Source organism: Chlorocebus sabaeus, chromosome 4, assembly GCF_047675955.1.
Source record: "Chlorocebus sabaeus isolate Y175 chromosome 4, mChlSab1.0.hap1, whole genome shotgun sequence".
NCBI lineage: Eukaryota > Metazoa > Chordata > Mammalia > Primates > Cercopithecidae > Chlorocebus > Chlorocebus sabaeus.
The window spans coordinates 89,533,997-89,606,085 of NC_132907.1; positions in this window are offsets into that span (position 1 = coordinate 89,533,997).

The following is a 72,089-nucleotide window of genomic DNA, read 5'->3' on the forward strand; positions in this document are numbered from 1 at the left end:
TCATGCAAAATGCTACGTGAATGTAAAGATGCCAAACAGAACAGAATGATTCTGTGTTGTGCTACTCAAGAAAAGAGAGTTGAAAGCTGGTGTCATTTAACTTGCTAGATTCATTAGCAAGCTAGGACCCTGAAAGAAGAGAAAGCTGCATTTTCAACACCTTGCCACACAAGGGTGTGATTTGGTGCCCTAGATTCCTAGATCACCTTAAGTGTGAGTTAACCTGATGTGATGCATCAAATTACACAAGCTGTTGGACAATGCAAGGAGCAGCCCAGGAATACGCTGCGGGCTCTGCCCTCCACACGGAGAGGACAGGGTCTTCCCCTTCCAGGGTGAGCCGCACAGAGCAGATGAGATAAGCTATGAGAGGCCATGGCCTTTGGGGAGACCAATTTGGGAGGCAGCCAGTTAGAGTGGGTCTCCATCACAACTCCAAATCTGTGCAGTTATTTAGACAAGCCAATCAGCACTGGATATTCGATAGGCAAACTCAATAATCATTTATAATCCTGACAGGTGAAGGGGCTCCGAGGCAAACCTTCATATACACTGTAGGTTTGAAAATAAGAGAAAACAAATAAAGAAATCTCTATATTCCTGAGAAAATGTTTTTTCTTTCTCTAGTCCTACCATCTTCCAGTCAGGGTTTTTTTTCTTGTTTTTTATCATTGCCATCCTCACAGGAGACACAAAACCATTTTAAATCTATTTTTCTAAGTAGATCACCACCCAGCCCTCATCTGAGTTCTTGTCTGTAACTCATGTGGATGTTTAGAAGTTATTATTCAATAAAGGCAAGGGGAAAGGGAAAGTAATTTCTACTTTAGAACTATTTAGACTATGTCAGTAAATTCAATTTTGAGAACTAAACTAGAAGTTTCAGTATTTATCATATCTGTCCTATAAAGTAACTTGAAATTATTGGAAGAAAGATTATCCAGTAGCCCAATCTTGGTGAAACAGAACTTTGTTTGTTGCATTGCTCATGGTACATACCCATCTGAAGAAAAAAATTCAGGAAAAGGACATATTTCCAGCTGAAACTGGAATTAAAATTAATTGCAGTAGCAGAAGCATTCTCTATCTCTCCCTTCCTCTTTTCTCTCTTTCTCTTTCCCTTTTTTTCTCTCTCATTGTATTTCTAGTTTCACTTATGAGAGTCAGTTATAATAGATGTTAGCTTTCATAAAATAGGTACTGTATTATACACATAACATTCTTAATTACCAATGGTTATTCATCGTATCCTTATCTATGTGCTTGGTACATTGGGAGACAGCAAAACCATAAAATCAGGTCTCTATTTTAAAGCAGTATTTATTTCTATTGTGTTCACACATGTATGAGACAATAATGAAAGAATACAAAAAATCAGAGTTATGTTTTATAAAGGAATAGCCCAAAATGAACTCACAGAAAAGAAACTATTTATGTATTCAGTCGACAAATGTTGATTGATCACTTACTGTATACCAGGCTCTCCACAATGTGCCAGAGATAGACCTGAGAAAGCACTTACGTCCTCCAGGAACTTCATTCACCTTAAAGAGACAAGCATGTATAGTGAGCTGGGCAACATGGTGTTCACTGTAACTTTTCTTTTTCAAATAAATTTCTTTGAAGAAGCATTCTTGTCAAGATGAAATCAAGAGAGACATGACTTTCGGCAGCACCTTCCTGTGGGACATGTGGCAAACAAATGACATGAGCTAATGGGACAAGAAGGCAACTTCAGCTAGAGAGATGGAAAAAGGTTAGGTGTCCTCCAGATGACCTCTCTTCATGACCACCTCACTCAACAGCCAGACACCAAATCTTCAGGAGAGTAACTGAGCACACTACATGCCAAAGAGCAGGAGACTGGAGGAGTCTGGACATCACTGTCTTTTATTATCACAGACAGAACAGTAACATTCTGCAGAGCTATGGAAACTTGGTAGAAAAAATAATGGATGAGTCACATGGGTAGAATGTTCAGAAATGTGGAGAAGGCTTTGGCTGCCCCTGCAAGGAATTAAAGCTTTACTTAAGATTAGGTTGACTGTGATTAAAAAAAAATATTTCATCTATCCTGAGCCTCAGAAAAGGATAAACTGAGACAGATTATTTCATGCAGATAGAATAGTTTATGCAAAGTCATGGAGGCTTAAGAGAACCCGTCTTCAAGTTCAGTATTGCTATGGGATGAAGTTCCTGGAGGAACTACCTTAGATTATGATGATCTGTTATGTAATGAAAGTGGAATTCTAGTATTTTCCTGAAAGTAACAAAGAATTAGAATAATTTAGAATGGGGCTAGGTGCAGGGTGTTAAGGGATCGTATGAACTTTATTACCATATTGTAAAGATCACTCTGGAAGAGACTGAAGGAAGTGGGGCTGGAGGCAATAAGACTAGTAAACAAACTTTCCACATGATCTAGTTTGGGTAATTTGGCACTATTAGTCAAAGGAGACATTGGAAAAGTAGAAAAAGCAGGTTTGGAAGTTTTGATCATTTTCAGTTTGAAATGGACTTTGTATTACTCCGTTTTCATGCTGCTGATAAAGACATATCTGAGACTAGGTAATTTATAAAGAAAAAGAGGTTTAATGGACTCACAGTTCCACATGGCTGAGGAGGCCTCACAATCATGACAGGAGAAAGGCACTTCTTCCATGGTGGCGACAAGAAAGAATCAGAGAGCCAAGCCAAAAGGGTTTCCCCTTATAAAATCATCAGATCTCATGAGACTTAATCACTACCACGAGAACAGTGTGGGGAAACCACTTCCATGATTTAATTATTTCACTAAGTCCTTCCAACAACATGTGAGAATTATGGGAGCTACAATTCAAAATGAAGTTTGGGTGGGGACACAGCCAAACCATATCAGGTGTACAGGTGGCTTTGTTTCACAGGCAAGCAGAGATGTGTCTGGCGCTCAGTATTTGGGTGGTCGTCAAAGCCATGGATGGACTTTGCCCAGGAAATGTGTGGAATAGACAGCCTCAGACACAACTCAGTTTTACACTTGGGCAGAGATAAAGATGCCTGTGAAGGAGATTGAGAAGAAATCGTAATAGAAGCCAGAGAAAACAATGTGATTCCATTTCAACCAAGGGAAGATAAATTTTCAGGGAGGGAGAGATGAACAATGCAAGAAAAAATTACCCTAAGCTTAACACGTTCCAGATTAAACATGTGATTTTCCCCCATTCGATAATATTTTATAATATTGGCAATTATGGTGAATAGTAAAACCATCATCCCAGGTACGTAAGTCAAAAGATGAGGAACAGTTCTTGACACCTCACCTTCCTTTGCTCATTGGATTACAAACGTTGCTTGGACTCCTGGGTGTCCTTCAAAATACTTTTTAATTCCTATACTTTTCTTTCTCTCCACCACCACTTCCTGGTTCAGATGATCATCATATCTTTCTTAGACTCTTGCACCAGCATTGTCTCTTAGACTAGTATTTGCTTCCTCAAATCTTCACTCAGATCCCTTCACACTAATCCAACCAGTGGTCCCCAAGGCAGTCAGAAACATCTACTCAAAAACTCATCATTTATATTGCTTACAAGCCATTCACAAAATCTTCTTGCTCCTAAGTTGGACCAAAACACCCTGCACCTATGGCACAGCACTGTGGGTAGTGCCTCCCAGCTCCACCTGCCTTTGCAGCTCGCGACAGCACGTGGGTCTCTTCTGAGTTTTGAATAATCCAAACTTCCTGCCATCATTTGGTATTTGCATGTAGTGTGCTTTAGACTTTTGAGGCTCCTCGCTTCATCTTTGTCTCAATAATCATTATTATTTCTATAGATTCTAATTTAATGAGCATTTTCATGTGATCAAATCCCCCCTTACCATAGCCCAACCCCTGTATCATGGATGAGTTCTGGTATATCTCCATTTCAGAGCTAGAAGATTCTCGGAGGCAGAGGCCAAAGTTCCTGCTTTCTCTCTTCCTGTATCACTAACAGGTAATGTCACACTCATAGGTGGCTGCTTAAGCATGTGCTGTCACATGCTTATTCCATTTCTAAGAAACGACGAAGCTATCTATATGTTTGCTTATAACTGTAACCTCAGAACTGCCTGACACATAGCAGGGGCTTATATGAATTTGAACTGTACACAGGGAAATACATGAAAAAAAATGAGAAATGTAAAAAGGTGAATGCACAGTCTCAATGGGCTTTTTTAATGAATGGTCACTCGTGGTTTCACATGTAACAGGTTCTGTATAAATTGTAAGAGAGTTATTGTTTCTATTAGTGTGAAGAATATGTAAGGGTTGCAAAGAAATGATAACGAGACAGTTAACTATTGTAGTTTTATAGCTTACTTTTAAGAGGTAAGTGGCATGCAGGGAACAAATAAAAAAAACACAAGGACATTTTTTCTTTGCTGTATTGTTAATGGTCACCAAGTTTTGGCCATGTTTGCAAGCTGAGAGGACAAGATAGTGAGGAACAGAATTATGTGCTGAAAAGCAGAACCACTTCAAGGGCATATGAATAGTGCAGCCACACAAGGCCTGCACTTGGTTTAGAGCTCCCTGTTAAAATCTTGAAATTCTTAATAATTATATCTTTGAGCTGGTGTCTTGCCAGTAAAGTCAAATGGATAATGGAGTATTATGCGTATGCAGAAGATATCTGTGTGCTGGCCATGGTTTGTCACGTGTTTTGCGTATATCATTACTATTGCTACTTGGCTTCCATAACTTTCGTAATTTATGCTCACTGGGAGGCTCACTGAACTCGCATGCTCTGTGGGTCAGCGGGAACACTGTGCTCCTGTTTTATATCGACATGTCTATGGCTAAGTGGGCGTGCTGGCAGCAGTTCCATTCAAACTATAGCTTGCTTCAAATGCAGGAGGAAAGTAATGGTGAACCAGAAAATCTTATCATCAATCAAAATATCACATTAAGAAGGTATCATTATGGTGTTATATAAACTTATGACACCAAAATTAGATTTTTTCGTTTATAAGCTTATGTTTCTTTCCTTGTATCACTATTATCCATATTACATCTTATATATAATCACATTTGTAGAAATACTTCTAACTTTTAATATAGATAAGGGCACATGTGCGGGTTGGTTTGAGCAAGGGGCCTCATGTTTTTATTTTACATGAGGCCATGCAAATTATGCAGCTAGTCTTGCTTTCTTGTGGGACAGACTCGAAGATATGAAGGTGAACCTGGAGGTTGTTTCTCACATCACAACACTGATTAATAAAAACTCTTGAGCTGAGCACAGTGGCTCACACCTGTAATACCAGCACTTTGGGAGGCTAAAGGAGGAGGATTGCTTGAGTCTGGGAGTTTGAGACCAAGCCTGGGCAACAGGGAGACCACTTACCTACAAAAAAAAAAAAAAAATCCCAAAATAGCTGGGAGTGGTGGTGAGTGCCTGTGGTCCCAGCTACTAGGGACACTGAGGAGGGAGGACCACTTGAGCCTAAGAGATTGAGACTATAATCAACTGTGACCACACCACTGTACTCCGGCCTGGGCAACAGGGAGACCACATACCTATAAGAAATAATCCCAAAATAGCCAGGAGTGGTGGTAGGTGCCTGTGGTCCCAGCTACTAGGGAGGCTGAGGAGGGAGAACCACTTGAGCCTGGGAGATTGAGGCTACAATCAACTGTGACCACACCACTGCACTCCAACCTGGGCAACACAGCAATACCCTGTATCAAAAATAATAAATACCAAAACTATATTGAATATATACTCTCTGTCTCGCACTGAGATTAAGATTATTATCTCTATCTCTGTCTTCAAATATTTTTTAATGTAGTGTGGTCCACAAAACCTTTATAGGCTGCCTCCTTGTTAGTGGTTACATCTGTTTGGCAAGACATTAAATTGGCTGATTAGGAATACCTTGGGTATTAGATAATCAGCAAGGGTTGTGTATATTATCCAAAGTTCAAACTCATATAGGGTAGAAAGTATGGAAAAAGTAAAGCAGCAAAGAAATCAGATTGATGTGTTTGGTGTTACTGATTTTCATACTACCTTAAAATATTCATGAGGTGTAAGGTATCATAACTCCAGTTCCCTACACCAAAAGGTGTCAAAATTATGCAAAAGAATATAAAGAGAACTAAAATCCTTTCACATTCAATGAGAAAAACAAACTCGCTAAAGAGAGTCCCCACTTCACCTGTGTGAAGACACACATTGGATAAAAATTGCAAAATATAGACCAACTAAGGCAAAGGCATTAACAGCTGTAACATATCTCCCCATACTTTGAATAAGGCACCAGTTACCCTAAAAACAAATTCTGCCCCTACTGAGAGACAATTCCAGTGATCCATTATTCAAGTGATGAGAAGTTCAGGCTTGGGAAAGCCAAAGGACAAGCTCAAAAATTTACCATAGACATTAAATTTGCTAAAAGATGTTGAAGTGGATGGAGGTCAAAGAGAAAGCTTCTAATTGAAACCGTTCATGGTCTGTGGCCTGGAGTCATTACCAAGAGAGCCTACAGAGGGAGAAGCATAATGAACATGCCTAGGAGGAAGATTCATGAAGGAAGACAACACAACCAAATTACAAACTAGAAGAGTCTTTAATTTAAAGATGTAGCCTAACCACACTGATCATCAAAAACGTAGAAGTGTTTCTCTAAGGCCATAAAATAACATATTTCATTGTATGTTCTAGACATGGAAGAGGGAAGAAAAAACATTATGGAAGTGAAAGTGAATTAAAAACAAATAGGAAAATCGAGACTGAAAAGGTAATCAACCATAGATTGTTTTGAGGAAATCCACACAAATCACAGTAGAACAGTTATAAAAATGTGCATACAGAATGTGGCAGAAACAGAAGATAGGTAATCCAGAAGAAGAGGGTAGGAAATAAAATAGAATAATTATAAGAAAGGATATAATTATCTAATAAGCTTTTTTTTTCCTGCAAAAATAAGCTTAAAACTTATAGATAAAAAGGGCTTAGTAGTTCTTAGGAAAATTGACAGCAAAAATCAGGACATAACTGACTGGGATCAATGGATGTTGAAGAAAAAGGAAAAGATATCTAATGAAAAAGATCATCCAAATACATGGAAGAAAATATTGGGTTGGCCTCAAACCTTCTCATAGCAGCATTCAGTCACCAAGGAGAGATGAACTCATTCAAGCATTTTCACTGTTTTCAAAGGAAATACATGTAAATGCCATTAGAAGTGGTGTTGGCTTGTATTAATGTAGATATCTGTAACAGAATTAAGTGCTGTGAGTGACAGAAAACACAAAGTAACAGTGACTTAAATAAAAGAGAAGTAATAATGACTTAAAGAGAAGTTTAATTCTGCTTTTCATGAAAGAAGTTTAGAAGTGAAAATTCTGAAGTCCCATAATTTTGGGGGACAATAATATATTATCTCTCTGCTCTGCTGTTGTTAGCGGAAACTTCACACTTAAACATGGTTGCTTGAGCTCCAGCCATTAATTATATATTCTAGCCCAAAGTGGAGCTGAAAGGTGAAGAAAGTTTTGCATCAGAACAATCTTCAAGGAAGGTTAGGAGATATAATCCTTATTCCGTACGACTGTGTGGCTAGCTACAAATTGGCATGTCTACTGTGAAGAAAAAGGAGAATACTGGTATGAGAAAAATTAGGAATCTCTGCTTCAACGTTTTTCCTCTAACTGAGGAGATTTCTTTCTATTCCCTTGTGGTAGGAGACTTTTGTTTTAAATATGAAAATAATAAAAGAAATTGGATATTTCTAATAAGTCTTCAAACACACAAAATATAAACTTATAAGCCAATCTCTTCAAAATACCTAATAAAAAAGTAAAATAACATGGCAGTATTCACCAGATGTCCAGAGGAATCTCAGGTATGTCTTCAGTGTCATTCTCTGTGCTGCTTCCTCAGCCGAGTACAGAACCAAACCTGTGTTTTGAAGTCAAACTCTTAAGTAGTTGAATATGGTTTCCAGTCATGATAAAAGCTTTGCACAAGGATCAAAGTTATCACCAGCATTCTCAAATAATACATTGCATAGTTTAAAAATATTTTCAGTGTACAATAATAAGCAGTGCTGCTAACATAAAATTGGCCAGGTAGACAGCCTTGTACAAGTATGAGGCTGACAGTGGAATGTTAGTGTTATGTCAGGACATTTGGGCTGTGGCTGCTGACTCTTGTCCATCAATCATTTATTCCTGATACTATGGGATAGAAAGTTTTCTCCATTCATATTCAAACACTGGTGTATTTCCATGACAAGTTAGCTGTGCCTTTGGGCAACATAGCATGCTGCTCCTTGAATTCTTTGTCTACATATTGGTCTCAATGGTTGATTTGTTTACAGACATGACTGTGTCTAGGAATTCTTGTAGCCTTGAGCTGCTAAATGTCAACAGCCACTGCTGAGAGGTGAAATCTAGATAACCTTCTGAATTGGTGGTGGTTTTTGGCTTACTGATGTTTTTTTTTTCTCTTTAAACTATTAATAAAGTGAATTATATTAAGAGTTTCTCTAATGTAAAATATGAGATAAAATTATCAAAAGGTGAGATATAAAACTGTCCATGTTCTCAAATTATATAATGTTCTTCATGGAAAATGCAGGAAAATTTGAAGACAACTATTAGAATTAATTGTAGAGTTCAACAAATTGTTAAATATAATATCAGTATAGAAAAAATAACTGTGTTCTTAAACATAAGCAGCAATTAATTATAAAATATCATTAATTTAAAAAATTCTTCCAAAATAACAATGAAGGAATATATGTGTGTATAAACATAACTAAATATAAAAGTTTTATTTTAGAGACTATAAAGCCTTATTGAAAGACATAAAAGAAGACTAATAGGAAGACATCCCATATTCATGGATGAGATAAATGCATGATTTTTTTCCCAATTTATGTAATACATACAATGAAATTTACATCAAATTTCTCATTTTCCCCCATAGAACTGAATACATTTATTTTAAAATTTATGAAAGTCTAACAGTAGCCCAAATAAAGAGTAATAAAGGAAGAATCTTACTTTACTGAATAGCAAGAATGATTATAAAGCGATAGTATTTAATGTCATGTAGGAATTGAGATGGACAAATAAACTGAAGGTACAAAAACAGAAACACTAGCAGAATTTGTATATTCCTTTATGAAACTAACATGAGAGTTGTGGCTCTGCAAATCAACAAGGTAACTCTATCCATCTGAAAAATTAAAATTAATTTAAATACAGATGTATTAAAGACAAGCAGCCAAACAAAACTTTATGTGGTGTAGGGAGACATATTATGATCTCCAGGTTTGATAGGATTTATTGACCAAGGCATAAAGAAAGAGAAGTGGGGATAAAAACCCTATAACTTTTACTGTATTGTCAAAATATAACTTTCTGTACAACAAGGGTACCCTAAACTAAATAAATTGACAGGGCACAGACTAGCTACAGAATAGGGAAAGACCATTTCTATGTACACGACACACAAAGAAATCAGCGTTCATAATATGTAGCATTCCTATAATGCCATGGCTAAAAGAGCCAATGGAAATATAAGCAGTGACTCTGGGTGGGAAATTTGCAAGGAAAGAAACCTGAAAGGACTAATGAGGATATGAAAGATGGTCAGTCTCACTCATAATCAGAGAAATGCAGTAACAGCTGTCTTTTAATCTGTACATTAGGGAAAGATAAAAAGTTCTTACATCAATGGAAGTGTGATTTGGTACAATTACTTTGGAAAACGGTTTGACAATATTCACCAACCTTTAGATATGTATGTTCTATGGCCCAGTGGTCCAGCAGCAGTTTCACTCTTGCATGTTTGTCCAAGAAATTACATGTGTACTCCAAACAAGTGTGCAATATTTATTATTATTATTATTTGAGACAGAGTCCCACCCTGTTTCCCAGGCTGGAGTGCAGTAGTGCAATCTCGGCTCACTGCAACCTCTGCCTCCTGAGTTCAAGAAATTCTCCTGCTTCAGCCTCTCGAGCAGCTGGGATTACAGGTTAATTTTTTTTGTATTTTCAGTAGAGACAGGATTTCCCCATATTGGCCAGGCTGGTCTCGAACTCCTGACCTCAGGTGATCTGCTGCCTCAGCCTCCGAAAGTGTTGGGATTACAGACGTGAGCCACTGCGCCCGGACAACATGTGCAACGTTTTTTAGTACAGCATCAATTGTCATAGCTGTTAGTCTACTATAATATTTGATCTTTGTACAATAAACCACTTTAATCATCATGTGGTTTTAATAAGTCTTAATGCTAGAGATAGTAAGTCTCCCCACCTTGTTTTTAAAGCGTGTGTTGTCTATTCTTGGTTCCCATAACGTTGAGGATCAACTTATCAAGTACCATAGTTGAATATAAATCAATAAGAGGAAATTAACATCTATATAGTATAGAGTCTTTCCATTCATAAATATGGCATATCCTTACACATGTTTTGGTCTGTTTTCTCTCAGTAATGCCATATAGTTCTCTGTAAAGAAGACTTGCCTTTATTTTTTTAGATTACTCTGATGTACTTCTTATTTCTTATAGTAAGTTGTTTCTTTTTATTTTATTTTTAAATTGCTGGCTATGGAGATATAATTAACTTTTCAGAGAAGGATTTATAACCAGTATGCTTATTAAATTCTGTTAATAATTCTAATTGTTAACCTGTAGCTTTTTCTGCTTTTCTCTGTATGCAATCATGTAATCTTCAATGACTAATGTCAAATTTTCCTTCTCTTGTCCAACTGTCAATCTTTCTTTTAGTGTAGATCTCCCAGTGATGGATTTTCTTAGTTTTTATTTTTTGGAAATGTCACTGTTTTACCCTCACTATTTAAAAATATTTAATGGTTATAAAATTCGACATTGCCCATTACTTTATTTTTAGCACCTTAAGATATCATTCCACAGTTTTCTGGCTTTCAGTGTTGCCAATGAGATATAGCCTACCAGTCTAAATATTGCACCTTAAAAAAGTTGTATCATTGACTACTTTTAGGTTTTACTTTTTATTGATTTTCTATTGTGTGCCTATGTTGTATCTAGATGTGGATTTCCACTAATTCATCTGCAATGTATTTTTAAAAATCTATAGACATGTTTTTTTTTAAATTTTGGGACAAAATTAGCATTTAAAAATACATTATTTCTGTTTCATGCTCATACTTTTGTTCCTCTTGAACACCAAAGATACCTAAGTTCAACCTTCTCATCAAATCAGCTATCTCTCTTTTTCGTCTATAATTTCTCTTTATTGCTTCATAAGTATTTTTATATAATGTCTGTGATCTACTTCCCAGTTCATTGGTTCTTGTTTTAGCTGCATCTAAACTGCTGTTAAATCACTTTATGGAGATACTAATTTTGATTTTTGTGTCTCTTTTTAAGAATTTATCTTTTGTTCTTCTAAAAATCTATTATGATATTCTACAGTGCCCAGTTCTCCACCAAAATATTCAAACTTACCTTGGACTTCATTTAATATAGCAAGCACATCTGTTTGATAACATGGATCTGCTAAGTATAATATTTGGAGCACCTGTGGGTATGTTTTTGTTGTCTATGTTCCTGCAGGTTCTCACTCATGGATTTCTTGTGTTCCTTGTTTTTTCTTTCTTCTTATTTTTATTTCCTTTTATTGGTTTAGAGTCTTGCCTATTTTAGGTAACATCAAAAAATAAGTTTTATGTTTACTCAACATGTTGGCATTTAAAAATATTGGTAAAGTCCCTTTTTTTCAGCACTCACTTTCGAAATGTAAGATAGATGGATACTGAGCTTCTCTTTATTCTTAACTTGACCATAAAGAACAACCATTAACTTGACCATAAAGAGCAACCATTACAACCACCTCTATTTGAGGTGTCTCAAATAGATAATTAAATTATTAATTTTATATGTTTTCCCCAATATAAACATTTAATGTCATAAATTGCCCACTAAACACTGCATTCAATGCATCTCACAACTTTTGATGTTTCTTTTTCATTTCCTTTAGTTCAAATATTTCTCTAACTTTTATTAAGACATAGCTGACAGGCCGGGCGCGGTGGCTCACGCCTGTAATCCCAGCACTTTGGGAGGCCGAGGCGGGCGGATCACAAAGTCAGGAGATCGAGACCACGGTGAAACCCCGTCTCTACTAAAAATAGAAAAAATTAGCCGGGCGCAGTGGCGGGCGCCTGTAGTCCCAGCTACTCGGGAGGCTGAGGCAGGAGAATGGCGTGAACCCGGGAGGCGGAGCTTGCAGTGAGCTGAGATCCGGCCACTGCACTCCAGCCTGGGCGACAGAGTGAGACTCCATCTCAAAAAAAAAAAAAAAAAAAAAAGACATAGCTGACATATAATTTATGGTATACAATATGATGTTTTCATGTATGTATATCTTATGTAAAATGAGTAAATAAAGCTATTTAGCATATCCATCCCCTTACATATTTATCATTTATTTGGGATGAGAACATTTTGGATCTATTCTTCTCTTAGTAACTTTCAAATATACACTATATTATTATTAACTATAGTCATCATGTGGTACAGTAGATCTCCAGAGCTTATTTATGCTGTCCAGTTGAAACATGTACCCTTTGACAAACCTCTCTTCCCCCACTGGCAACTTCTGGTAAACACCATTCTATTCTCTGCTTCTATGTGTTCAACTGTTTTTAGATTTTACGCCTAAGTGATATCATTCAGTATTTGTCTTTCTGTGCCTATCTTATTTCACTTAACATGATGTTCTCCGGGTTCGTCTACCAGAAATAGTAGTAATTCTTTCTTTCTCAAGGGTGATTAGTATTCTATGTATATGCTATGCGTGTGTATATATATGTATGTGTATACATGTGTGCATCAAATATGTGCACACACGCACACATACAAGCATACCACATTTGTTTTCTCCTTTCATTCATCAATGGACATTTAGTTTGATTCCATGCCTTGGTTATTGTGAATAATGCTGCAGTGAATACGAGAGTGCAGATGTCTCTTTGGCACACTGATGTTATTTCCTTTGGATATATAAGCAGCGGTGGGATTGCTGGATCATATGGTAGTTCTATTTATTAATTGTGTTATATTTTAAAATATAACTTAAGACCTTTACTTTGACCCATATATTATATAGATGTGTACTATTTTTTCTCCAAAAGTTGTACTGTCTGCCCTAAACTTTGCAATACATCTTTACCACTAACCTAAGTATACTGTCAAATAACACTTTACTGTTTCTAAGATAGTGCAGATAACTTATGAGTACTCAACATTTCTCCTGTACATCTCTTATCACATTTTGTCATTCATTACACTTAATTACAGGCAATAATCATCCAATACATTGTTGATAATATTATTTTGAATAGATATTTATTAGACAAATAAAGAATAAGAAAAGCATGATTTTACCTCTATTTCTTTCCTGATGCATTTTCCTTTTAAATGTAGATATAAATTACTGACCTAAGTAATTTTCCATCTCCCTGAATAACTTCTTTTAACATTTCTTGCAAGAAAGGAAAATTGATTCCAAATTCCTTTAGTTTTGCGTCTCTCTTTATTTTCCTTCAGTTCTTAAGGATAATTTCACTGAATGAGAGATTAAACACTGTTGGATTATTTTGTTTACCACTTTAAACATTTTACCCCCTCTCTTTTTGTTTGCATTATTTCCGATATGAAGTCCTATGTAATTCTTATTCTTGTTCCACTATAGTAAGGTGTTGTTTTCCCTCTGGTTTCTTCAGTGTTTTCTCTTTGTCTTTGATTTTTTTGTAGAATGATTTTGATATGTCTATTTATAGTTTTCAAAAATTTATCTTGTTTTGAGTTCTCTGAGGTTCTGGGATCTGTGATTTCATGTCTTTTGTTAATTTTCCATAATTTCCAGCCTTTATTACCTCAAGCACTGCTTTTGTTCCTTCTCTCTTTTTTCTGCTTGGTGTTCTCATTAGGCTTAACCCTTCGTAGAGTGTAATTAATGCCTCTGAGTTTGTCTGTTTTGGGACCAAAGCACCTGTGTTTTGTACTTCTGTACCAAAATGAAGTTAACACTAACTGACAGAACTTTTGGCTCCTGCACTTGAAGATAAATTTGCTCCAGTAAGCCGAGGATATTCCACTTAAATGAATCTCAGGTGCACATGTCAGAAGTAAAGTACATAGCTATCACATCCTAGGGCAGTAAACGACCTCTGTGTACAGAGCAACAGAGGTTACTTTGTACACAATAAGAGCCTATAGCAAGAGATAGACAAAATAATGAAACAATTCCAGAATTCCATGAGGCTGGCTGCTCCTGGATGGTGCAGCGTGTAAAACAATTATTGTATTCTGTGGTCCAAGACCCTCTTCCATATCTCCATTTCTATGATGTGGGTTTCCTGGTCATGTTCTGTGCTATGTGGGATTCCGTGCATGTAGATTAGCCAAGCTCTAACTTCTTGGGTAGTGGTGTTAAATGAGGCTATGCTGGGTGAAAAGACAAACTCACCCCCAGATTAGCCAATTATTTCTGTAAGGAAAACCCTCTGACCATTCCAGAATTTAAAAGGTCCATTGTTGTCTGTTTGCCATACCACATACTGGCTGGTTGGTCTCCTCAAGGAACAGTAACACACAGAGGCTCAGCATTCATCTTTGTGCCTTGCCTATTTGACAGTTGGCAGCTAGATCAGCTTTGGTAAGTGCCATCCCAGCAGGGTTAATTTTCACCCTTCATCTCTGTAAGCATGCAGTCTGCTCATGTGCTATTGTGCAAATTCTGTGCTGGACAGTCATGATGACTGATTAGTGTCAAACAGCTGGGTTATTTTGCCTATTTAGTTGGTCAGTGTTTGCCTTCCCATGGGCATTAGCACACAATACAAATGTCTTCATGTATCTGATATGCTCTGGCTCTGTGTCCCCACCCAAATCTCATCTTGAATTGTAATCCCCACGTGTTGGAAGAGGGACCTCATGGGAGGTGATAACATCATGGGAGCAGTTTGCCATGCTATTCCTGTGAGACTTAGTGAGTTAGTGAGATCTGATGGTTTTATAAGGAGCTTTTCCCTGCTTGGCTCTACAATTCTCTCTCCCGCCATCATTTGAAGAAGGGTGTGTTTGCTTCCCCTTCCACCATGATTGTAAGTTTCCTGAGGCCTCCCCAGCCATGTGGAACTGTAAGTCAATTAAACCTTTTTCCTTTATAAATTGTTCAGCCTTAGGTATTTCTTCATAGCAGTGTGAACATCATGCTCTCTTCTGTATATACACCCATGTGCTTTAATGAGAGCTCTTGGCTTGCCATATTCCAGTCCTTTTTTACCTCAGGTTTTTGACCAGCTGTACCTGGTCCCTAACAGTGGCTGTTGGCCACTGATATGGTTTGGCACTGTGTTCCCACTCAGATCTCACCTTGAATTGTAATTCTCATAATCCTCACATGTCAAAGCCTGGACTGGTTGGAGGTAATTGAATCATGGGGGCAATTTCTGCCATGCTGTTATCATGATAACGAATCAGTCTCTCAAGATCTGATGGTTCTGTAAGCATCTGGCATTTCTCCTGGTTGCACTCACTCTGTACTGCCACACCGTGAAGAAGGTGCCTGCTTCTCCTTTGCCTTCCACCATGATTGTAAGTTTTTTGAGGCCTCCCAAGAAATGTGGAGCTGTAAATCAATTAAGCCTCTTTCCTTTATAAATTACCCAGTCTCGGGTATTTCTTCATAGCAGTGTGAGAATGGACAAATACAGCCACTGTCCAAAAATCTCAATATACCTCATGCTGGTCCACTTCGACACAAAGTGATGACCAGGTGCACTACTGGAAGATTCTCTTTCTCTACGGTCTTTTATAAACATCTCACATTGTCAGTGCATTGTGGCTGCCATTCATTGTCAGATTGTGCCTATATCCTGGCTTAACCAACCCTTTAGCAGGTGGTTCTGAGCTACCAGATCAGGTAGCTTACTCATGGCTCTGGTCGTGCTTGGCTTGATCCTGGATATTCTATTTCATCCTGCAATGGATTACTATGATGCCCTTATGGTATTGTGACCTGGCCGGGGGTGGGGTGGAGTGATAGGACAGCTCTGGGTTCTTGGTTTCCAGCTGTTTCATGGTCAAGAGTTTCAGTTTGGAACACTCAGAGCTCCTTCTCAAGAGGCTTATCAGTCTCCTTGTGTGTGCCATGACTTTACTCCAAAATTTCAGGGTCGTGTGTTCAGATTCTTCCACTAGGGCTTGGCATAAACTCCCCTCTGCATCTTTTTTGCACATTTCTGATGCCTTCTTTTCCAACCCACAGTGTCCCAGACAACCTATAAAATGGGAGAAAAATTTTGCAATCTATCCATCTGATAAAGTCCTAATATCAAGAGTCTACAAAGATTGTAAACAAATTTACAACTAAAAAACAGCCTCATTAAAAAGTGGGCAAAGGACATAAACAGACACTTCTCAAAAGAAGACATTCATGCAGCCAACAAACATATGAAAAAAGGTCAACATAACCAATCATTAGAAAAATGCAAATGAAAACCACAATGAGATACCATTTCCAACTAGTCAGAATGGCTATTATTAAAAAGTCAAGAAACAGCAGATGCTGGTGAGGTTGCAGAGAAAAAGAAACACTTTTACACTATTGGTGGGAATATAAATTATTGGAGTTTCTATTTTCCCCTTTATGCCTTATCAGCCTTTGTGGAAGACAATGTGGCAGTTCCTCAAAGATATAGAAGCAGAAATACTATTTGACCCAGCAATGTCATTACTGGGTATACACCCAAAGGAATATAAATCATTCTGTTATAAAAATACATGCACACATATGTTCATTGCAGCACTATTCACAATAGCAAAGACATGGAATCAACCCAAATGCCCATCAATGAGAGACTGAAAAAAGAACGTGTGATACATATATACCTTGGAATACTATGCATCCATAAAAAAGAGATCATGTTCTTTGCAGGGACATGGATGGAGCTTGAAGCCATTACCCTCAGCAAACTAATTCAGGAACAGAAAATCAAACACCATGTATTCTCACAAGTAGAAGCTAAATGATGAAAACACGTGGACACATGGAGGGGAATGATACACACTGGATGCGGCCTGTCGGGGTATTGGAGGGAGGAAGAGTATCAGAAAAAATAACTAGTGCATGCTGGGCTTAATACCTCGGTGATGGGTTGATAGGTGCAGCAAACTACCATGGCACATGTTTGTCTGTGTAACAAAGTTGTACATCCTGCACCTGTTCCCCAGAACTTAAAATAAAAATAAAAACTAGCTAGATGTGGTGGTACACACCTGTACAAGCTACTCAGGAGGCTGAGGCAGGAGGATCCCTTGAGCCCAGGAAGTCAAGACTGCAGTGAGACATGATGGCGCCACCGCATTCCCGTATTCCAGCCTGAGCAGCAGAGTGAGACCTTGTCTCTAAAAAAAAAAAAAAAAAAAGAAGGCGACACCAGCGTGGAGACCACAGCAAAGGCCATGCCTCACCACTTCCCCATCTCCTGCCCCTTGACTGGCTCCTCAGCCCCTTCTACAGCCCGTTCAGCTTCTGGTCTGCCATGCCCACTATTCACTTGCCAAAACTCTGAGGACAGACCTCCTTTACCCTGTTCTCCTGAAGCCTTTGCTTACGTATTCTCAAGCACTATGTTAGGAAAAATGAAATAGTATTCAATTAACATGTTTGCATTTCTCCCCTAACAGTTGAATTCTCCTGGAGGTCATGGTAATGCTCCTGGGTAAATTGAGGAAGGGTCAAGAATTATGGAAAATAAAGCTGAAACTTAGTATCACAAAAGCGCAAGACATCATAAAAATGTACACAATATGCAGATGTCCATGAGCGTAACCCCATGGCCCAAATCAGGCTTAAGCTGGGTAGTGTAGCCCCAGGTTTTGTAAGGTTCTATAAAACGTTTTCTGAGAATCAGGTTCTGTTCTTAACGCCGTATAGTGGAGTTTCTATTTTCCCCTTTATCCCTTATTGCTCTTCCCTTTTTGTCTTGTCTTCCACTTTAATCAAGACCACAACCTAGTAGGTTGCAGGCTTTAAGAACACATAATTATATAAAAGAATAAAGAGTTAGGCTGCTCATCTTCATACATTTTCAAGTATTGCACCTGTCCCCACCTTTGCACAGATCCCTCCTTTGCTGATAGGTTTCAAGGAGCCAAGGATGGCCAGCTCACACTGGAGGGTGGTATTTCCTTCACTCAAAGGCCCTCATTTGACATTGACTGGTCATTTTATGATGAATTTTATTAATACAACTTTGATGGTTAAGTCACATATTATCCTCTTAACCCTCTCCAACAGCCTCTGTATTTTACAGCGATTTTACATGAAATGCACACCGTGCTACTTCTTCCATATCTACAAGGTATGCATGAGCTGCCCACTCACAAAAATAAAGCCAAGTCAGGTCCCGAGAAGGGCTGGCATTTTCATGTAAATGGCAAGTTGTACATCAATGTCAGATTAGCTGGGAGGTTGTTGCAGCACTGAAACCTTCTGACCTGACCAGCTGACAAGGCAGGATTTCCACAGAGGGGACGATATTTCTGAAGCATCTGTATCTCTGAGCTTTTGATGTATGAGTTGATCTTTCCCCTGATAGCTAGCAAGAAAAGCACTCTTGTTAGTATTTAAAAATAATGAAAAATGGATCCTATTTTTTTTCTCTATCCTTTTCACTTCAAAATGTCCTCTTTCCAAATTACCTATTGCAATATTAGCCTTCAGGAGTTGGGCTAATGGAAGTAGACACCAGACAGTGCCCCTCCTGCTATACAACAGTGTATCCTGCACTGATGTCAATTGTACAACTAGAACATTCTCTGAGGCAAAAGAGTGGCTCCTCTTCTCATAGACACTACATATGTGTTAGAAAAGGTGACCTAGGGTGTAGCATGGTGGGCTACAGTAGCAAGAGTGTAACAGCTCTTCTGTTACTCTTGAACTGATAGATGGTGGGCTCTCAGGGGAGGAGGAATCAGAGAGTGACATTCTTTCTTTTACAGAAAGCCATGGCATCATGACTATTTCCTCCCTGAAGAAAAAAGATACAGGCTTTATCCTGAAATGGTTTGAGTCACACTGCTGTGCACACAGCGCAGCATTCCCTCAGCCTAGACGTGCAGGCAGTACGTTCCAGGCACTGTATGTGGAGATCATGACATCGACGTACTCACTCACAGGCCACAGCAACAATCCATCTCTGCTAGTTTCCTTATGTCTTTGTTCCTCCTTTTCTCTGCCCCATATTTTAGACATAAAATATCTGACAAGTGGGTGAAATCATAGGATGACACTTTGCACTTGGAAGAATCGATATGGCTTAAGTCAGTGGTGGAGGACCGGCTCTAGCCTGATGCCCACGTCTCGCTCCTGACCTCTCCTCTGAGCTCCAGTTCCTGATTTCCAGGGCCTTCTGGGTGTTTTATCTGGGTTGATTCACTGTCACATGTTCTTATCTTTCCCCAAACTGCTGGCAGCCCTGATTTTATTGAAGTGACTAATAAAAAAAATAATATTAATAACACCAATCTTTTCTAAGTTTCACAAATTTCTCCTTCCCTTCTTCCTATAGTCCAGGCAACTTTTGAAGAATGAATGTTCTAAAACATTCCCATAATTATGTTCTTTTGTTCAAAAACATGTTATGAGATCTTAATGCCTCATCATTGTAAAACCTTCATCCAGGCACTCAAGGCTCTCTGTGGTGATTCCTCAACTTCAGTTTCCCTAAATGTCAGCCGCGATCCCTCTTGGTTAATTCCACATTTGGGTCAGGTCGTATTATACACGTGTCTCTACACCTGGCCCACAGCTTTCCCTGTCCATTCCACCTCCTCCTCTGCCTGCCTAAATGCTACTCTCTGCAAAACCCAGGCCAATACCATCTTCTTTAAGAAGTACCTCTGTTCTTCTCAGAGATTGGAAATCCCTATCTTTGGACAAGTTATAAATATCACGTGCCCATAAACAGCTTCAGCCTGGGGATGATGCTTCCTGGCACCTCTGCATTCATGGGACTCAAGAAGGGAAACTATCCTTATGGCACGTCCAAGAGTTGGACTGTTCTCACATCTAGCCTAACTTACCTGAGGAGTCAGGTGCCATAGTTTTATTTTTATTTATTTTAACTGTCAGGTTCAGGGGTACATGGGCAGGATGTGCAGGTGTGTTGCAGAGGTAAACTTGTATTTGTATTATACAGATTATTTCATCACCCCGGTGTTAAAACCCATATCCATTAGTTACTTTTCCTGATCCTCTCTCTCTTCCCACCTTACCAAACACTGATAACCTCCAGTGTGTGGTGTTCCCTCTGTGTATCCATGCGTTCTCATCATTTAACTACCACTTTTTTTTTTTTTTTTTTTTGAGAAAGACTCTCGCTCTGTCAGCCAGGCTGGCGCTATCTCAGCTCACCACAAGCTCCGCCTCCCGGGTTCACGCCATTCTCCTGCCTCAGCCTCCTGAGTAGCTGGGACTGCAGGCACCCACGACCACGCCCAGCTAATTTTTCGTATTTTTAGTAGAAACAGGGTTTCACCATGTTAGCCAGGATGGTCTCGACCTCCTGACCTGGTGATCTGCCTGCCTCGGCCTCCCAAAGTGCTGGGATTACAGGCATGATTCACTACCACTTATAAGTGAGAACATGCAGTATTTGATTTTTTTGGTCCCTGCATTAGTTTGCTGAGGATAATGGCCTCCAGCTCTATCCATGTCCCTGCAAAGGACATGATCTCCTCCTTTTTATGGCTGCATAGTATTCCATGGTGTACATGTACCTCATTCTCTTTAGTCTATCACTGGTGGGTATGTGTTGTTGATTCCATGTATTAGAGAAATGCAAATCAAAACCACAATGAGATAGCATCTCACACCAGTCAGAATGGCTATGGTTAAAAAGTCAATAACAGATGTTGGTGAGATTGTGGAGAAAAAAGAACACATATAGATTGTTAGTGGTAGTGTAAATTAGTTTAACCATTATGGAAGACAGTGCAGCAATTCCTTGAAGACCTAAAGACAGACATACGATTCAACCCAGAAATCCCATTAATGGGTATATCCCCAAAGGAATATAAATTGTTCTACTATAAAGGCACATGCAGCCAGGCGCGGTGGCTCCTGTCTGTAATCCCAGCACTTTGGGAGGCCGAGGCGGGTGGATCACGAGGTCAGGAGATCGACACCATCCTGGCTAATAAGGTGAAACCCTGTCTCTACTAAAAATACAAAAAATTAGCCGGGTGTGGTGGCGGCGCCTGTAGTCCCAGCTACTTGAGACGCTGAGGCAGGAGAATGGCATGAACCCGGGAGGGGGAGCTTTCGGTGAGCTGAGATCACATCACTGCACTCCAGCCTGGGTGACAGAGTGAGATTCTATCTCAAAAAAAAAAAAAAAAGAAAGAAAAAGAAAAAGACACATGCATGTGGATATTCATTGCAGCACCATACGTAATAGCAAAGCCATTGCTTCATTTGTGGATTTCTGTTTGGGCTTCAGATGGTTAACATGAACCCAAGTGTTTGTAGTGAGTGTGTTTAAACTGTTTCAATGTGGGAAGTGGCTGGAAGGCCACCGTCTAATGCTGCTAGGTTGGCTGGGAGTGTCAGATGCATATGGATTCTGTTTAAGAACCTAAAGTGCTAGGTTTTACATAAGATATATAAGACATAAAATTCTAGAAACACAACAAAAACATGCCTGACATAATTTTAGTGAAAATTTAGATTAAAATGCCAGAATTGAGCTAGTGATCAGGTTAGTAGCGAAAACATTTTAGCTACCCATGTTTTAGCTTCAGTGATTATCCAGGCAAATATTCTGAGCCTGTGGTTGAAAGCCATTCTGAATAAATTGTATTCTGATAAGTATTTGCCTTGAATACCAAGTTTCTTCCCTTAAATCAACACAAAGTGAAGACTGCACACTCAAACAAGGGGAGAAAACTGATTCACACGAAACTTCATCTCTAACCCATTGCTGTCTATGATATTTTTTCCTACTTTTCTGTAGGTGCACTGTGAAAAGAAAATGCTGCCTTTCTGAAGGGTGGATAAGTACATGTTTTAAAAAGTCAAATTCAACTTGCAAGATACTCAGGGAGTGAGGAGTCTAATATATCTTAAAGGGCTGTTACAGATTAGACTAGGGTTCTAATTTAGGAAAAATTAAAATACATTTTAAAGTTAGCTTTACAGTGTCTTCAAGGTTGCAGGGCTTTTATATTCCAATATAAAATGTATTTCAGTAATGTATGGTGAGACAAGGACATCCATCAGCATGTGCTAGTTAACGACTGAACTTCAGTGAGGATCTGTGGAAGGAGGCAAACCACACCTTGACCTAAGTGTGTTTCCACAATCACGTGATTATTTGTGTAAGACGCTGTATCTATTAGTCATAAGCTATGTCACTTTTAGGATGCCAGAGGAAAAATGAAACCAATGTGAGAAGATTTAGTTGGATTCTAAAATGATGTGTGATCCTGGACTGGTTCTTCAAATCCCTTCTCTTCCCTGAATTGTCAAGCCGCCTTCCTGGGTATTTTGGCATTGACAGCTGATGTCTCCTTTTTATGATGGATTTTCAAATCAGAAGTGATATTTGGTTCTTTTAATCAACTTACGAAGAGAAGACTACCCAAGGGGGAATTTGTTTAATCAAAGAGAGCATCATAACACACACAGTCACAAAATTGATTAACTATAGTTGTGGTAATTTTGTTCAGTTCTGGGACATCTACAACACATACTTAGTTCCACAGACCCCACTGCCTGTGACATAGTTGGCCAAATTTACAGCTGAGTGACAAGTTGTAATTATGAAGCTGATGAAGGCACTTATGCAAAATTATTTCTAATCAATTATGATTCAGTTCTACTCACTTATTGATAATCTACTGGAGTCTTATACATTAATTTAATGTACTCTAGTATTGAACAGCAGTTGCACTAATGCTAGGAGCTGTGGGTGATCCAAAGGCATGATATATATGGGGAAGCTGATGTGCCAAGTCCCCTCTCACTAGAGAACAAGGAAGTGGAAAAATACGGAACCATAAGATCAGCAGAAAGGACAGATGTGGTAGTTTGGCTAGTGAGAAAACAACTGAAAAGATCCATCTGAGTAAGCTCCTAAAATTCCAAAGTCATTTCTTAAATATGCTATTTTTAAGATGATGCTGCCTGCACATTTTCCATGGAAGTGCTTATTTTTGGACCATCTGTGGATGGTAAATATGTATCATGTGCCCTTTAAAGCCTCTGTGTATTTGTCTGCTCAGCATTTCACTGCTACTGACTTGTGTCAGGTACTGAAATGCCACCGTTGTCCAGTTTGTTGGTTTATGTGACAGAGATCACCTAAATGCTCACTGGCCTCCTAGACCCGGGGACTACTTTCCTTCCCTGACTCACTTTCAGGCAAATTGGGTGCCTGGGACAGCTCCTGTCACTGTGTTGCCAGTAGTGGTGGTTTCTGCTATTTTGGAGCCCGGCCTCTAACAGCACATGAGATTCTTGGCTCACCTTCTGCCTCTCCTCACAGGCTAGAAGAGATAACTGTCCGAGATGACAGAGATGCACAGTGGAAGGAATCGTGATCTCTAAGCCACTGCTTGAAAGAGATTGGTCAGGGCATCTGTTCAACTTGCCTGGGTTCTACATGAGAAGCACATCTTGCTTTTGTTCAGCACATTCAGCAAGTGATTGCCATTGCCCTGACGCATGCAGAAGTTGGCAGGTCTTGTACCAAGATGCTGCCTGCACTTGCGTATGCATACTGCTCAATAACACTCACTGGGTTGCAGGAAATAAAGCAGCGATTAGAGTCTAGGAGGTTGCAGAGCTCGCCCTGCACGGACTGAAACGTTGGAGCTACATCAGGCTGAGGATGCTCTGGCTTTGCATGCTTGTTTGTTTGTTCATGGTTCAGCTTGTGTAATACAGCCATCGTTGGCCCAGAAATCCAAAGAAAAATTCCCTTTTCCCACAGGTTACTCACTTGGTTGGAAAAGCCATATTAGGGGTAATTTTGAAGAGCCACTGTTTTGAAATATGGCTTCTCTACCAGCCTGAGCTTCTCAGCTGACCTGTGAGGGGGTGTTGTGCCCCAACTGGAAAGTTCTTCTTTCGTTCAGAGACATGTGACTCACCGTTTCAACACAGAAGGCCCTGATACTGCATGACACAGTAAAATACAACCAGAGACTTCAAAATTACTCCAGGCTAGAAGGAGACTCCAATTAGGAAAAAAGTAACCTATGGGCTCTCTGTCGTATGAAGCCATCTTCCATAAGAGTTCAAGGACAAAAGACTACCGACGTCATAATCACATTTAAACTTAATGTTTTGGGCAATCCTTAAGTAATCTATTTGGAGTGTCCCACTCATTTTAGACCTCTTCACTTTACAGTGTGTTGTGTGAGATTATATCTCCATTGCACCTAATTTTAAAATAAATTTATTTAGGTAGATGTAGAGACATACTACTGTGATAAAGTGGTTCATACTAAATAAAATTTAGCTAATAATCCTGGCTGTCTTTTCAATCTTAGATTAACTTACATTACAAAATCTCTTTCCTATAATAATGTTTTCAATATCCGTGTTGATGGTGATATATTTAGTATACATTACATCTTCCACTAAATTATTTTATGGAAATATAAAAAGTAAACGAGATAGAAACAGAATTGTTCCAGTGGAGCTGAGTGGATTTCCTGGAAAGATGACAGTCTGAATACCCTTCAAAGGTCATTCAATTCCCAGTAAGCACCTAAAAGAGATACTGCACATAGGACGCAAGAAAAGGGCTGGCAGAAGTGGGACCTTCAGTGAGAATTTTATTTTAATAATTTCTTGATTTCAAATTAATGTGGCTGTTCCCATCTAATACATGGAATGAACAGAATGGATCAATTATAGTTTTATACCAATCAATTTAATAAAAAGTGATGTTTTAATCTGTTGAGACCAAATTATCTGACCAAACAAGCTTCTACTTGCAGAAATGCACTGATGACCTCTCCTGTTCCAGAATTACTCTTATCTCCAACTCATGTATCATTTCCTCAATGTGTCTTGCTACTAAAAGCTAAAGATATTATTCCACCAGTCTCTGTGATAAAGCTGAGCTAAAAGCGAGCATTTGGGTCTACCATGGGGGAATACCACGGTGTCAACAAATCTTTTTACTGAACCTGTGCAGGTTACACAAGGTAAATGCGCTGAATGTAGTCCACACTTGCATATGCATATTGCCCAATAATGTTCATAACGGCATCAACAAAGCAATGCAGCACCATCCACCATCCTGACTTTCACCGTCATGAGGCATTCACACCACAGCTGCCTGTCAGTCTCCAGGTCAGCCTTCTCTCCATGCAATGTATCTGTATTCCATATGCAAATTCTCCAGTGAATGATTTTCCTGTTTTGTAAGCTAGACTGCACCTGTAACATGTGAGACTGAGTTAAAAATGACAAGCAGACAAGCACAAGGCACATTATCTTGACAAACTCAGCCTCCGAAAATTACTCTGGGCCTGAATTATTAAAATAACAAGGAATATTTCACTCAGCTGTGCAGAAATGATCCTAATTGTCCACTTTAGCTAAATCCTTTCAGTCTCTGAGATCGGTCAATTTACATTGGTGGCTTGCAAATTCCTCAACTCCCATTAGGGAAATGCACAGCAGCAGCCCAATGCACCCTCATTTATTTTAATAACCTGCCAAGCAGACATGAAAATGTTAAAGTTGGAAGGCTATAACATGACAGGATCCTGACTTGTCAGAGCCACATTATAATCTAGTTAAAATACTTTCTTTCTCCCTTTCATGTCTTCTCAGGTAAGTGGGAAACTAATTGTCAAATTACTAATTTTGTTGGCATTAATATCAATACCAAGACAAGAGGAGCATGAACTGTTGAGCGAGAGGTTTTTCTTCTACACCTTCTGCTGCTGATGGGGAAATTACTCAGGAATCAAGGAAAGAATTAAATTTATATGATCCATTTGCTATTTGGTACTAACTCGTTCTTGCAGGTGCTGTTTGTTAGTACTGCCAGCTAAACAGGCCAGTTCTACACTATCTGGCTTGGTTTGGGTTCTTATTGTGCAGGTCATCTTGATAATAAACCAATATTAAGCATTTGCTTTGTGTTAAGGAAGCATAAATGATTATATGCTCAGGGGCTTGATGGATAAAGTCTTTCCAGAACTTCCAATCTGGTCAGAACTGGGATGATTCTAAATTCTGGATTGCACCTGTTGTGCTGGCGAAATTATTAATATCATCATTGTTCACTCTCAGAAATACCCTGTTTTGATAAGTTATGTGACTATCCTGGCTACACATAACAGATATGAGGTTGTGGGTTACTCATAAGACATGGGCTGAAACATGTTTTTTAAAGTACTTCGTGGAGACTTTTCGCAATGGAAAGGACAGGGTAGAGAAATGAGGTTTATGCTCAAAGTGAGGTAGCTCAGCAAGAGGATAAAATGGCGCCTGCTAAGAGAAAGTTTCCCAAAGGTCAGCCTCTAAATATTTTTCTTCTGGAAACAAAGGGGAAAAAAATGTGTTCCAGGGCTCAGGGATTGTGATGCTGTTCATTCACTGCGTTTTGGTCTTGGAAAAAGAGAAGGCTTCAGCTGTAGAAGCAGGTCTGTTTTCTAATCAATTTTTGCTACGCTGAAAAAGACGAAAGAGAAGAAACATTAAAAATGGGAACAAATTATTTTAAGAATGATGGAACTCACAGAACACATCTCTGTTTGAATCTCCAATGAAAGCAAATTATAAACTTTGCATGGCGACTTCATTTACCAACACAGAAATTTCCTCAGTTCATAAAACAGAACCTTTCTTTTCACCATTGACATCTAAATTTGGCAGTCAAACTGTGGGATGTCACACATTCTTGAGTATGAAAAATTTTAAGTATTGAGTTTGTGAATTCTTCATATTTGCTTATTTCCCCACAATGTGTTTATTCTATTTTATTTTTTCTCAGCATTAAAACATTTTAGAACCATTGTAAATCACAGCGTCTTTGCTATTTTTCCTGTGGAAGAATCTGATTATTTGTTTTGATTCATTTAATTGAAAGAATTGAATAAAAATAACCTATTGTATGAAAAGTTGATATTTTCAACACTTGTTTTTTAAAATTAAACTTTTTCTTGGGCGTTCAGACAATCATAAGTTTGTGCTTAGTCTTGATTTGCGCATTTGCACATGCAGTTAGCAGTTCAGGTGCTGCAGATGAGCACAGACACCTGGGTCAGATATAAAACAACCATCTGCTTTTTTGATCCATTATGAATATGCCCACAGGCTACGTCATAGGGAGCAAAGTCATTGCTTTCTTTTCCTACAATTGAAAAATTAATAGATAAAGAACTGAATTGCTAAATGAAGAGAGTTACTTGTCAAGGTGCTCAATGGGAACCTGGAGCATGGGGAATCTGCAGGTCATGAAGTCACTTGGGGAATGCAAATCCAGGAAGAACATCAGCACCTGCATGCAGAGAAGGTGCACCGACCACCCCAGAGCTGAGTGAGAACGAGAAGAAAGCAAATACTACACTGTTGAAAGTTGTATTCGTCCATTTTCATACGCTATGAAGAAATACCCAGTACTGGGTAATTTATAAAGAAAAAGAGGTTTAATGAACTCATAGTTCCACATGACTGGGGAGGCCTCACAATCATGGCAGAAGGTGAAGGAAGAGCAAAGACACGTTTTCTATGGCAGCAGGCAGGAGAGCATGTGCAGGAGAACGGCCCTTTATAAAATCATCAGATCTCTTGAGACTTATTCACGATGATGGCATGGGAAAAAATCTGCCCCCGTAATTCAGTTACCTCCCACTGGGACTTTCCCATGACACATGGAAATTATGAGAGCTACAAATCAAGATGAGATTTAGGTGAGGACACAACCAAACCATGTCAAAAGCTAACACTAAAACACTGCTTCTCTACTGCACCTAAAATTCAAAACCCAAGTTGGAGATGCCAGCAGGACTTGGTCAGCATGCTAATGCCTTGTTTAAAATCCTTTGAGGGCTCCGTGTACCCTGCAGCAGCTTTCCAGCAAGGGCCTGGAAGTATTGGTCCTTCCATGCAGTGCCTCCGGCCTCTCTGGGCATAGAAGGTCTGGGGAGTATCTTGAGCTGCATGGAAAGTATCCTCACTTCCAATCTTCTACTGTACAGTTTCAAGAAAAATCCTGTAAGTGTTCACTTACTTGCTTCATTTAAAAAAGAGATCTGGAAACTCAATAAACCTTTAAATACAATTCAATTTGAAGATTTTTCCGTTTCAGGAGCGATCACCATCACCATCACAATTGCACACAGAAACTCTGGTCTGATCATACATCTCACCTGGGCATTGGTTTTGGCCTCTGTCATTTGCACATGGTAATGCCAGCATGGCAGGGAGCATGTTTCAGTCATATGTGTACCTCAGTAGAAACACAACAGAAGCTTTATCACACTGCCAAAAACTGTATTAGGGAAAGAATGATATAAACAGACAAACAGAAAATCAAAAATGTTCATGCTCCTACCACCAAGCTGATCAGATTTTTCACCAAATGTATTTAAAGACCTTTAATTGAGTAATTTATTTAGTTATTAATGTGTGCTTTGTTTGCAGTGGAATTCCTCTAATAACTCTTCTCTCTCAAACCCACTCCCACTCACACACAGGGACACTGCATGGCCCCTGTGCCTCTAATGCCACATTCATTGCAAAGAGGCAGCCCAGGGCTTATACCCACAACCAGCAGCTACTCCAAGACTGGGAACTGGGGAGATGGTTTACTCCTGCACTCTTCCCCCAGACAGCTGAGATGTTTGCTTATTTATTTGTTTTGTTGACATTAGGCTTTGATGTAAAAAAATATGTATTTTTCAAAATTTGTATGTGGACATGGAAGTTTTCTCTATCAAGTGAATGAATCAATATTCAATGACATTTTTAGAGACAGCATTTGTTTATGAGGATTTTGAAGAGTTTATAGCCTGAAAGCTAAAATATCATAGCTGCACATTTTTGAAACACATTGAATCTGACACATGGGAGAGAAGTCTTGGATAATAACTAGCTGGAGCAGAGAAAAATACGGACATTCTGTGAAACGAAAGAGTGCGCAGGAGGAAAAGGAGAAATCATTTGCATGTCAGAGTCAGTTGAAGGCAAGTCCAAGCTCCTGGGTGTTGAAAGTGGTAGAGGAAGGAGACGATAAGGCAGGCAAGATCTGTGGTTTCCAGGTTTCCCCTATCCACAAAGAAGAGATTCATTGCAATGTGGAGGGTTCAGTCTCCTCCTGTCTGTCCATGCACACTTCATTTTCCAAAACTGTTTGTGCCACTGGATATGAGATTGAAAAGTGACTATTTCATCCAACCTGGTACATCCAGCCTCTTTCTGGAGACAAGCGTAAGAAAGTGCCTGCCTTCCCACTAATACATCCAATGAAGGGCTCTGGCCAGAGAACACCACATAGGATTGATCTCAAGACTGCAGAAGGGCACCATTCCTCATGCTCCTTTCTCACAAGGCACAGCAGTGCATCGTCTAAAAGAACAAAATTACTTGTGGGACAGGCTAGATTCACTGATGGTGGAAGGACAATATATAGAAGTTGTAAAAATAGAGCATATCAGTCTGCTCAGGCTGCCACAACCCTAATATTAATACAGTAGACTGGGAGACGGAGACATTTATTTTCTCCCAGTGTGGAGGCTGGAAGTCTGGCATCAGAGTGCCAGGATGGGCCATTCCTGGGGAGGGGCCTCTTCCTGGCTTGCAGGCAGCTGCCTCCTTGCTGGGTCCTCACCTGGCCTTTTCTCTGTGTATGGAGTATGAGAAAAGAGAAATCTGTGGTGCTTGTTTTTATAAGGGGACTGATCCCATCAAGAGGACCTCAGCCTTGTGACCTCATCTAACCTTGATTACCTCCCAAAGGCCCCACCTTTAAGTACCATTATGCCAAATGTTGAAGCTTCGACATAAGAATGTTGTAGGGCCACAGTTCAAGCCACAGCACAAAGTATCTGTGACTGTTGGTAAAACATAAAGATGAGATTCATGAAGAAGAAAATATAGCATTTGGGTACTTCTTTATGTAAAGGTTTTATGAACCAGGTGATTGTGAGAAGCAAAGGTTAAAGAAACATGACACTGAGCAGCTGCCATCCTTGGAAATGTGGTTGTGACCGTGGCTGGCAACCCAGGTTCAGATCTCTCTCTCTCTCTCTCTTTCTCTCTCTCTCTCTCTCTCTCTCTCTCTCTCTCTCTCTCTCTCTCTCTCTCTCTCTCTCTCTCCCCCTCCATAAATCGATAGATAGGTAGACAGATAGACATATACTGTCTCATTCTTTCTCTTACTCTGTCACCTTCTCTGTGCAAGTACCCATTGCACACACTCTCTCTCATTCTGGCCAACCATAGAGTAAGTGATAAAGATAGTCTCCTCCCTCTCAAGTTAGTGGGCATTAAATTAATTATTTCATATGACGGCCTTAAAGAGATGTATTAGAACATTGCTAAGTAAATTGTCCCCAAATTCATACACTGAATTCACTCTAAGATTTTTTTTTGAGCACCACTTTTCCAAAAGTTAACAATCTAGAACAGAACATTAAAACATTTCTTCTCCCTTATTATTTATTCTTAAGTTACAAGTAAAGGAGACTTTTATGTGACATCATAAATTAGATCAAATTTTATGTACATGGTGACTTATGATTCTACCTGAGATGGAGTAACAAAGACTGGATTTGCCCTCTCCTAAAAAAACAATAAATAGACAAAATACACAAAACAGTGGTTTTGAAGACATTGGACAAGAAACAAGAATGGCAATCCCTTACTGTAGCCTTGTAGTGTAGTTTGAAGTTGGGTAGTGTGATGCCTCCAGCTTTGTTCTTTTGCTTAAGATTATCTTGGCTATACAGACTCTTTTTTGGTTCTATATAAATGTTAAAATAGTTTTGTCTAATTCTGTGAAGAATGTCAATGGTAGTTTAATGGGAATGGCATCTCTTGGTGATTCACATGAACATTAAATTTCAAGAAGCTACTATTCTGGGGCAAATCCTCCTAGCAGGGACTTGGACAGATATCTGTACACCCATGTTCACAGTAATATTATTCACAATAGCCAAAGGTGGAAGCCACCCTAGTGTCTATGAACACTCAAGCAAAATGTGCTAATTACGTACAATGGAATATTATTCAGCCTTAAGGAGGAAGGAAATTCTGATACATAGTACAACATGGATGAACTTTTAAGACGTTCCTCTCAATGAAATAAACCAGTTATAAAAAGACAAGAAAGGCCAGGCACAGTGGCTCATGCCTGTAATCCCAGCACTTTGGGAGGCCGAGGTGGGCAGATCACCTGAGGCCAGGAGTTCAAGACCAGCCTGGCCAACGTGGCAAAACCACATCTCTGCTAAAAAATACAGAAGTTAGTGGGATGTCGTGGTGTGCATCTGCAATCCTAACTACTCAGGAGGCTGAGGCAGGAGAACCATTTGAATCTGAGAGACAGAGGTTGCAGTGAGCCAAGATCACACCATTGCACTCCAGCCTGGGTGACAAGAGGAAAACTCATACACACACAAACTCACGATTCCTGAGAGTTGGGAAACAAGCAAGCTGAGCGCTAAGTTTGACTGCATGTCTGCCTCAAGGGAGTTTTCAGACCACAACACAGGTAGGGGGCACCAAGGAGAGGTCTGATAGTCTCCCTGTGTTGAGCAGATGAACCTGAAAATCCAGGCAAACCAAGATTGCTGGAATTTTCCTGATAGTCCTGGAGAGAAGGGTTTAGTTAAATTAAATTTGATTTAAAGCCTTTGTATCTTGAGTCCATCCCTAGAGAACTACAGTCTAACCTAAAAATCTGTGTTTTTAAAACTAGTAGCTGAGTTTCAGCCAGTCATAGACTGCCAAGTGATTACACTGGGCCCAAATTGGGCACATGCCATGTTGTAACCCATGAAGCTGTTTCTGTGTGTCACTACCTTTATTATCAGTCTGTAAATACTGCCTGCCCATGTTGCTGGGTGGAGCTCTGTGAACCACTCCTGGATATGAACGCTGCCTGATGCATGACTTACTCTTTGCTCAAATAAACCCTGCCAAATTTAATTTATCTAAAGTTATTCTTTTAAAATTTTGGCATCAGAAGTTTCATCCAAAGTAAATCTCCCTTGACCCCCAGCAACAGTAGGTGACCGATGGAAGATACCACTGGCCCATTTTTGCCCATTCATCTCCTGCAGCAGCTGGAATCAAGGGTTAGTTCTCTCTCTGATTCTGGATCCACAAAGTTATGTGTTTAGCTATCTGAGTTTATTTGAGTATCTTTTGTCTGTACTTGATTTGGACGTTGTGATAATAATAAGACTGAGTACTGTAAGGAGGTCTCTGGTATTTGACTGGGTCAGACACTGGACTAGGTTAGATAGGTAGTTATGGTTACTAGAAGGCAGGGAATCATGGATTCATTTGTATCTTAGGAGTATGGAACTCTTGCCAGTTTTATGCAGAGGAACTATGGACCCAGAACTTGTGTTTTTCTGGAGAAATGGGTGAATCTTAGTAAAAGTAACTCAAAGTTACAGTGGTTACAGTGGATACACTTTTTATAAAAGGCAAACAGGTGCATGTCTTTCAGTTATGGGGACCATATGCAAACCCAAACAGAGGGATCCCAAACTAAAGACCCCTGTGCCCTGAGATCTCTGCCTTAATTGTAAACAGCCAAACCATTGGAGAAGAAATTGTCCATTTTACACCAGTCATCTGATGGGCCCAGTTTGTTTAGTTTGGATTATCTCCACTAGAGGTAGCCCCCAGTGGCTTCACTCCTGAGAAAATAATCAGCAATTCTCTCAGAGAAGAAAAAAATATTACTGTGGTGAAGGTTTCAAATCAAGTCTGAAAGGTCACTGTGACTAAGCCTGTCTGATTGACACTTGAACCGTTTTCTGAAAAAATAGTTGTAACAGTTAGTCCTCTGTGCTTTTCTCTTTGACTCTACATCCCCCATGGGAAACTGTCAGCTGAGACCCCCTTTCTGAAGCCCTTGCTGACTTTACATTCTGACAGCTCTGCTCATCTCTTTTATGTTGTCATGGTCCTTGATATTTCCCAAAACTCCGCTGGAAAAAAAAAAAAAAAATTCAACTATTGTTTAGTAAATTATTGAGCTTTGTATTATTGTACCTGGAACATGGCTAAAGTTTCACAATGGCAGCTGTAAGATCTGTTCCTGTCTATATATCTATATATGTCTCTATGTATGATATATATGTATGTAATAATTTGCTATCTTTTTATATTGCCAAAATTAAATCATATAAAAGCTCTATTTAATTGGCCTAATAAGAATAAATGCTTAATTATTTTCTCAGAATAATAAGTAACCCTAAATCTTTTCAAGTTTACATAGATTAGGTAATCTTTGGTAAATAAGAATATTGTTGATTTGATTAAAACAGTTATATCTTCAGAGTTGTCAGGATTAAATATAATTCAGACATACAACTTTTCTTACCTATGTTGACTGGTAAAATAAGCTTGTTTTATCTCTATATTACAGTTAATAACTTGAGATGATGACTAACTTTTTAATATTTCATCTTCATGAGAACTCAAGCACAATTGTTAAGTGAGTTACAAAAATGTAAATAAGATAAAATTCCCATGTAAAAATCTTCCTCTTATGGCACAAAGTCTTAATATTCTTATCATCCATCTTATCAACAATGGAAAATTGAGTTTGAGGGAAATTATTACAAACAACAATTTGATCCTTAGTCCTAAGAAACAAACAAACAGACAAAAATTAGGAGTATAGACATAAAATGTTGCGTCTTTTAGTTTCTTATTACAGAGACACTAGAGGTGTTTGGAACAGTTAGCGAACTGTGACACATTGGCAAATTGTACTATGAAGAACATCTGCTTCCAGAAGTTATGATTCATAGATTCACCAATCTACACATTGCTGGTGTGACAGGCAGTTGCTTGCTTCCTAGAGTTCACTGGAAAATAAAGTCGCTAAAAGTTAAGCATCTATATATGTATATATGAAAAAATAAAGGAAACAATTCTATATGCAGGTATACAAGAGAGGTAAGATGTGATTTTGGTAAGGAAAAACTATAAGGTAAGGAGATTTTTTTTTAATAGAGAAGAGTAAGTTTTGTCCAAAATTAGTATGATGGGTTGTTCAAAAATAAGAAGAGGAAAAGTGTAGAACAAAAACTGAATGGATAAGAAAACCTAAAAAGATCTGTGGAAGATGAATCCTGCAAAAGGAATTTTATATCTGATCAAGCTATTTAAGATTAGAAGATACTTGGTTATAACTTTTTTTACAAATTAAGCATTAATATAAAAAATGCAGACCGTGCGAGGTGACTCATGCCTGTAATCCCAGCACTTTTGGAGGCTGAGGAGGGTGGATCTCTTGAAGTCAGGAGTCTGAGACCAGCCTGGCCAACACGGTGAAATCCTGTCTCCACTAAAAATACAAAAATTAGTTGAGTGCAGTGGTGCACGTTTGTAATTCCAGCTACTTGGGAGGCTGAGGCACGAGAATCGCTGGAGCCCAGGAGGCAGAGGTTGCAGTGAACTGAGATCACGCCACTGCACTCCAGTCTGTGCGACAGAGTGAGACTGTCTCAAAAATAACAAATAACCAAATAAATAAATAAAGTACAACAATGTAGAACTAGAATTTAGTCCTCTAAAAAGAACAAGGTTTTCTTTAATATTGGTTTTTTCTTAATAGGAAATTGTGAAAAGTTTTTATTTTTTACATAATTGGCCAAAGGGAAAAAGATTTATGTTTTACCAATATAATTTCCTGTGCTTCATCTTGTCTTTAGTAGATTAATGATAATTTAAGAAAACTGAGACTTCTCTGTTAAAAATGTTACAATTTTTCTACAACTGTGTAACTTTTCTTGTTTGAAGTCATTAAATTACCACTTGGGTGAAATGAATGACCATTGTTCACAGTGACTGGTGATTCTATTCTGATGAAGTGTTTAGATCCTTGATATTTTTGACAAACTTCCCCAAATCAAATTATAAATTAAGTCTTTTTCTTAATCCTGAATTAATTTGGGGATTTTCCAGATGGGCCCTTGAGACATCTCCTAACGATGTATCTTCTTATAAAAAGAGATATCTTAAGCTAATTATCTTAAGCTAATTGAGCTTATTTTATATATCAAATTATGTGAGAAGCATTGTCAAATAGTAAGTAATGTTAAACCTTTATTGAGTTATATTTGTATGGAGGTATTACTAATAGGTGTTTCAAAATTTATATGAAATTCTTAGAAATCCAATCATACTACTAGACATGGGTAAGAATTTTCAGAACTCTAACAGAAAAATCTGGTTTCATAAAACTGCTAAACCAACACCAAGCAAAACAAGAATTAATTGATCACCAAGGAAATGTTTTGACAGATTTTCATGCTAACTCAGCCAATACTGAAATTATTAAGATGTGCAATTTGAATGAACTTCATAAGATTGATCCAAGTAAATTACCTATGATCATCTATTTAATAAACACCACTAGGCACCTGAATTGGAGAAACAAAGCTAGTGTTTAAGGGGACTTTAATTCAATGTAAAGTGTGGGCTCGTGAAAAGCCTGGATGGTAGCCTGGTTATTCGAGTTCTTAACACTTAGGACTCCAGCCTGGGCAACAGAGCGAGACTCCATCTCAAAAAAAAAAAAAAAAAAAAAAATTGCTCCTTCTCTGTCTTGGCATAAATGTAACATTTCCATTAATAAATGCCCTGCATTCCAACTCCTTAAGGAGTAGATAAAATGATATGAGTAATAAAAATATGTTTTTGTGACTATTTTAAAATTGTGAAGTTGTTTATAATCAATCTTTGGTTTGTCGAGTCCATAATTCTAGTAAGGCAACAAAAACCTCAGGTGACATGTTTCCATCATCTGCTGAACTATTTGAAAAAATACAAATGGATTCATTCATTTGCCTTCTTCTGTATATGTTTTTGGTAGTATAAAAACTTCCCCATGCAGAAAATACACTTTCAAAGTGGTAGTTAAAATATTGTTTAAAAAAATATGTTTCCTTTATGGGATATTCCTGGAGAAATCTCCAGCATTAGAGATAATTGTTTCAGTGGAGAAGGTATAAAATAGTCAAATAAGGTATTACAAACACTATGTCATCATGCAAACCTAACATAATTGCATTACCTTGGTCAAGGTTATTCTTAATTGATGGTAATCTGATTCATTCCCAGTGGAAAGCATAAATTGACCCTAATAAAATAGTTACTGGAGAACCTATTCTTCTCATAATAAAAGCTTATGTACCTCATGCCCTTATAAACTGACATGAACCAATATTTCAAAGCTTTCATACACTAGGCCAAGTATATTTTCTCCAGATAAAAGAAGTTCTTCATGACACATGAACTGATGACAGGCAGACCTTTCACAGTCTGGGGCATGGGGACTGGGTCTCTTGGAAACAACACCAGAGAAAGACCGCCATTGAACTCTCTTGAAAGGAACCAAGTTCTACCCTGTAGCAAAACTTCAGGGACTCAAGTCTTGTATCCACGTCTCTTAAAGAGTCCCTCTAGACTCTTAGGACCATATACACCTTGGAGACATCAAGGTGAAACTGACCTGGGGGGCTTCTCCTCAGAAGAAGAAAACATCCTGGAAGTGCACAACTATCCCAAGATCACAGATCAAGGGTCTGTCTCCTGTCGCCATAAAATTTTTCTCTTTTCCTACTGTTTATCTTCTGTCTATACATGGAAAGATAATGTGAAAATTAATTTTATCATTGATAGCTTCCACAGAGAACTTAACTGAATGAATGTTGGATATGTCATGTTAAACCTAAATCCTTCCATGATCTTAGGCGTCCTTTGGTTCACTGTGTAACGTGTTTTGCTGATATTCCGAGTGTGATATTTTATTCTTTCTATAGTGTCAGCCTTTTAGATTTACATATTCAGACTCCTTATTTAAATCTAACAGTAGGTAAACACTATACTGAGGGCTTTGCTGTTAAATTAGGCCAGAAGTTGAATACCAAAAAAAGAAAAGAAAATTCAACAGTTTGTAGACAAATTTGCAACTGCAACCTTTTAATTATTGGTAGCCACTAACCATGCAATAATTCAATAATGGTGCCTTAGATAAGTATTACTAGTGCTTTCCCACTGGTGCCTCCTAATGCACAAGTTATCCCCATAGGGAACTGTCTGTTAGAACTGTCTGTTATGTCCCTCCAGAATATATATTTATTTGTGGAAGATTTAACAGCATAATAATCATTTAACCATTCACACATTCCATGTTTCAATAAGTGAAAAATAAGGATCCAATGTAGATTAGGAATTCTAATGATACTGCTGTCACTCCACAATCAACTAGACACTGAATATTGGCCTACATTTCTTAACTTGCATTATAGAATAAAAAGTAATTTGAAAGAATTGAAATTCCTTCAAATGGACATCTTTTCATAGAGTACTCCTTCTCGGGCCGGGCATGGTGGCTCACACCTGTAATCCCAGAGCTTTGGGAGGCCGAGGTGGGTGGATCATGAGGTCAGGAGTTTGAGACCAGCTTGGCCAACATAGTGAAACCCTGTCTCTACTAAAATTACAAAAAAAAATTAGCCAGGTGTGGTGGCAGGCGCCTGTAATCCAAGCTAGTCAGGATGGTGAGGCTGGAGAATTGCTTGAACCCGGGAGGGAGAGGTTGCAGTGAGCCGAGACTGTGCCACTGCACTCCAGTCTGGGTAACAGAGCGACACTCCATCTCAAAAAAAAAAAAAAAAAAAAACAAAAAACAAAAAACTCTTCTCTGGCTTGGCATAAATATAAATGAGGTTATAGTTAGAAATCTGTCTTAACTGCAAAGGTTATAGTTGTCCAGAAAACTTCTTTAAATAATCCTGCTACTATTGTTTTGGATAACATAATTTCTTTGGACTATCTTTCAGCTAAACATATAGCAGTGTATACAAATACACTTGGATAAATACATCTGGTATGGTAAAAACTCAGCTGCAAGAAATCAACAAACAAGCAACTTGGTGTAAACAAGTAGGTTACTTTCCCGGGTACTTGTGATATTTTTTGTTCAGATTGGTTCTATTTATGGTGTCCACTGTTAAGGAGTCATGCTTCAGTCTTTTCGAATCATCCTCCTGGAAGCCATTATGATAGTCTCCCTGGCATGCCACATTCCCTCAATAGTCCTAAGTGATTGTACAGAGCCATCTGTTATGCATCAAATTGTTTTACTACAGTTAGAATAATGAAAATACAAAGAGAATAAAAAGAATCATCCAACTGGCTTGACATCATGAATTGCAAATTCCATACTAAGTCCAAACAGGTCAATTAGCATGGTAACGGGGCATGGCTTCAATGCCCAAGGTTTTGGCAAATCTTTCATAATTAAAAGGCTGACCAAAAGGCACGAATTGTTAAATTAAATTTGGCCTATATTTGCTCAAGTATCTTGATTCTCCACATAGCAAACTACAACCTAACTTAATAAGAAATAAACTACAACCTAAGAGTATATTCTTGTAGCAAATGTTTGAGTCCCAACCAATCATGGCAGCTGGGTTTTGGTGAATGACAGGATGTCCACTTACGAGATCATGTTCATGTAAGGCAAATGCTTCATCACACCATGCTCAAATAAGGCAGATGTTGAGCTGTATTTAATCAAACTGCTGTGTCTGCCACTTGCTTTTTTACTCTCTGTGAATACCACCTGCCCACGTTGCTGGGTGGAGCTGTCTGTACCTTTCCTGGTTCTGAGTGCTCCTCCATAAAATAAACTCTGCTAAATTTAACTTCTCTAGAGAGTTTGATTTATTTGGTTTATTTCTTCAAACAAACAGAAGAGAACTTCCAGAAAGATAATTTTGGTGATCTGCAAATGATACACTCAGTGTTGAGCTGGTTACTTACCAGTGCATGTGTGTGAAGAAACTACATGGAAATGGGGAAAACACTATAAAAGAGTTATAGGTAACAGTGCTGCACACTCAAAAATAGTGCCTTAGTGCTGTTTTCTGCAGACACCCTGTAAAATCTCATTATACAAATAATATGAGGTAGAATAATAAGAAAAATGTATTGTAATGAAACAAAAACTACTCCTAATTCAATACTGCTCTTGAACATCCCCAAAAATCTTAAAAGCAAGACTTGAACAGAACAAATGATTTTAAAAAATTTAGGTACATATCAGATATAAGAAAATGTAAAATACACAGACACACATATATGTGTATATGTACATTTATATGGATACAAAAATATTCAGCACCTCCAGAGGCAAAATATGTGTTTATGCTATCAGTATGCAAAGAAATGGGAAAATATAACCCAAAATAAGAAGATGATTCAGTTAATTAAAACCAACCCAGAATTGACAAAGCTATCAGAATTATTAGACATTTAAAAGGTTATTATAGATTTCTATTTGTAGCCACAAAATATAGAGTTTGGAAGCTGTCGTTTCAGTCCTTATACCAACAGAAAAGTTGAACAAACTAAAATTCACCTATTTTTCTGTACCTACCATGAAACTGAGGTTTCAGGGAAAACCATCGCCATGACATCTGAAGACACAGATGACTCAAGAGTCACAGCTCATACTTCCCTACCTGCAGCAGAAGATGCTGGAACCATAACTGGAAGGAAAACTTAGTAGTTCTGAAAAATTGCTGGAGGATGAATATAGACTGCAGTTTGGAGAGGAGAGATATATTCAGGGATATTACCTCCAGGGACTCTACCAGGTTCTTCTGATGAAGATCTGAAAAATATCCTCCCATAACTATGGCAGAGAGAAGAAAAGAGTAATTGTAAAATAATCCCTGTGCTTTCACTATATTAAAAACGACCTTTTTTTGTTTGTTTGTTTCCAGGAGGAAAGAACTTAGCAGAGCTTATCCAATCTGGAAGAAGAATATTTCAAAAGAAAGGTGAATAGCTGTATTAATTATAAATGAAGTAGACTTCACATCATGGAAAATTGCCAGGAATAAAGAGTGGTATTATTTAATGATAAAAGGACACATTTTCCAAAAAGACGTAGGAATCTTTAACACAGAAGATCTAACAATCGTGTTAAACTATGTGAGACAAAAACAGATTGTACTGAGCAGATAGACAAGTTTGCTTTTATAGTTGAAGACTCCATTTTATCTTTTAGTAATTGATAGACCAACCAGGCCAAAAAAAGGTCAGTAAGGTTATAGTTGACTTGAGCAGCACTATCCATCAACTTGATGTAATTAGCATTTATAGAATACTGCACCCAACAACAGGAGAATAGCTGTTCTTCTCATACTCTCATGAGACCCTCACCAAAAGAGACAATATTTTGTTCCTAAACTATACCATAAGAAATTCAAGAAAATAGAAGCCATACAAGTTATCTTGTCAGAACACAATAAGATTAAGCTAGAAGTCAACAATGAAAATATCTGGAAAATTCTTAAATATTTGAACATTGAACAGTGTACTTCTAAATCATGTATGAATTACAGAATTATTTATCTCAAAAACAGATAACACTAAACAAATATGTAAAACCAACTTATGAAAGTCTGTAGAATATAGTAAAATTAATGATTAGGGAGAAATATATAGCATTAAGTGCATATATTCAAAAATATTAAAGATGTAAAATCAATTGTTGAGCAACTAGAGAAAAAAGACCAAGTTAAACATAAAACAAGGAGAATAAAATAAATAATAAAAGTTACGGGAAAAAATTCATTGAAATGGAAAATTGGAAAACAATTTAAAAATCAACAAAACCAACATTGTATTCTTTGAAAAGATCTGAAAATTTCGAATCCTCAATCCAAGACAGTCCAGCCACAAACAAAATAGAGCAAACAAAATTTATAAAACCAGAAATTAAAGAAAAAAAGAGTAGTCATCACGCTTTATCCCATGTATAATAAAAGGATAATAAGAAATATTACATAACTAAGTACCCACACAACAATTCCTTGAAAGATACAAACTACCAAAATTCACAAAAGGACAAATAAATATCTGAATAGGTCTGTATCTATTTAAGTAAGCTAATAAATAATAACATTCCAAAAAAGAAATCATCAGGCCCTGTTGTGGAGGCACAAAACCTCCCAGAAAATATGAATAAATCAAATACAAGAGTAAATTAAGAAGTATATGCCACCACCAAGTGGGATTTATTCATTTATGCAAGGATGGTTCAAAATTTGAAAATCAATCACCACTGCATCAACAAACTGAAGAAGTATCAAGTAATTATATTCATTGATGTATAAAAGTTATTCAACACAAAACAATGCCCATTGATGATAAAAACTCTCAGGACACTAGGAATAGAGAGAAATTTTCTTACTTTAATTAAAAATAATCACCAAAAAAGCCGATAATTAACATCATAATTAAGATTGGGAAACAAAATATTTTTCCCCTTAAAGTGTGGAGCAAGGCCAGAAAGATTTTTCTCACCAGCCTAGTTCAAAATTTTACTGGAACTTCTAACCACTTTAATAAGTTGGGAAGATTTTATATATCTATGTGTGTGTGTGTGCATGTATATTATATATGTATATGTGCGTGTATTATATATAATATAGAATTATATATATTACTGTATATACATATACACACGTACACGTGAGACCCTCACCAAAAGAGACCATATTTTGGTAATGTAATATATATATTATGTTATATACATTATTTATTTTATATATAATACCCATATATAATATATATATAAAATGTATGTGTATGTGTGTGTATATATGTATAAACAAAACAGTCCAGACATAGTCACAAACACAGTAAACTAATTTTTGTCAAAAGACAAAAGGCAATACCGTAGAACAAGAGAAGTCTTTTCAACACATGGTGCTGGAACAGTTGGATGTGTGTATTTTTTTTAAAAAGATGCATATCAACACAGACATTACACCTTTCACAAAAATCAACTCAAAATTGATCATAGGTCTACATATAAAATGTAAAACTATAAAATTTCCATAACAAAAAAATCTTAGAAAGTAATCATTGTGACTTTGGTTAATGAGATTTTGGATTCAACACAAAAAGCATGGTCTATGAAAGAAAACATTGACAAATTATACTTCATTAAAATTAAATTTTCTGTTAGGCAAAGACACTGTTAAGATAATAATGCGACAAGCTACAGATGTATAAAATATTTGTAAAAACATTTCTGATTTATATTCAAAATATTTAAAGAAACCTCAAAACTCAAAATATAAGACAAAAAATAAATGATGAGCAAAATATTTGAAAAGATACCTCATTAGAGAAGCCATACAGGTGGAAAATACACATATCAAAACATGATAACATCATCTGTCATAAGACATTGCATATCAAAATAGTAGAAGAACCGCTACATGCCCATGTGATACAATATGTGTGTCAAAACTCATAGTTCTTTGCAGCACCAAGAGCAACCATAGTATATGCAGATTGGTAAAAATAAATCATTAGGCGGTCAGGAGATCCCAGAGTAGAGCACAGAATGTGACAAGAGACTGATGTCTGACAAATGCTTAAAATGGCTTTACTGAAGGAGGTCAGGAAGATTGGTGCTGACTTAAATAATTTGAAAACTAGTAGAATTTGTAAGACTGCAGGCAAAAGAAATTACGTAACCTCTTTGGTTGATACAGTTTTCTGCAAGGTTGTAAGTTAGTTTTATACTGATTACACACACACACACACATGAACTGAACAATTAAAGTGGATGATGGATGCTAAGTGCCCGGATTTTCACTGTTGGAGTTGCAGGTTACAGATGAGCAAGGGACATGGTGAAAATGATCCATGTGGTAATGGACTAGAGCTGGAGATATCTGTACAAATTCATGTCTAGCTTAATATAGATACAGCAGACTACATATACTGTTATCAATGTTCATAGATATTTGGCTATACGTAGGTTAGTATATACACATACGTTCTTTTGCTCCGTTATGTCAGAGGGTGTAGAAACAAAGGCACCCCTGAAGCAATGGGCACGCACAGTAACCAGATTATGGCTCTAAATACGTTTATTCTCAAATAAACAGCCAGAGCTGATTTTAGTAATTGCCAATTCCAGGACTGCAGAAGAAAATATAAAAGTCAAATGCATTGGCTTACTATGAGTGTTATGAGAAATCACCACAAATGGAGTGGCTTCAAATAGCACAATAAATATGTTCTTACAGTTCTGGAGTCAGACATCAGAAGTGGGTCTCACTGGGCTAAAGTCACGGTATTGGCAGGGCTGGCCCCTTCTGAATGCTGTAGGGGACAATCTTACTCTTGCCTCTTCCAGCTTCTTGAAGTTGCTGGAATTTTTAAATTGTGGCTGCATCACCTCAGCCTCTACTCCCATGGCCACACTGCCTTCTTTTCTTCTATAGGCAAACCTCCCCCTGCCTCCTCCTCCAAGGAACATTTTTGATTAATTTCCGGTCTGCTCAAGTAATCCAGGATAATCTCTCCATCCTAACTTAACTTAATCATACCTGGAATTTTTCTTTTGAGGTAACTTCACTAAGTAATTTTCACTAGTTCCAGGAATTAGAATGCAGGCATCTTCGAAGAGCGATAATTTGTCTTCACACACACACACACACACACACGCACGCACCCACACAGGACCAGGACCATGGTATGCCATAGGGATTCAGCAGCCAGGCGCCAACTGACAGACCTCTTAATGCCCAAATCAGGAGCCATTCTTTCCTCCTTATTTCCTTTTCATTTTCCAGCTTTATTAGGGTATAATGGACAAATAAACTGTATATGTATTAATAATATAAATAAAGTGTTATTATATTATACTCCAAAACACAAAATAAATACACAAGAGACCATATTGATATAAATAATCAAAAAATAAATAAATGGGCCAAAAAAAGGCTCTCATAAAAAAGAATTCCAGATAATTTATGTATTTACCCTTCTACCCACTCTTCACTGAAGGCTGTGATAGCAACTTTACAATGGAGAGACCTGACAAGCACTAACTCCACCAGGTGGTCATTATTAATGTCAACTGTGATAAATCATCTTGATAGGACATACACCAGACATGATGTGATGAACATGGGCATTCTACAAAATGCCTGACCATAACACCTCAAAACTGTCAAGATTGTAACGAGCAAGAAAAACCCAACAAACTGTCATTGTCACGAGCCTATGAAGACATGTGAATTAAATGTTACAGAATATCTTGGGTGGGATCTTGACACAAAAATATTAATTCAAAGTAAGAAAATCTGAATAAAGCATGGACTCTGGTTAATAACAATTAATAAAAATGTGCTTATTAATTATTTTAAAATGCATTATCCTAATATAATAATTGGGCAACCTAGATGTGATATTCGGGAATGTAATATACTATCTTTGCAATGTTTTTCTTTTAAGTTATCAAAATTATATTCAATGGAAGATATAAAAATAGCCTAATTCAAGCTTCTAAAACCTCAAACTACACTGTGAGAGACAAAAATATACTGAATAGAATGAATAACAAATTTAACATTGCAGAAAAAAATAAACTTGAAGAGCAAGAGAAATATACACTACCAAAACTTCAACACAGAAACAGGAAAAATGCAAATCTAAACAAAAAGAATCAGTGAATGTCAACATCATGTGGCTTGAGCTTGATATATATGTAATTTGCATCTTCAAAAGAGAGGAAAGTAATGAGAAACAAAATAAACAATTAAAATAATAGTGGCTGCTTTTTAAAAAATTTGATGTGAACTGTAAACCAACAGATACAAGAATCTCTGTGAAGAGCAAGCACAGGAAACATGAGGCAAACAGATCCAAGGCATATCATAATAAATTTGCTACAAACCAATGATAAAGAGGAAATTTTAAAAGCAGCAAGGGGGTGCAGGCAAAGAAATGTTATATACAGAGGGGCACAAAGAAAGATGAAAGTAGATTTCTTATCAGAAACAATGACAGCAAGAAGACAGAGGACCAACACATTTAAAGTGATTAATGACATAAAAAGTGGAAATAAAGATTTTTTTCAAATATATAGTGATATAGTTTGGCTGTGTCCCCACCCAAATCTCAATTTGAATTGGATCGCCCAAAATTCCCATGTGTTGTGGGAGGGACCCAGGGGAAGGTAATTGAATCCTGGGGTCTGGTCTTTTCCATATTATTCTCCTGATAGTGAATAACTCTCAAGATCTGATGGGTTTAGCAGGGGCTTCTGCTTTTGCTTCTTCCTCATTTTCTCTTGCTGTCACCATGTAAGACATACCTTTCACCTCTAGCCGATTCTGAGGCCTTCCCAGACATGTGGAACCATAAGTCCAATTAAACTTCATTTTCTTTCCAGACTTGGGTATGTATTTATCGGTGGCATGAAAATGGAGTAATACAGTAAATTGGTACCAGTATAGTGGGGCATTGCTGAAAAGATACCCAAAATCATGGAAGTGACTTTGGAACTGGGTAACAGGCAGAGGATGGAACAGTTTGGAGGGCTCAGAAGAAGACAGGAAAATGTGTGGAAGTTTGGAACCTCCTAGAGACTTGTTGAATGGCTTTGACAAAAATGCTGATAGTGATAGGAACAATAAGATCCAGGCTGAGGTTGTCTCAGATGAAGATGAGAAACTTGTTGGGAACTGAAACAAAGGTGATTCTTGTTATGTTTTAGCAAACAGACTGGCAGCATTTTGCTCCTGCTCTAGAGATTTGTGAAACTTTGAACTTGAGGGAGATGAGTTAGGGTATCTGGTGGAAGAAGTTTCTAAACAGCAAAGCATTCAAAAGGTGACTTGAGTGCTATGAAAAGCATTCCATTTTAAAAGGGAAACAGCATAAAAGTTCAGAAAATTTGCAGCCTGAGGAGGCAGTGGAAAAACAAACAAACAAACAAACAAAACATTTTCTGAGGAGAAATTCAAGCCGGCTGCAGAAGTTTGCAGAAGTAGCCAGAAGCCTAATGTTAATCCCCAGGACCATGGGGAAAATGTCTCCAGGGCATGTTGGAGACCTTCATGGCAGCCCCTCCCATCACAGGCTTGGAGGCTCAAGAGGAAAAAGTGGCTTTGTGGGTCAGGCCCAGGGTCCCCATGCTATGTTCAGCCTAGTGACTTGGTGCCCTGTGTTCTAGCCACTCCAGCCATGGCTGAAAGGGACCGATAGAGAGCTTGGGCTGTGGCTTCAGAGGGTAGAAGCCCCAAGCCTTAGCAGGTTCCACATAGTATTGAGCCTGTGCGTGCACAGAAATCAAGAACTGAGGTTTGGGAACCTCCACCTAGATTTCAGAAGATGCATGGAAATGCCGGGATGCCCAGGCAAAAGTTTGCTGCAGGGTCAGGGCCCTCATGGAGAACCTCTGCTAGGGCAGTGCAGAAGGGAAACGTGAGGTCAGAGCCCCCACACAGAGTCGCTACTGGGGCACCGCCTAGTGGAACTGTGAGAAGAGGGCAACCACCCTCCAGACCCCCAGAATGGTAGATCCACTGACAGCTTGCACTGTGTGCTTGGAAAAGCTGTAGACACTCAACACCAGGCCATGAAAGCAGCCGGGAAGGAGGTTGTACCCTGCAATGCCACAAGGGTGGAGCTACCCAAGACCATGGCAACCCACCTCTTGTATCAGGATGACCTGGAATTGTGACCAGAATTCAAAGGAGATCATTTTGGAGCTTTAAAATTTGATTGCCCCACTGGATTTCGGACTTGCATGGGGCCCGTAACCCCTTTGTTTTGGCCAATTTCTCCCATTTGGAATGGCTATATTTACCCAATACCTCTACCTCCACTGTATATATAAAGTAACCAGCTTGCTCTTGCTTTTACAGGCTCATAAGTGGAAGAAATTTGCCTTGTCGCAAATGAGATTTTGGACTGTGGACTTTTGGGTTAATACTGAAGTGAGTAAAGACTTTACGGAACTGTTGGGAAGGCGTGATTGGTTTTGAAATGTGAGGACATGAGATTTGGAGGGACCAGGGGTGGAACGGTATGGTTTGGCTGTGTCCCCACCCAAATCTCAACTTGGATTGTATCTCCTAGAATTCCCATATGTTGTGGGAGGGACCCAGGGGGAGGTAATTGAATCATGAGGGCCAGTCTTTCTTGTGCTATTTTCGTGATAGTGAATAAGTCTCACAAAATCTGATGGGTTTAGCAGGGGTTTGTGCTTTGCTGCTTCATTATTGTCTCTTGCTGCCACCCTGTAAGAAGTGCCTTTCACCTCCCGCCATGATTCTGAGGCCTCCCCAGCCATGTGGAACTGTAAATTCAATTAAACCTCATTTTCTTCCCAGTCTCAGGTATGTTTTATCATACACGAGACATACAGGTCACACAATACATATGGGTCATAAAATAATCCATCTCCTGTACATGTGAGGTATAAAAAATGTTCAAGAAAGTCCTTCAGGCCAAAGGAAATTCAGATAGGCTATCTAGTGAAATATAAGTTCAAACAAAAAAAAATGAAGAATACTGAAAATCATAACTACTTGGATAAACGCTTATTTTTTCTTTCCTTTTCAATCAACTTAGTTGATTGTTCAAGGAAAAACAATAACAACATTGGGTAATGTTTATATGAAATGTTAAAATGTATTACAACAGTAACATTATAACCACTAAGAGAAAAACTGAAGTATACTTTTGCAATATTTTTATACCCTACATGGAGTTATATAATATCACTTGAAGATAGACCATGATGAGTTTACGATATACACTACGACAGCGAAGGCATCAACTAAAATAACAAAATAAAGTGTTTTGCTATTAAGTGAACATAAAGGTAAATGGAATCATAACTCATACTCAATAATTTTAAAAAGGCAGAGAAATAGCAAAATGAAGAAAATATAAGGCAAATAGAAAGCAAATATTAGAAAGTGCTGTTAAACCTGATGACATCAATAATCACATTAAATATAAATGGTTCAAACCACCTATTAGAAAGCAGAGATGGTCATATTGGATGAAAAAGAAACAAATATATGTAGTCTGAAAGATAAGGACTTTAAATATTTAATTAAGTTGATTGTGGAAGTCATGTAACAATGTGTACATATATCAAATTGTCATGTAGTATACCTTAAATATATATAAAATATTTTCATTTACATATGAATAAGCCTGGAGCAATAAAGACACAAATCTGTTAAAAGCAGAAAGATGCAAAATATATTCATGTTAATAGTATTTTTTTTTTGAGTCAGAGTCTCACTCTGTCACTAAGGCTGGAGTGCAGTGGTGTGATCTCGGCTCATTGCAACCTCTGTCTCCCAGGTTCAAGTGATTCTCCCGCCTCAGCCTCCCAAGTAGCTGGAATTACAGGTGCCTGCCGCCACACCTGGCCAATTTTTGTATTTTCAGTAGAGATGGGGTTTTGCCATGTTGGCCAGGCTGGTCACGAACTCTTGACCTCAAGTTATCCGCCTGCCTCAGCCTCCCGAAGTGCTGGGATTACAGGTGTGAGCCACCATGCTTGGCCTTTAATACTACTTTAAAGACTGATTTGACTATATTAACTTTAATCAGTGTAAGTTTTAAGGCAAAACAATATTACCAGGGGAAAATACAGACATTTACAATGGCAAAGGGGTCAATTAATCAAGACATAAAATCTAACTATTTATTAATTTAATAATAGCATCATTAAATATGTAGTGTGAGTACAGGGTCCAAGTGTCACCCAACAGCTCCCCTGTGTTCTCAAGAAAAACTTTGTGCTTGGTACAGGGTGTGCTGGCAAGCTCACAAATAACGTTTTTGGGAAATGAGCTCAGAAAACAGATAGTATATCCCTGTTCATGCTGCACTGCACATACATAAATTTTGTCTGGGAACTTCTTACCTATATATATGTCAATAGTCTTCAGGCACCCCCCAGCTTTCTGTCACTCACACCTTTAGAGACAATGGTGGGAATTTTTGTACTTCAGCCTGAAGTGAGGCAAATGTAGTCACATTGCCCTCTGACTGTGGAATGCATCCAATAGCCATGAGAGACCCATGCATTGCAAGGGGCTAAATCTTATGTACTTGCTTTCTCCTTTTGCTACAAATAAACACTGTATCACTTGAGTCTGGGGTGCATGTTTTCTGTTCATAGTGACCTGGAAACTTGTGCTATTTCCCTGGTGGTACTTACCTGCCTTTTGACATTGGCCGCACTTGTGTTACATTTTATCCTGCAGCACAAGCTTATCACCTAATAAAACGTGAAGCAACAACTTAAAAACATCCAGAAAAAATAGACAAACATTTTTTTTTTTTCTTTTTGAGACAGTTTCACTCTTGTCACACAGGCTGGAGTGCAATGGCACTATCTCAGCTCACTGCAATCTCCGCCTCCCGAGTTCAAGCGATTCTTCTGCCTCAGTGTCCTGAGTAGCTGGGATTACAAGAGTGTGTCACCATGCCTGGCTAATTTTGTATTTTTAGTAGAGATGGGGCCAAGGCGGGCAGATCAACTGAGGAAGGAGATCATTTCTACAGCTCCTACAGATACTCAAAGTATTTTTAGATAGATTTAAAATCTGTAGATATTATAATATTCTATAGATGATAAATAGATACTAGAGGATAAAAGCACAGCATAAACAACTTTATACTATTTAGGTTGACAATTTAGATGATGTGAAAAAATTTCATGAAAACACAAATCACCAAACTGCACTCAAGATGCAATATATATATATAACCAGAATAGCTCCATTTAAAAAAATTAATTTGTACTTTTAAACCTTTTTATGAAGAAAAATCCAGAAGTAGATGGATTCATTGATGAACACCAGCATCTTTAAATACTGTTTTAAAAGTAGAAATAATGCTGATTCTATACAAAGTCTGTCGAAGAATTGAAGATGAGGAAATGCCTCTCAGCTCATTCTGTGAAGCCTGTCCTGCTCTCACTGGAAAAGTAGAAAACAGTATAAGAAGGGAAAACAATAAACCAATCTCTCTCATGAACACGGATATGAAGAGCAATACATTACTGCTGATTCAAATCCAACAATATATTAAAATGCTAATACATCATTACCATGTGGGGTTTGCTCTAGAGATTCAAGGTTGCTTCAACATTTGAAATCAATCAATGTAATTTACCACATTAATACATTAAAATAGAGGAGCCATATGCTCAATAAAAGCATAAACTCTCTAATTATTTGATAAAATGTAATACTCATTAATGATGCATGCTCTGCAAATCAGAAAGAAAAACCACCTTCCTGAACTTGAAATGACACCTACAAAACATTTGCATCTAACATCATATTTAATGTTGAAAGAAGTAACACTTATGTTTCTAAGATCAGGAATCATAGAAGGTTGCCTGCTACCCACCATTTCTATCCAAACTTATACTCGATGTTTTAGCCAATGAATAATAAAAACACGGAAAAAAAAAAGGCATACAGATTAGAAAGAAAGAAAAATCTTAATTCTCAGATGCCGTGATTATCAATGTAGAAATTTGGTGGAATCTACAAAAATAATAAGACTAATTAGTCTATCAAGATAACAGCATAAAATAAAAATATATGAAAAACTAATTGTATTTTTACATTACCAGCTGTAAACCACCAGAAATTAAAATTTTTAAATGGTATTTATGACATTATAAAAATATAAAATACTTAGAGATAAATGTATAAAATATTTTGAAGGCTTATATAGCAAAAAACTTTAAAACACTAGTAAAAGAATTTAAAGAAGACCAAAGTTGATGGAAAGATATACCTTGTTGATAGGTATAGAGGACTAATTGTTGATTCTCCTCACAATAATCTGTAGATTCAATGTGATTCTAATCTGCAGTTCAGCACACAGTATAAATTGATGAGTTGATTCTAAAATTCTCATGCAATCAGCCAAAGTAACTTCGAAAAAAAAAGTTGAATACATACCACCTAATGTCAAGGCATATTATAGAATGACAGTAATTGAGACAATGTTGTATTGGTATAAATATAGACAAATAGTTCAAGAGAACAAACAGAGGGTGTTCAGAAATAAGACCACTCATATATGGACAACTGATTTTCATAAAGGTGTACAGGTTATTCAATGGAGCAAGATGGTCTTTCAACAAATGATGCTGAAACTATTAGATATTTTTATGGATTAAATTGTGTCCCCACCCTATCCAATTCAAATGTTCAAGTCGTAACACCAGTATCTCAGATGTCACTGTTTTAAAGACAGTACTTTTAAATATGCAAGTACAATAAAATGATGGCATTTTACTGTACTTACCTATTTAAAAGCACTACCTTTACCTTCTATCCAAACTTGTACTCAAGGTTTTAGCCAATGCAATAATAAAAACATAGAAAATAAAAGGCATACAGATTAGAAGGAAACAACCATCTTAATTCTCAGATGCCATGATTATCAACATAGAAATTTGGTAGAATCCATAAAAAATAATAAGACTAATAAATTAGTCTATCAAGGTAATAGCATAAAATAAAAATATATGAAAAACGAATTGTATTTTTACATACTAGCTTAGTCTAGAATGTAGAAGTAGGCTTTTATCCAATATGGCTGGTGTCTTTATAAGAAAAGGGTATTGACACAGATGAGACAAACTGAAGGAGAACCAGGTAAGCACACAGCAAGAAGACTGTCATCTATATGCCAAGGAAAGACAGTTCAGAAGAAATCTAATCTGCTGAAACCTGATCATGGGCTTCCTTGAACTATAGGAAATTTTCTCTTCTTCAAGTCACTCCATTTGTGGTATTTCATTATGGCAGATCAAGCAAACTAATACACTTAATAATAAGCAAAAATCAAGGCAAAATAACTCTCAAGTCTGTTAATTCACGCCTCATGTCCTACATAAAAATTAACTCAAAATAAGTCACAGATTTAAATGTAAGATATAACAGTATAAAATTCACAGCCGAAAACATAGGAGAAAATCCTTGTGGTCTTGAATTGGCAGAGTTTTTTTTTTTTTTTTTAAATATAACACATCATGTACATAATTGATCAAATAAGTCAATAAACTGAACTTCACTAAAACTAAAAACTTGTGGTCTTTGAAATGGACTACCAAAAAATAAAGTTAAGACACAGACTGATAGAAAACATTTGATCTAAAAAGTTATTTTGGATCAGACACAGACAATCAGACACAGACTGATAGAAAATATTTAATATTTAATCCAAAAATTATTTTAATCTAGGACATATACAAACACTAAATACTGAATAATAAATAAACAACAACAGCAAAAAAAAAATCTTGAAACAAATAAAAATAGAAATACAATGTACCAAAACCTATGGCATATAGCAAAAGCAATATTAAGAGGGAAATTCATAGCAATAAACACCTACATCAAAAAAGTAGAAATATTTCAAATGAATAACATAATGGTTCATCTTAAGAAACTAAAAAAGTAAGAACAAATCAAACCCGAAATTAATAGATGGAAAAAAGTAATAAAGACCAGAGTAGAAATAATAAAATCAAGACTGAAAAAACAATAAAAAGATAAAGTAAGCAAACCATTAATTAACTAGACTAACTAGAAAAAAAGATAAAAGACTCAAATTCATAAAATCAGGAAAAAGGAGAAATTACAATTAATACCTCAGAATTGCAAAGAATTATTAGAGAGTATTATGAAAGACATGTCAACAAGTTGGAGAATCTAACAGAAATTGCTAAATTTCTAGACACATATAACTTACCAATATTGAAAAATGAAAATCTTGAAAAGACCAATTATGAGAAATGAGATTTAATCAGTAATAATATTTCTCCCATCAGATAACAGCCCAGGATGTGATAGTTTCACTACTAAATTCTATCAAACATTTAAAGAACTAATGCAAATTCTTCTCAAAATATTTTAGAAAATCACAGGTGATGGAATTCTTCTAAACTCATTTTCAGCGGCCAGCATTACCCTGATAACAAAACCAGATAAGGGCACACCATCAACACCAATAAAACTGTAAGGATATATCCCTGATGAACATAGATACAAAAATCCTCAGCAAAATACTAGCAAACTGAATCCACCAGCACATTAAAAAGATTATTCACTATAATATAGTCCAACTTTCCCTAGGGGTGCAAGAATGGCTCAACATATGCAAATCAATAAACATGATGCATCACATCAGTACAATAAAGGACATATAACTTAATTACCTCAATAGATGTAGAAAAAGCACTTGATAGAAATCAACATCCTTCATTGTAAAACCTCTAACAAAGTAGATATCAAAGGAGCATTCCCCAACACAATAAAGACCATATATGACAAATCCACAGTAAATATCACATGGAATGTGGAAAAGCTGAAAGTTTTCCTCTTAGAACAAGACAAGAATGCTTACTTTCACCCCTCTTATTCAACATAGTACTAGTAATCCTAGCTAGAGAAGTTAGGCAAGAGAAAAATTAGAGGTTATCCAAACTGGAAGTGAGGAACTTAGAACTGATCAATCAATTCAGTAAATTTTCAGGATACAAATTAACATACAAAAAAAATCAAAATCAGTAGTGTTTTCATACATCCACAATTAACTAGCCAAAAAAAAAAAAAAATCAAGAAAGCAGTCTTATGTATAATAGCTACAAAATAATGAAATACCTAGAAGTAAATGTAAAAGGTTAAAGATCTCTACAAGGAAAACTATAAAACATTGATGAAAGAAATTGAAGGGGTCACAAAAGAACAGGAAGTTTCCTTATGTTCACGGATTGGAAGAATTAATATTGTGAAAAGAACCATATTACCAAGAGTGATCTACCAATTTCATGTAATTCCTATCATCAGTGGCATTCTGCACACAAATATGTATTTTTTAAATCCTAAAATTTATATGGAATCACAGAACACCCTGAATTGCCAAAGCAATCCTGAGGAAAAAAGAACAAAGCTGGAGGCATCACACTACTTTACTACAAAATATACTACAAAGCTATAGTAACCCAAACAACACAATGCTGGCATAAAAGAAGCCACATGGACCAGTGTAACAGAATGGAGAACTCACAAATAAATCCACATATTTAGAGCCAACTGACTTTCAAATAAAAGGTACCAAGAACATTCTGTAGGGAAATAATATCATGTTTAATAAATTGTGCTAGGAAAACTGAATATTCTATCTCTCATTGTATGCAAAAATATCAAGTTAAAATGAATTAAAACTTAAAAAGAAGACCTGAAACAATACTAGAAGAAAACATTGAGGACATACGTCAGGACATTGGTCTGAGGAAATACTGTTTGGGTTAGACCTCAAAAGCAGAGCCAACAAAAGCAAAAAAAAATGGAATTTGTCAAACTAAAAAACTTCTGCACAGCAAAAATGAACAACCAAAAACAATCAACAGAGGGAAGAGATAGCCTACAGAATGGGAAAAAAATATTTGCAAATGATCTATTTGATAAGGGGTTAATAACCAGAATATCTAAAAAACGTAAACAAATCAATAGCCAAAAGAAGCCCCAGATAATCTGATTTTAAAATGAGAAAATGATCTAAATGAACATGTCTCAAAAGAAGACATACTCATAGCCAACAGGCATATAAAAAAATGATCAGCACCATTAATCATCAGGGGATTGTAAATCAAAACCACAATGAGATATCATCTTACTCCATTTAAAATGTGTATTATCAAAACAACAAAATTTAACAGATACTGGCAAGGATGTGAAGAAAGGAGAACACTAGTTTACTGCCCATGGGAATGTAAATTTAGGCAGCCACTATGAAAAACAGTATGGCGTTTCCTCAAAAAACTAAAAATAAAACTACCCTATGATCCAGCAATCATGCTGCTTGGTATACATCCAAAACAAACTCTGATAGGTCCATACATACATATGCATGTTAAATTTTACATCGTATGTTTTATTTATTTACTTTTTATTTTTTTTTTGAGTCAGAGTTTCACACTTGTCTCCCAGGCGGGAGTGCAGTAGCACGATCTTGGCTCACTACAACCTCTGCCTCCCAGGTTCAAGGTCTTCTCCTGCCTCGATCTCCCAAGTCGCTGGAACTACAGGCTTGCACCACAATGCCCTGCTGATTTTGTATTTTTAGTATAGACGGGATTTCACCATGTTGGCCAGTCTGGTCTTGAATTCCTTACCTCAGGTGATTCGCCCACCTCGGCTTCCCAAAGTGCTGGGATTACAGGCATAAGCCAACAACGCCCGGCCGATGTCTTACATTTTTAGTATTTGCACTTTATTGTGTGCCAATGATATCTTAATAAAGTCGTTTAAAAGTTTTATACAAAATCACTTGAGTCTGCCTTTTGATATTAGTTATAAAATAATTTGGAATTTGCACTTATTGACCAAAATTGATATGACTCTTTGAAATATTTTCTTTTCATATTAAACTTTATTCCAATACAAAACTAACCAACTTAGTTCACTATTGTGGTTTTGGTGGTGTTTTGTGTTTCCTCATTGTGTTTGCTTCATTTCCCTTATGCAAGCATATAGATCCTGTGTTGTTAAATTTTGCAATATACAGTAATAGATTTATTCAACCAGATTTCAAAACTTTCATGTATGATAACATATTTATGTTATATTGAATCGCTCTGCATTTAGAGGCAACAATCTGAATAGAAAACCAACATTGTTTTAACAATGACAGAGTTTAAAAAATCCACGTGTATAAGCATTTTCCTTGTGTTAATAGTGTCCAGCACTTTGGTAATAAGTTAGGAAGGAGATATTGTTTGTTCAAAGTAACTTTGCATTTTCCAATTATTCACATAATTGACACTTTTCAAAAACACTTTTCCTCTCTAAAATGTGTTTTTGAATCCTGTGAGTACTGAAGCTGACAAAATGTATCATACGATTTTAAGTTCTGCCTGATCTTTCTGAAGGCTTATTGTTTCTGGATAATTTTAACTTCAAATTTCAATGCCAAATGTACAAATATACTCAAATTTTACATGATGATGTAAATGTACATGTTATAAATTTATAAACTTAAAACATAGTATTCTAAAATAAGCAACTTTTTATAACTTTTGTTCTGTAAAAATAAAAGGTACTGGTTTATTACATGGGTTTATTGCATGGTGCTGAGGTTTGTGGTATGGTTGATCCCATCGCCCAGGTACTGAAGTATAGTACAAATAGTTCATTTTTCAACCCTGGCCCCTCTCCTTCCCTCCCCCATCTGGTAGTCCTCAGGGTCTACTGTTGCCATCTTCCTGTTCATGTATAGGCAATTTTTAGCCTCTACTTATAAGTGAGAAAATGCAGTATTTGGTTTTCTGTTCCTATGTTAATTTGCCTAGGATAATAGCCTCCAGTTGTAGTCATGTTGCTGCAAAGCACATGATTTTATTCTTACTTATTACTGCATAGTATTCCATGGTGTACCATATTCCCTTTATCCAATCTACTGCTGATGGACACCTCTGCTGACTCCATGTCTTTGCTATTGTGAATAGTGCCTCGATGAACACAGAAGTGCATGTGTCTTTTTTGAGGAACGATTTATTTTCTTTGGGTATATATCCAGTAATGCGTTGCTGGGTTAAATGGTAATTCTGTTTTCAGTGTTTTGAGAAATCTTCATACTGCTTTCTACAGTGACTGAACTAACTTACATTCCCACCAACAGTGTACAAGTGTTCCCTTTTCTCTGTAGCCTCGTCAGCATCTAATGTTGTAAACTTTTTAATAATAGCCATTCTGACTAATGTGAAATTATCTGATATAAAATATTGGTATGCTATACTATATGTAGTATACATATAATATGAATGTGCATTTGTGTGTGCGCATGTATATATCACATTATGTAGCAATAAGCAATAGTAATGTATTAATGAATCTGTGACTTTCAAACATTTATACTTTAAATAAATAGAAATAATTTTCATTCATCCCAACACTTACATTTCTGTTACAACCATTTGACAGGTTGTTTTGAATGAAAATAAGCATCTCTTCAACCAGCTTGACTGTTTGTTACAGAAAATAAAGTAGCATCAAAGTGCTTAATAGATTTAAAAAATTGGATATGGCAAAATAAATGACTGCTAATCCCTCTGTAGCTTGAGTAAATAAATGCTGCTTTAATTCAGGTGTGGTTGTGCCCGGGGGTTATGCTCTTCTGTTAACATCACCTGTCAGCAGCAACGCCATGTAAATGAGCTGGCTGAGCCTTTCCCTTGCATCTTTGCTAAGCCTCTTGCATTCTTCTAATCATGCTACACAGAAGCCAATATCTGTTTTCATCAGGCAGATAAGATCTCTTAAGGAATTAGAGAGGTTTTCCACTTAGTTCTATGCTGGGCAAGGACACGGCTGTGATCTAGGGCTTTGGGGATTTCTCATTATGCACTGGTGCCTGCTGGATCGAAGAACTGAGTTCTGGCTACTGGATTTTTAATCCTCTTGTGGTCAGGGTTAGAACTTCCAGTTATTTAAGATCTTTGATTACTCAGCACTTGGCTTTTGATTGAGTGAACTTCTGAAGACAGCACAGGGCTGTGATTTCAAGTTAGCAGTTTTAAAGTAACTACTGGAAAAAATAGATAGGAAAAGCCCTGTGATTAAGCGACACTATCCCTTTTTAATTGACTTTCTGAAGTTGCCTGATGCTTAACTCTTCATGTGCCACAACACAAAAGAAAGTAAATAGAGTGAATGAATGACTTTTAGGTTTTCCTTTAAGATGAGGAAAATTTCATGAAATTTACAGGAGTCCAGGCAACTGTGAGATGGAGAGAAGCTCAGCTTTTAGCCAAGGGTAACAATTGATGTGGAGAGGGTTTAATATGAAAAAGATGAAGCAGGTTTCCACCTGTGCCTGGAAATCTCCTCGGCTGATGATGTAAGTATTCAGGGAATAAATAGAAACAAGGCCACCATGATAATGTTGTCGGTTCAAAGAGAGAGAGAATACACACACACATGTACATACACACACATATATTTATACACACACACAGTACAAACTATATCATGAATAGAAACACGTTTGTACTGGTTAAAATTATTCAGACAAGATAATCTTAAACGTCTCTCCCTATGGAACCTGAAACAATGAGATTTGGTCTCTTGCCCACTCCTAGAAGGAAGTTACAGGTGAGATATTTTCCCTCAAATTTTGAAATAACAAACATCTTTTGTGGAAGTAAAGTCGGTGAGAATAACAGCTGGTCACTCGGGCACAGGTTGCTGAGGGGGCACCCCAAGGGCTCTCACTGGTCCTAGAGTGGGTCAGCTGTTGGCTCTGGCCACTTCCTATGGCTGCTCCTCCTCCCCAGTCACTTTTGGTGGCTGGGACTTATGTTCTGCTATGGTTGGGATTTATGGACCAGCCTCAGCAAACTAGGGTCCAAGAGTAGTCACTCAGGGTTCCTCTGGTACAAGTCAGACAGACTGAATAGTTACATGCCCAAACTCATGAAGGTCTTTTCTTAGAGCTGTGATAGGATAAAAGGAGGACAAAGAGGTTTGGGACACTTATTCTTTCCTCCTTAGGCCACAGTCCTAATAATCAGACATTTTTACCTTTTAGAAAGGTCTGGGGTGGCCAGGTGTGGGGTGTCATGCCTGTAATCCCAGCACTTTGGGAGGCTGAGGCAGGTGGATCATGAAGTCAGGAGATCAAGACCATCCTGGCTAACATGGTGAAACCCCGTCTCTACTAAAAATACAAAAAAATTAGCCTGGCGCGGTGGTGCGCACCCGTAGTCCCAGCTACTCGGGAAGCTGAGGCAGGAGAATCGCTTGAACCTGGGAGGCGGAGGTTGCAGTGAGCTGAGACCATGCCACTGCACTCCAGCCTGGGCAACAGAGCAAGACTCCATCTGAAAACAAAAACGAAAACAAACAAAAAACGTTAATTGGGTCTTATAGCAGAATAGGGATACAAGAAGAAAGTAAAACTGAAGGTATGTGGAATGATAAAGAAGTTTAGGAAAGTAATGACAATTAAACACATATTTTTAGAAAAAGCATTTCTGCCATAATTTTTGAAGATGAATTAGGGTGTGGTGAACCTCTAGGTAGGTTACCAGTAGAGCAGAAGTTAGAATCATCTCAATGAGATGTTTTGACCAATAGAAATGAAAAGGAGGAGTCAGGTTTCAAGTGGATTTCAAATTAAAACTAACTGAACACCCTTCTGTGCAGAGGACCTGAAACAAATACAGTTTGAAGGCATAGATTTCTACATGCTAGGTTTGGGCAGAGTAGAAGTTTATGGAGAGGGGTGGACAGGTGGGAGAAGCTGAAATCACTTGGGGACATTGTGAATTTGAGGAACATGGGGACATTTAAATGGTGGTGTGCTGTAGGGAGCTGGGGATATCCTGGAGCTCTGCCTGGGTTCTAGAGCTCTGTGTTAGATACAGAACAGAGCTGACCTCTGCATTCAGTTTATACAGTGGCATATTGGAGATATGACAGTGTGTGGCTTCTGAGGCTAGGCCTTAAATCACATCTGGCTTTGGTCTTGTTCTCTCTCTTGAGTCAATTACCCTGGGGAAATACAGCTGCCATGAAGGAGAGCACTCAAGAGGTCTGTGTGTCAAGGATTTAAGACTTCCTGCCAAAAGTCAGCAGCAGTTTTCTAGACGTATGAGGGAGCCAGGCTGAAAGTAGATCCTTAGCCTCAATCAAGCTTTTAGATGACTCCTGCCCCAATCAACATCTTGACTACAGCCTCCTAGTAGACCTGAACCAAAACCATCCAAATTCTTATACACAGAAACTGGGAGACATAAATGATTTAAATTCTTACATAGGCTGGTGTAACTCCATATGCAACAATAAATAGGTAATATATGCAATCTGTCTTTCCATTATTTTGTGTTATTTCATTTTCATGGAATCACATGCTTAGGGATCATAATTAATCATTTTGCCTTTCACAGAATTGCCTTTGTTATAAGAACAGAAAACTCAAGAATAAAAAATATGGAATTAGAGCACACTTTTGGTTTTAATTCTCATCACCGGCTCTCTTTTTTTTTTTTACTTTTATTTTAACAATCAATAATTTGCATACTCAATGATTTAGATATCCTCTCTTGAGGATATGAGCCATGTGGTTCTGTAAAATTATGGTTTTCCAATGATAAAAACCACACACAGTGAGATGCTAAGCAGCCTGAGTGGAACAGAAACTTGCATAAAAGTGGCAAAACTAACTTTCTCTTAATTTTTGTTGATATAAACCAGTAAAGTTTTTAAAGTCATATTTAACTAAAATTCATTCAGAAACTATTATGATTTTGTCTTTAAATTCATCATAGACTTAAGTAGTAGACTTCCTATAACACGGTATTCTTCATGCTAAAAAGTAGTGTTTTTGTTGCTCCCAATGTGGAAACCCAATATTTTGATCCTGGGACTGATTGTTGCGTGTAACCTAATCCTCCAGGATTCCCCTGCCTCTCTGAGTGGATTTCACTCCCGTTAGCAGCCCTCTAGAGCACCCTTTCCTATCCATCGTCACCAAAGCTGTTCTGAAATCCCAAATGGCTTCCTTCTTGTTATTCACCTTAACTATATCCCAGACATAAATCTCATACCTAAACTTAATCTCATTTCTCTCTTCTCCAACATTGTTTTGTGAAGATCTCTTTTTGTTTCACATACACTTCAGCATCAACTGTTTTTACCTCCACACAACTGCCTTCAGTCTTTAGTAATGTAGTATTTCTGTAGCTACATGTAGCTCTAATGTTGCTAGGGACAGGGCAAAACAAAATTTTTTTAAATGATGCACATAAAACAAGGAATTGAATATTCATCACACATCCTTCTTCACTCATGAGAAATTTTGTTGCTGAATGTGTGAATAGTAAAATCTGGAATTAACACAAAATGCATGACCAAAATCGTGATTTTGGTTTTAATTTATAACCTTAATCTCTACTTTTTGCAATAAAGTCATAGAACTTAATAGATATGTTGCCTCTGCTTTTTACTTGTGCCAAAATTTAGTCACTTGTTTTTTTTTTTTTTTTTTTTCTTTAAGAGGAATTATAAATGAAGTCAGCTTTGGTGGATGAGTATTCACCATGATTATACAATTCTCTTATTCTATCCAGATACTGCAACAAGAAAACCAAGGACCTTAGATATGTGCGCTCTTTTATTACTTTGTAAAAATATTCTCGGCTGGGCGTGGTGGCTCACGCCTGTAGTCCTAGCACTTTGGGAGGCCGGGGCGGGCGGATCACAAGGTCAGGAGATCTATACCACAGTGAAATCCCGTCTCTACTAAAAACACAGAAAGTTAGCGGGGCGAGGTGGCAGGTGCCTGTAGTCCCAGCTACTCTGGAGGCTGAGGCAGGAGAATGGCGTAAACCCGGGAGGTGGAGCTCGCAGTGAGCCGAGATGGCGCCACTGAGCTCCAGCCTGGGCGACAGAGCAAGACTCCGTCTCAAAAAAAAAGAAAAAAAAGAAAAAAAAAAAATTCTCCAGCACTATGTGATGATTATTTAATTTTTCTTTGGATTCTCTGCATGAAATACCGAGCCCCTGCTTTCCTCATCATCACACTTCAAAGACTTAACCATCCTAATGACACAGCAAGGACAATAAATCAATAATGATTTCTACTGTGCTGGGTACTACCTTTTTCCATAGAACCTTTTTAACATGTCATGTAAATAGCTGTGTTAAACCAAAAACGTGCCCATTTATCTGCAAAAATTTGTGCTGCATAGCAAGCTGAGCACAGTCCCATTTTATCCTGATTTGGCAATCCCAGCACAGTGGCCATGGGTATCTCAAAATCCTGACTCACCCATTCCATGGAATGTGTTACTGGAAAGGTTCTATTTGAAACCGTATTCTGCTTTAACTCGTAGATGATTTGAGTCAAGCAATGAGCAGATGTCTTTTTCTGCCTTTTGAGATTTACTGATGTTTTCTCTAATCATTTAATCCGCCAATGTCTAGGGCCAGTTTAGAAAAGACATTAAACATCTTCAACCCAAAACCGAACCACCCGGCACAGACTGTGTGTGGAGGATGCACTGAAGTGTGGTGGATATCTAGGTAGGTTGCCAGCAGAGGAGGTGGTTGGAATTATCTCGATGAGATATTGCAAGGGAAATGAAAAACAGGAGATTTTGTTGCTTCAGCTCTCGAAAGCTCTGTATTGTTATTAAAAGATAAACAACCAGTAATCCTGGGAAAAATCCCCACTGTAGAGGAGAAGGGCAGAGAGCCTCTTGCTCTTTATAACTGAGGGTTCTTTTTAGTGATCTGGATTCCAAGAAGAGCGGCCCATAAAACAGGATCCATCCAGCCCCTCTTATTTTGATCCCCTCCAGAATGGTAAGGACGGTTTCCTTGTTTTGGTGATGTCACCTTTGCTCTGCTCAATGGATTTGGTTACAGATGAGAAGATTTCAGAATCTTCGGTGTTAAACCTGCCATAAATACATAACCATCTTCCTCAGGGAACATCTGCTGCCTGGCATCTCTCTGTTAGCCGATTAAAAAAAAAAAATAACTTTTTAAATGCATCTGCACTTTTCTTTAAAAAGTATCATGAACTTGTAATTTTTATTTTAGTGCTCTATATTTTTTCCAAGTATAAATGAAGACTCAGTACTCCTGTTCTAGAAAAAAAAAATCACTAATTGGATCACCTTTGATTTACTTGCTTGTACTCTCCATTCTTTATGTACTGGATACATTTTTGCAAAGGCTGCTCTATTCTTAGGGACAAATTGATTCACAAATAGAATTTGGTGGGGGAAAAAATGCAATGGGAAGGAAAGCCAGAAAGAAACTGGAGTAGGAGAGGAGAGAATCAGCAAATTAGGAGAGAGTCAAAAATAACTCTGGGATAGATACACCTTCATTAAGGGGATCGATGCCATCCAGCTAAGTGGCATCCCTTGCGATGTTCATTATAAAACCAAAGAGCATTTGCAAAAATGGTGTCTCTGTAGCATGTGATAAGGGGTTTCATTGGAACTTCTTCATGAAAATGTTAAGAACTTTTGTTGGCCAGTGTGTTTTCCTCTTCATCTACTACTATCTTGTTAGTTATCACTTGCCAGAATGATTGAAACCAATCTGTAATGTTTCCCACTCTCTTTAGCCATAGTTACTCACCCCAATTCCCAGTTCATTTCTTTCTCTGCTTTGTTAACAGAACAATTTCCTAGTCAAAATGAAATAATACTAATGTCCTGATTTTTAAAACTAAGTAAATTTAAATATCAATATCTCCAATATCCTGTGATTAGGTTAAAGTCCATAATGTCCTTTATAGACCAAGTTTCCTGAAAGTGAGTAATGTAGCATGTTTTCTTTGTAGCACCACGTGCAGAAAATCCATCTTTGCAGAAGAAGGCAGCTCCCTAGCAGGGCATCACCTTTCACCCTCTTTGCCTCATCTATGTCAACTGTCCCATTTTCTGCCTCCCTTAAAGCTTCCTGTGGTCAGTCGGTCGTTAGACCTTTGCCAGAGCATCTACCACATACTGTGTACCCTCTAAGGTACAGAAATTTAGATAAAATTGATAGTTAATTATTTGACTTCTAGGAAATCTCCAGCTAATGTGACAAGCCACCAGGCAATTACAAGGTCCTGTGATGAGTACCAGGTGGGAAAATGTTCAACCTAGGCCATCATGGGGAAACCCCATAGATGATGTGTGAGCTTTTATTCTAGGGTTAAAAGAGTAATACACTGGCCTCAATGTTGAGCACAGAGGAGGTGACATAGGCAAGGCAGGGATGGATGGAAGGACCAGCACATATTGAAGACTTTCCCCACAGGAAGTGCCAGTTATGGGTTGGGGAATGAAGTGAGGTGGTCTTACAGAGGTTGCCAGGATCATGTAATGAAAGGCAGTTGCAGGTTGTGTTGAGGATCTGGGGTTTTACCCAGAAGGTAATGGTGGGGAGTGGGAGGGCATAGCATTTTCCGGGATGATTCAATGAATTTGACAAATGGTCTCAGGGAAGACTGTAAATGACTTGAGATTATAAAGGTATCAGGGGTCCTCGCAGCCTCTAGAAGTTACTTTTCAAACAGCCAAGACTTCAGATACTAGAATTCAGAGTCAATTCATTTGATTCAGGAAACCTGTGATTTCCAGTTCCAGGAGAAATAAATCCTTAAGGAGTGTTTCTTCAGCCTTCACTGGCTCCAGCCCAGAGATCAAAGATGCCCACTCACCTACCCTTCGTCACACCAACACTGCCCAGCCTCACCAATCTGCTTCCTTCCTTCCCACTCCATCCCCACCATGTCCTACAACAGAGAGGAAAAAAGAAAGAGAAGGAGAGTTCAAAATGACTAAAGCATATAAGTTTTCATGTAAAATGCAAGACATATTTAGATGTAAAATGATATATATGCCAGCTTGGGAAAAGACTAAGTGAGCACGATTTTTAAAAGTCAGTGACAAAATATTAAGATTGATGCAGATTCTGCAGGAATACGGTGCCAAGATTAGATAAAACTAATTATTTACTATCATCACTTAGAGCAGTTATGAATTCACTGTAGTAGTTGTAATTGTTGGGAAAGCAAATAATTGACCAGATAACATACTGAGTAACTAATGGGAATCATTCATTTCTTAGGTAATCTGAGATCTGAGTGTAGACTGATACCTCAGTGTCACAGAGCAATGGAGTTTTTTTTCCCAGTATAATTTTCTCATACCAAATAATCAGCATCCTCAAAACAAATATTGTGATTATCCTCAAACAGTTCAATTTTAAAAATATGTATTAAGCAGCAACCCTGGAACTTCATGCTAATGTACTGTGTGCTCTTCAGAGAAATCCTTTTCCTGCAATCTGGACTTCACTTTTCTCATAACGATTTTCAAGCAAACAGAAATACTCACTGCAAAGTAAATAAATTAATAACTGCATGTCATTTTATTTTGAGTTAAATCTGGTTAGTGATTACAACTTCTAAAAATTAATTATCAGATTCTCTGGAATATAACTGTGTTTAGTAGGGCGAAATAATGTATATCCACCCACACTTGTGTCTAGTACGTGACCCAAAAATGCCAGATATAAGGGAAAGATCCATTCTACTTTTGATGAGACATTAATGAGGCAATGTCTGGTTTTATTAAATATTATACATTATTCATAAACCATCCATTATGGAAACTAAAATATAGACATTTTCATATTAGAAGCATCAATACTACATGAGATTAGCCTGCGGGTCACCTGGAGGGACCTCAGGGACCCGCACACATCCCAGAACAATTTGGGAACAGTTGCTCTAAATGACACCCATTGGTGGATTTAGTTTCTCTTTGGGGGAGAAATAGATCCATTTTTAAAAGTTTATTTTTACAATGTTCCTTTGTTCTTCTGGCCTATAAAATAGAGTTTTGCTTCTCATGAATGTGTTAAACAAAAATGATGATTTTAAGTTATCTAAAATAAACATGATTTAACTTAGAACCTTATTGTGAAGAGCTGTGAAAAATTAATTTGACATAAGAATAAATCTTATTCCTTCTACTTCCAACTGAAGTAAAATGCATTTTAGATACAACTTTATTTTTTATGTACATTAACAATGTCACACCAAAAATATATTCAATTCTCATGATTAAAAAGACTATGCAAACAATTCCGAAATGCTGTAGTACATTCAGAGTGATGACAAATTTAAGTGCTGTTATTCTTTGATTAGTATAAAATAAAGATATTTGGATGATTTTATAACAGCCTGTAAGAGATAAATAACATTTAAAAATATGTAACTAGACCAGGCGCGGTGGCTCACTCCTGTAATCCCAGCACTTTGGGAGGCCGAGGTGGGTGGATCACGAGGTCAGGAGATCAAGACCATCTTGGCTAACACAGTGAAACCCCGTCTTTACTAAAAATACAAAAACTTAGCCGGGCGTGGTGGTGGGCACCTGTGGTCCCAGCTACTCGGGAGGCTGAGGCAGGAGAATGGTGTGAACGCGGGAGGCAGAGCTTGCAGTGAGCCGAGATCGCACCACTGCACTCCAGCCTGGGCAACAGAGCGAGACTCTGTCTCAAAAAAAAAAAAAAAAATTAACTGAAGTTGAAACCACTAACGTGAGAATTTTTTTGTGAATAATTTTCACATGCTTCAAATAAACATGAAGGACTATCCTACTTTTATAATTTATACTTAATACATGGTTTTAACTACTCTCACTGTGATGGATTTAATTGTGTCCCTCCAACCTGCCCCAAATATATCTTGAAGTCCCAGCGTTTAGTACCTCCAAGCTTGATCTTCTTTGGAAGGTTGGTCCTTAAAGAGGTAATCTACTTAAAATGACCTCATTAAGGTGGGTTCTAATCAATATGACTGATGTCCTTACAAAAGAGAAAATTTGGAGACAGATATGAACATGGAGAGCACACCGTATGAAGTTGAAGGTGGAGTTTGGGGTGAAGCTTCTACAAGTCCAAGAATGCTGAATATTGCCATCAAACTGTAGAAGCTATGAGAGAAGCCTGGAATAGCATCCCCTTTCCAGTCTCAGAAAGAATTAGCTCTGCCAACCCATGGATCTTCGACTTCTGGCCTCCAAAGCTATCAGGTAATAATTTCTGTTGTTTTGATTTTTTTTTTTTTTTTTGGAGACAGGGGTCTCACTATGTTGTCCACCCTAGACTCAAACTCCTGGGCTCAAGCAATCCTCCTGCTTTAACCTCCTAAATAGCTGGAACTACAGGCATCTTACCACGCCTAGCAAATTTTTGTTGTTTAAAAAATCCGGTTTGTTGCCACAGTTCTAGCAAACTAATATAGTTGCTATTGGCATACAACGGTCGCCAACTTTTTGGCACTAGTGTATTGTTTTATGGAAGACAGTTTTTCCATGGACAGGGTGTTGAGGGGGACGGTTTCAAGATGAAGCTGTTCACCTCAGATCATCAGGCATTAGATTATCATAAGGAGCACACAACCTAAATCCCTCACCTGCACCGTTCACAATGGAATTGTGAAGAGCTATGAGAATCTGCTGCCGCTGCTGATCTGACAGGAGGTGGACCTCAGGCAGTAATGCTAGTGATGGGAAGCAGCTGTAAACACAGGTGAAGCTTTGTTTGCTCACCCCCTGCTGTGTGGCCCAGTTCCTAATGGGCCATGGACCAGTACCAGTCCATGACCCAGAGGTTGGGGACTCCTGGTCTAATAGACATCTTTTTTTTTTTTTTTTTTTTTTTTTTGCCTCCTTACCATCTATATTGCTCATATTTTCAGGTCTCAATATTTTTTAGAATAAAAGATGTGCATGCTCAATCATGTGCCAACTGGCCCTTTTCCTTCCATTCCCCTGAGAGTTCAGGAGAACTATATATTATTTTCACCAGAAAAGAAGACATTTGATAAAATGTGCACGGATTCATTAGCGTTTAATAACCAGCCATTGTATGTGTCTTCCAGGTACACACCCATGCCTCCCCCAAAAAGCCCTCAAAGGCAATCACCCCTGCTAGAGAGTCCCTGGCCATGTGGGGCACCAAACCTTTGCAGTAGTCATGCTGTCTCCCCAGTTAGACTTCCCTCATCCTTTGATTAACTAACTGCTCTCCAAACAAAGACTGTGCTTCCAAGAGCTCCTGTTTTCATACGCAGTCCTCCGGGACAAGCCAGCAGCACTCAAAGTGGGCCTGGAGCCAGCATCTGGATTGGAGAAGTGATGGATTCTGGACCAGGGGCAGCCCTCTGTGTGCCCCAGTTTTTATCCGGTGAAGTGAGAAGGCTTTAATGCACTAGCTGAGGAGCAAGTGAGAACCACCTGGAAAGCATTTAGAGCAATTCCTGGCAGATGGAAAGTAATTATATAATGTTTTCATTTTGCTCCCACAGCACCATAGGCATCCTTCTGTCTGAAGTGCCCCCATGCTGCCTCTCAATCTTCTCTCTGCCTGCCTGCCTTGCCCACTCTTTACATCTTTGTCTGTATAAAATGCAGCTGGCAATAGATACATTTATTGAATGCTCCTTACAAACATCTCATAGCATTGACTTCTTGTTTTAATTTTTGCCGTATACATTAAGAATTATACTTCCCTTCATACAGATGAGAAAACTAGACGTAAGGAGATTAGGGATTGCACTGGTGGTGCTGATCTTCATAATGGCTCACCAAAATCTCTGCACTTTCAATTTACAGACACAGTTAGAATGCAGCCAAAAACTTTGCCAAAGAACATCTCTGGTTGGACAGAGTCAAGTCATCCTGGAGTCACGGCTAATGCTGACAAGGAGGAGACAGTGGCAGTGATGGTTTCACAGACCAGAATGTGGAAAGACTCTGCCTGCCAGGAGTTGTCCTACACCAGCCTCAGGAAATCATAGTGGTAAAGCCCTCTTGGCAGGTTAACCAATTGGTTACTGAAGAGTCAGTTATGGCATGAAATTGTTAACCTCAGACTCCCATGCTGGGGGTACAGTTAGCCAGTACACACCAAGACAGCATGGGAGCTATTAAAACACAAAAATATTACACACCTGCTGGTAATGAGCCACTGGCTGAAGCCCCTCGTGACTCACCAGTTAAATAAAATGTGTCCATTTATTTATCAATCTTTCAAAATGGGCAGAATCAACTTGTTTGAATATGGATTTGTTGCTGTTTTAATTTCCAAGTTCTCCTTCTTGAAAAAATGTACACAAAAGGCTCAGTTCACAATTTCTGTGCTTGTGCTTCCAGTAAGATAGTGAAATCTTACAGATAATATGCAAAGTAATTTGAATGTTGAACACTTCCAGTTTTTACATTTTGCTTTCTCCCTGTGAGTGGCTCAAATATCTCATTTTCTAGGATTTTTAAGTGACTTCACTTCATCAGATCTTTCCTTTGTGTAGTCACTAGTCAGATGGTTTAAAGGGCAAATGGAAAATAGGTGTTAGTTTTGATAGTTCATTAAGTCAAGATTGGTTAGGAATTATTTTTGGTATAACCCTCATTAAAAGTTAAATAAAATGAAACAGAGAGGTTAAGTAGCATATTCAAGGACAAATAGGTAATATATAGCAAATCAAAAAGCAAACTGAACGCACTAGCAAGAGCCCAGCCAGCATCCAGCTCTTTACATCTGATGGTGTTCTCCAAGAAGGGTAAGGAGGACTCCTGGAGAAATGGCTGGTTCCAGTTCAGAAGCAGCAAACTCACAAGATGAGCCTGGAGTACTATTTGCTAGAACTTCAGAAAGTGTTCACAAAACAAAAAAATACAAGGCAAATCCACACACACACAAAAACAACAAACAACAGCAACAACAAAACAAAACAACAACAACAAAAAACCTGCAATAATGAGATTATTTCAAAGAAATACAAGAATCAACTGATAGAATTCCCAATGACCAAATCTGGCACAAGTTACCAACAAAAAGAATAATGTACTATTGGATTAAAATCTAAAACATAAGTATCCATGAGTCTATACTATCATAAATAAATGATTAAATAAGTAAATAAGGTGAAGAGAAGAAGAGACAGGTTTCCCATAAAGAAGAATTCCAAAAGGATTCCAAACATAGATGCATCTAAGGTATCTGCAAGGAGGTGGTGCATAGTTCCCATTCCTTGAGTGTGAACTGTGACCATGCATAGTAAGGTTAGTTACTACGCATCATTGTGACCATGCAGTAGTCACAGAATAACAGTGGAGAGATCTGAGAATCCCACCTCCCCTAGGTGATCAAGGTTCACATCAGTGGTGAAGTCATGTGGATAGTAAATGCCTGTTCCATCTCCCAGGGCTAGTGTAACAATTTACCATAAATTGGGTTGCTTAAAACAAAGGAAATTTATTCTCTCAGAGTTCAGAGGCCAACGGTCTGGAACGAAGGTGTCAGCTGGGCCACATTGCCCCTGAAGGCTCCATGGGAGAGCCCTCCCTTGCTTCTTTCAGTTTCTGGTGCCCTGGGCTTCCTTGGCTTGGGGCTGCATTCCTCCAGTCTCTGTCTCCATCTTCCCATGGCCTTATCCCCCGTGTGTTTCTGTGTTCAAATCTCCATCAACTTTCTCTTGCAAGGACACAGTCCTTGGGTTTTGGGTCTACTCTAAATCCAGGATGATCTCATCTCAAGATCTCTAATGCAGTTAAACCTGCAAATAACCTAGTTCAAGTACAGTCATATTTATAGGTTCTGGGACCTAGGGGTTGAAAATGTGTTTTGGGGTATTTATTTTGATGTAGCACAGTATAATACACTTGCTATGTTGTGAGGAAAATGACACTTAACTTCTGTGCCCTTCTTCCTAAAAACACATCATCAAAGCCTAATCATGAGAAAAACATCAGACAAACCTCAGCTGAAGAATGCTGTATAAAACATCCAATCAATGCCCCTCAAAACTGCCAGGGTCATTAAAGACAGGGAATGCCTTGAGCTTTCAAACTCAAAAGGAGCTTAAGGAGACACAAGTAGATGTGATGGGGTATCTTGAATGGCATGCTGGAACAGAAATAGGATGTTAGGTAACATAACGTGCCAATACTGGTCCATTGCTTTTAACAAATGTGCTATGTTAATACAAGCTGTTAATAATAGGCAAACTGGGTACAGGGTATATAGGAACTCTCTGTACTGCATAACTTTTCTGTAAACCTAAAAGTGTTCTAAAATAAAGTTTATGAATAAAGTGTAAACGAGGCTTGTCTCTTTTTTAGGATTCACTCTCTTCCCCCATACCACTTGTCTTTGACCACGTGTCATCTTTACAAGTCATTTAATCCAAAATGACTTAGGGTCATGTAATCCAAAATGACTTGCACCCTCCTCAGAACCATCATTGTGCTTCATGAAGCATCAGCACCTAAGAGACACTTTCTAACTGGGAGCCATACAGCTCTCTGTTATTGTTGTTGTTTTAATACAAACAGGAAGTGCTCTTAAGTTTACATTATAGAGCCCTTGGCTAGAGTCTAAAGAGGAGAGGACTCTATATACTTCTGTAGAATTTGAATTACAAAAAGCTCATAGTGACTTCCTAGAGAATGCTTTAAAAGGGCATTACTATAAATAATAGGTTTCCAAACTTTTGACTTTTACGTGAACCCCTGGGAATTCTAGACATTGCTCAGTAAGGCACATGCGAACACACGGATGTTCCTGGTGCTGGTGCTTCACTTCAGTGACCCCCGTCCCTACAGGGATCATTCTTTTGCATCATTAATGGATGGTCTGCAATGGATGGTCTGCTGTCTGGTTTGGCAGTGATGAACATGCCCGTGGTGCCAGGGTGATCTCCCTACTGTCCTGAAACAGGTGAGCAGAACCTTCGTGTCTATTTCTAGTGCTTTGTCCTGCACTTCTCCATCGTTGTGGCATCTCCAAGCTCATACTGGGCCTGGACCTGGACCCTACAACTGCATTGTCCTTTTCCCCTTCTCTTTTCCTCTCTCCTGTGAGCCTTAAGAGCCAAAATATTCCAACTGGCCTCTTTCTTGGTGTGCCAAATATTCTCAAAATTAGAAAATTTGTGTAAAATGCTAAAAGTATATTTTTATTGTTGCTTTCATACAGACACATCTATATATGCGCATATAGGGATGTGTGTGTCTACATTGAGAGACCGAGAGTGTGTTGCTGTTGTTGTTCTAAAAGATACAAGTAGTTTGGAACTGCAAAATATAAACACTTTACCCATTTTCCTTATTTCTGAATCATTGAAATGTTGCTGGTATGAATAACAGGCTTAATGGTTAATTGCCATTTCAGTTATTTAAAAGGATGATTTTATTACTACTTTATAGTTACCCACAATTGATCATACCTCAATGTATGCATGTGGAAATATTTTCATTATTTGCATAGTAGCCACGTGGACAGTGAAATGGACAAGTGCTGTTATTTGGAATGCCTAAAAATAGCCAAGGAGTAGTCTTCTGCCTGAAGTCATGGGTGAGAGG